At 41.2% G+C, this 68,554-nt stretch overlaps 5 protein-coding genes across 19 annotated transcripts in view; 2 read left to right on the top strand and 3 right to left on the bottom strand.

Moving 5' to 3' along the window:
• Positions 1 to 8,166: 8,166 nt before the first annotated feature.
• On the bottom strand, positions 8,167 to 8,754 carry LOC112171081. The gene has a single exon (XM_024308317.1). It carries the CDS (start codon positions 8,752 to 8,754, stop codon positions 8,167 to 8,169), a length of 588 nt encoding a protein of 195 aa, XP_024164085.1.
• A 2,388-nt stretch (positions 8,755 to 11,142) lies between these two features.
• Positions 11,143 to 21,566, bottom strand: LOC112170291 (V-type proton ATPase subunit a3). The gene is made up of 18 exons (XM_024307527.2): positions 21,234 to 21,566; positions 20,425 to 20,469; positions 19,548 to 19,667; positions 19,363 to 19,470; positions 18,658 to 18,765; positions 18,391 to 18,564; positions 17,532 to 17,669; positions 16,712 to 16,819; positions 16,455 to 16,562; positions 16,159 to 16,307; positions 15,267 to 15,420; positions 14,040 to 14,200; positions 13,746 to 13,952; positions 13,365 to 13,548; positions 12,793 to 12,876; positions 12,492 to 12,685; positions 11,900 to 11,959; positions 11,143 to 11,660 (listed from the first exon to the last, which is right to left on the bottom strand). The coding sequence occupies exons 1-18, from the start codon at positions 21,366 to 21,368 to the stop codon at positions 11,456 to 11,458; spliced, it is 2,442 nt and encodes an 813-aa protein (XP_024163295.1). The 5' UTR covers positions 21,369 to 21,566; the 3' UTR covers positions 11,143 to 11,455.
• Positions 21,567 to 49,307: 27,741 nt separating this feature from the next.
• LOC112168820 (pentatricopeptide repeat-containing protein At2g17210) lies at positions 49,308 to 56,332 on the top strand. 15 transcript variants are annotated; one of them, XM_040509583.1, is made up of 7 exons: positions 49,308 to 51,989; positions 52,361 to 53,382; positions 53,480 to 53,528; positions 54,262 to 54,423; positions 54,617 to 54,747; positions 54,837 to 55,026; positions 55,111 to 56,332. In XM_040509583.1, the coding sequence occupies exon 1, from the start codon at positions 49,441 to 49,443 to the stop codon at positions 51,766 to 51,768; it is 2,328 nt and encodes a 775-aa protein (XP_040365517.1). In that variant the 5' UTR covers positions 49,308 to 49,440; the 3' UTR covers positions 51,769 to 51,989; positions 52,361 to 53,382; positions 53,480 to 53,528; positions 54,262 to 54,423; positions 54,617 to 54,747; positions 54,837 to 55,026; positions 55,111 to 56,332. The 15 variants fall into 15 exon arrangements, with proteins under 15 accessions (XP_040365517.1, XP_040365522.1, XP_040365525.1 ...); XM_040509588.1 differs by having other exon boundaries at positions 52,361 to 52,757; positions 53,437 to 53,528; positions 55,111 to 56,331; XM_040509591.1 differs by having other exon boundaries at positions 52,361 to 52,757; positions 55,111 to 56,331.
• Positions 56,333 to 56,508: 176 nt separating this feature from the next.
• Positions 56,509 to 60,847, bottom strand: LOC112171084 (heterogeneous nuclear ribonucleoprotein 87F-like). Its single transcript, XM_024308319.1, has 2 exons — positions 60,769 to 60,847; positions 56,509 to 57,005 (listed from the first exon to the last, which is right to left on the bottom strand). The coding sequence occupies exons 1-2, from the start codon at positions 60,845 to 60,847 to the stop codon at positions 56,509 to 56,511; spliced, it is 576 nt and encodes a 191-aa protein (XP_024164087.1).
• Positions 60,848 to 67,334: 6,487 nt separating this feature from the next.
• Positions 67,335 to 68,554, top strand: part of LOC112173086 (DNA replication licensing factor MCM4) — a 5,780-nt gene continuing 4,560 nt past the window's right edge. Inside the window, exons 1-3 of the mRNA XM_024310632.2 lie at positions 67,335 to 67,506; positions 67,613 to 68,269; positions 68,401 to 68,529. Of these exons, the coding sequence (XP_024166400.1) occupies positions 67,470 to 67,506; positions 67,613 to 68,269; positions 68,401 to 68,529 (823 nt within the window). The 5' untranslated portion in view covers positions 67,335 to 67,469. The remainder of the gene's footprint in view (positions 67,507 to 67,612; positions 68,270 to 68,400; positions 68,530 to 68,554) is intronic.

Consider the following 68,554-nt stretch of genomic DNA (forward strand, 5'->3'; position numbering starts at 1 on the left):
TGGACAATAAAATGACATGTGACCAGATTGTCGAAGTATCCACCAGAACCATAAAGTACTTGAATGGTTCGCATTCTGGATGGATAGGTCCACAGATATCTCCTTGAATCCTTTGTAAGAATGGAATGTTTTGTTTTGTATCTTTAACATGGGAAGGTCTCGATCCAGTTTTTGCTAAAGAGCAGGCTTTACAAAACGAGTGATGTGCCTTTTAAATAGTCAATGAGGCATAATGGGAGGGAGGTAGTGCTTCTGGTACTTCAGAAGGCAATGGTTGCATTTGAGCAGTACTAGGACCGACACCTTGCAGTGTGGCGAACTTTTCTCCCATTTTATTTTTCACTCGAAAGAATGGATGTCCATATGAGTTCTTTAAAATACGGATCATCTTGTCACGACCGAGGTGCCCTAGGCGGTCATGCCGAAGGCTGTATGAGTTAGTGTCCCACATTTCATTGTTGGTGACAACATAGGATTCAATTATCTGAATCATAGTGAGGTACAGTCCACTAGATTGACTCATAAGTTTCTCTAAAATGCGTTTCCTTCCACATTCATTAGAGTTAATATCAAGGTATTCAGTTCCATTCTCACAGTGTGTTTCTACTGGATAACTGTTGGTACAAACAACTTTGAAACTTAACAAGGTCCGATTAGCTCTTGGTGCATATAAAGCGTCTGTGACTTGAAATGTTGTGCCATTAAGCAGCAAAAATTTGGCAGTTCCTCGCCCTTTTATTACTGGTGATGATCCAATCATCGTAGTCACAGAGAAATTATAGGATATTGATTCAATGAATAATTGCCTATTTCTTAATATTGTGTGGGTAGTCCCACTATCAATTAAGCACTCAAGTTCTCCTCCATTCATTCCTACAAATAAATGTGAGGTATTTAGAAAATATAGCTCATATTAGAGTATTTCTATTTGCGTAGAATGATATTCTTTTCATTCTAATAATTTTTCATTTTTCTAGATGCATTGCTTTACATCTTTATAGTGCTATTTCGAACCATGCATGTAGTAAATAAAATCGGATAAATTCAATGCTTCAGAATAAAATCTGAAATTTATTAGTAAGCCAACGATAATCCAATCAAGGTCTTGTTCAGAAATCTAATTTATCAAACCGTTATTGAAATAAACTTTAAGACCAAGTAGTAGTCTAATTAAAAATGAGGCATTATGCCTTCACAATTGTCTCTGGAAAATAAAATGAATAAAGCAGATCAGTCAAGATTGAGAGCATCCATTGACTTAGCAAGTTCCTCTTTGCCATTGGAGTCTGCAATTGTAAGGTTGATGTCTAGGTGGTCATGACCTCCTTCTTCCATATAGTGAACCTCTTGTTCTTTAGACTCTCTATACCTCTTGTAATTGGCTGCTATTCTGTTGTTTGCTTGGCAGTTCTTGTACCAATGCCCAATGAATCCACACCTATAGCACGGTGCATTGTCAACTCTTTCCTTTTGCGTCTTGTTTTCACGATCCTCATTTCCCTTTCCACGTGGTGCATTGTTGCCATGTGGGTAGGGATCAGCAGCACGTCTAAACCCCCTTGCATGAGAGTTCTTTCCAACTTTCATTTTTCCATAATTAGCCTCGGAAATTTTCTTTGTCCCAGTGGGCCTGCCATTATTGTTCAAGAGAACCTCATTATGTCTTTCAGCCACTTGCAGTAGGCTTATCAACTTATTGAAGGTTGTGATTCTTTTGTTGTCATACTCCAACTTATACTGGTTTGCTAGTATAAATACTGAAGTAGGAAAGGTGTTAAGAGTCTTGTAGATCATATCATCTTCTGTGATTTCCCTTCCACAGAAATTGAGACGTGCCTTTAAGCGCAACATGTCCTTGTTGAAGTCATTGACCTTTTTATAGTCAAGCAATCGGATTCCATTCCACTGAACGGCCAGTTCTGGAAGCAAAGTGTCATGAATGTTCCCAAAACGTCCCTTAAGGGCATCCCACAATTCTTTGGGTGTCTTCAACTGAAGGTACTCCCAGCATAGGCTAGGATCGATATGTCACCTCAGAAACATTAAGGCATTTGCTTTCACCTTATTAGATAGTTCATCATCTTTGGGGTCGGTAATGGTGCCAGTGTAGTCCTTTGCCACAAAGGCAGTTTCCACATCAGAAATCCAACGATGGTACTCAAGTCCTTCTGAGTCCAAGATGTCAAATTCAGGTCGAGTTGGATCAGCCATCTACATAAACAAGAGAGAAGATATAAATTACGCAGTCATAAAGACATCCACGTAAATTATTTTCCAAAAATGTGAATTAGATTTCAAGACCAAGATTCGTAATGGTCAGATTTTTTCTTTCAATGCTATGTGAAAATGCTTTATCACAGTAAGTGTGTATGGATAATGCGCATGAATTTTCATTATCATGGTAAAACGGAATTTATATGTTGCATTACAAAAATAACTATAACACATTTAATAATAAATATAGCATATATATAAATATAAAAAAAATTACATGGCATGCTCAAATTTCACAAATATATACCAAAATATATGTTACACATAATAATAGCAATAATATATCATGCGTAAAATAAAATATAAACAATAGCGTAATATAAAGGCATGCTTAGGAATAATTATATAAGAGTAAATAAAATTCACAAAACATGCTCACAATTGCATAAATAATATATAACAAGATATATATGGCATGTTCAAAAACAAAGCATAAACTATAGCATAATTAAAACATGCTTAAACATAATTATGTAAAACATAAATAACAAACATGCTTAAAAAGATCAAAATTATCTAACTAAACATGCTCAAAAGTTCTAATTATAAATAATGAAATATATATACCATAGTATGAAAATAAATAAAAGATAACATACTTGGTTGCGAGAAAAATAAAACAATCCCAGCGCACAAGCGTGTTAATGCAGGCGTGCGTAGCGATGTTTTTGAGCTTGAGAATGTCACGCCCCGAATTTTGAATAACAAATTCAAATCCGAAACATGAATAATAACCAATACAAATAACGTCCTGAATTTTTTTCTTAACCAGCATCTCACAAACCATAATACAAACCTCGTAGTAAACTAACTCTCGAATCAATTATTACAAACCCAACAAAAATAAAATGTTAAGTCCGAAAGAGTCTACATCACACCAAAATAGGTTAAGTGCAGCACTTAACACCGATGTCCTACTCTGCTCGATCTCCACCCTGATACTCCTGACCTGCAGTGTTATCCGCTACACCGTTTGAATAGTGTACCAGGATTGCAAACACAAAATCTGGTAAGTTTTTGGCAAAGCTCGTGAGTAATTTAAAAAAACCACAAAGACACATCTTAATCACAACATTTTCAACACAAAACAAACATCACTACCAATTTCAAACCATTTCAAATAAAGTCTCACCACTCGACACCTCATAACCTCCAGCCCGTGTTCATGATCACGAGTTACCCAACTCGCTACTTTCATGTCACACAATGGCAGACAACTCTCCAACCCATGTTCATGATCACGAGTAACCCAACTCGCTGCTTTCATGCCACACAATGGCAGACAACTCTCCAACCCGTGTTCATGATCACGAGTAACCCAACTCGCTGCTTTCATGTCACACAATGGCAGACAAACTAGAGCTCTAGCTGAATTGTAACGTGTCACCTTGGCCTAGGTTCACCTTTACGATATAATCACCACCTTATGGGTTGATGAGTGATTTAAGCAATAGGGATTGATGGGTTTCATTCTATTGTTTTGAGGCTTGACTTTTCGGGAAACATTGTTTTAGGAATTAGGAATTTCTATTGTTTGAAAAGTGTAAAGATTTGGTGTGAGTTGCTTTAATGTGATTTGAACGTTTTGATCTAACAACCGGGGGGGTCTGAAGATCTGAGAGTCACAAGTGGTGATATCTCCTTTTGATTTGATTTAACATTTTGGTTCCAGAGTGACTTACTTAATGTTTTGAAACTGATGACCGGGGGTCTGGAGATTCGAAGGTCACTGGGTGACATATCGTTTTGTTTTGGTTTAACATTTTGGGTCCAGAGCAACTTGCTTAATATTTTGATCTGGAGACCGGGGAGGTCTGATGATCGGAGGTCACGGGGTGACATCTCCTTTTGAGAGTTGAGTAACATTTGGTCCTGAGTGACCTCTTTTAAATGTTTTGATCTGATGACAGGGGAGGTCTGAGGATTCGGGGTTGTTAGGAGTGACCTCGGGCATATATATATATTGGGACTTCACGCCTTTGGCCGAGTGAGTGGATGCGATCAGTTAGAGCTCTAGTCTGTTGCCATTGTACATCATGGGGAGTAGCGGGGAGCTACTTGATGCTCATGAGTACGTGTTTTAAAAAGAAGTTTCGGGGATTCTTTCTTTTAAATGTCCAAGTGGGACTTGTGGTCATATTTAAATTGTCAGAGTTTCAATTTATATGATTTTGTCACGGGGTGACTTTTGTTGTGAGCTTTGGGAAAATGCATATTTAATTGTTAGACTTTCAATTAATATGATTTGTCATGGGGTGACTTTATTGATTTGAGAAAGTATTTCAAAAGGGATTTTCAGAGATTCTTTCTTTTAAATGTCCGGGGTGGACTTGTGTATCATATTTAAATTGTTAGAGTTTCAATTAATATGATTTTTGGCATGGGACGGCTTGTGTTGTTTTCTTTTGGGAAAAGAATGTGTTGTTTTAGGAAAACAGGGTGTGTGTTCCTTTTTCGCGAGTTGATAGTTTTTCCTCATTTGGTGAGTTGTGCGTGTGTGCTTTGAGTTACTCATACGAGCTTTCATAAGCTTACCAGGTTTGTTGTGTGGTAACCCGGTGCACTATTCAATGGTGTAGGGGTTAATCCTGCAGATCAGAGTAATCGTGGCTGAAACTGAAGTAGCATGCTAGTAGCTTTACGGTAGGAAGTCAATTTTGTGACTTAACCGTTATTAAGACTTCCGCTTGTAATAAGCTCTAAGGAGCATTTTAATTTGTAAACTTGTGTAATATATGACTCTGCGGAGCAGGTATATATTGACATTGTGGGTTCAGAGCATCAGTATGTAATTGGTTTAAAAGAAAAAAGTTTTCCAGGTATTTTGTATTGATGGCTAAACCAACACACATATATAATTATGGAATTATATATCCATTTTTATTTATGTTTAAAAATCGGGGCTTGACAGGGCACTCCATGTGGCAAAAGATATCTTCATTAGAGATACTGTAGTGTAAAGATGATTAGTTGCCTTCAATTAATTTGATTAAATTTGTGTACAGACAACTTTTTGCACCACAAAATGAACTATTGTGTGTGTGTGTGTGTGTTTGTTTTTTCTGAAGAGGGCAAAGACGCCCATTAGGTAGGAGTAGTGATTCCCCCACCAGTGTTATTATTATCTAAATTAGGATAGTACAACGAGGGAAACATAGAGCCTCTACCTCGTGTTAAAATACACCCATCATCAATAAGGACATCCTGAATAATATCAAGAGTATCACCAACCTAAAATTCATCTAAACTCGATGACCTAGCACATCTAAACTCAATGACCTAGCAAGGTGCGCAAGCCTCTTGGCGACACCATTTGCTTCACGAAAGATGTGTCTAAGGGACACTAAGTTGAAAGTCCTCAATTAATGACGACAATCATGATTGATTAAGCTTACCTCAGCCACATCCATACCTTCTGTAGCCAGGGCGATGATCAACAAAGCAGAGTCACTCTCTATCTCTACTTCATTCCATCCTTGCTAGATTGCAACTAGTAGACCGGCCCGATGAGCCTCTGCCTCCATGTGCACTGCCGAGCTTGCAAAAGGCACATGATGTGCAAGAGCCGCCTCACAGTTCCTAAATCCATCCCTGGTTATCACTCCAATGCCACCTACCCCAGCACCCTCCACAAACGAGCCATCAACATTAATCTTAAGACACCCACTGGGGGGCAACACCATTTAGCCATAGGCAACTTCTTCTTCTGGGCTGTCTTGGAATGAACCCTCTAATAATCATCCAGAAATTGCAAAACCCAAACCAACATATTAAGTGGATTGCAGGTCCCTCCTTCCATACTAGATTGTTCCACTCACACCAATTAAACTCCCCAGAGAGATATGAAGAACACTTCTTATTGCTTCACCGTTAAGCTACCCATCACCAGAAACACCCAGTCAGCTATATTGGATGCAGGGAACGACCAACACTTAAGATGAAGAGGGTTATGCATCCAAAAGGTTTTCATCACTGGGCAATACCGAAACAAATGCAAACTGTCCTCTACCCGATCACAGAAAAACGCACACTTGACCTCTAGTTTAAAAAATCTGCGCAACAGTGCTGCCCTGGTGGGTATAACCTACCTACACAACCTCCAAATAAAAGCCTTTACCTTTGGTGGAATCCTTAACCCCCAAATCTTCCTCCAATAACTGCCTATACTAACCCTTGAACCTTCTGATGATGATACACTCCAGGAAATGCTCTCCGTTAGTCGAGCAACGTGGTACCCGTACTTGACGCTGTAGACATGCTTATCAAAATGCCACGACACCTTATCACTGATGTTTCTCAGGCTCAAAGGAATTTGAAGTATGATGGCTTACTTCTTCAGCTGAAAACAACTCCTCAGTAACCGATTTTGTCCACTCCAAAGCCTCAGTATCAATTAGCTCACAAACCCGCCAGTCCTCTAGTCCCCTCCATTGGTTGTGAATAGGGTTTAAAATGATAGGGCAAAGGAAGTCAAGGATCAGTCAATACCTTTATGTCTTCGCCATTCCCCACCTGAAACCGCAAGTCCTTCATCCATACCTCACCCCTCCCCACCAACAGGCCCCTCCATGCATATGAAGCATCACCACCTAGCATGTAAAAAATCTGAGTTTGGGAAGTACCTTACCTTTAACAGCTTCGTCACAAGGGCCTCAGGCCTGTGCAAGATCCTCCACCCTTGTTTCACCAATAACACTCTATTTAACTGGAACTTGTTCCTAAAACCCATGCCTCCCACGCTTTTAGGCTGACACAAACAATCCCAAGAAAGTCAATGGATTTTCCTCCACCCCCCCCCCCCCCCCCCAAAACCTAGCCAGTAGCTTGTGCATAGTAAGGCACAGATGCTTTGGCAATTCAAAATAGCCCATGATGTAGGTAGGGATAGATTGAAGCATAGAAAGCACAGCTTTATTTAGGGTTTTCTTCCCAGCAACGCTCAAGGTTTTATCACTCCACCCTTTAGTTTGTTTCTCAATCTTCTCGGTAATAAAGTTGAATGCCTCACTTTTGGAATAGCTAGCGATCATGCTTTGCAACTCTCATCACCCGTAGCCTATCTGCGAGCTCAATATGTAGATGAAGAGGAATATTACGGCTAAACGACACACAACGCTTCTGAAAATTAACTTGTTGCCCTAAAACCCATTCATAAATCAAAAGTATCTCTCGTACTACAACACACTCTTCGTCCTGTGCTCTGAACAAAACAAATAAGTCATCTGCGAAAACAGATTACTGATAATTTGAGCTCCTAAGCATATCGCAATACCATGTAAACGGTCTTGAGCTTCAGAAATGGAAATAATCCTTGATAATGCTTCTGCACACTGCAGGAACAAGTATGGGGATATTGAGTCCCCCTGCCTCAACCCACGAGACAGTCTCAACACCCCTCTAACTTCACCATTAATTAAGAACGAGTAGGTCATCGTCCTAACACACCTCATGATCATAGCCACCCACCTTTCATCAAACCCTAACTGCTTCATAACTTCTTTCAGAAATGGCCATTCGACTCTGCTGTATGCCTTGCTCATATCTAATTTCAGGGCACAGAACCCTACACGTCCACCTCGTAGCCTCTTTAAGAAATGTGAAACTTCAAAATCAATCAAAGAATTATCAGAAATCAACCGGCCCAACACAAATGTACTCTGGCGTGGTGAGATCAGCTCCCCCAGCAAGGGCTTCAACCTGTTTGCTAATACTTTGGAACCAATCTTTAGGAGCACGTTACATAGGCTGATGGGCCTAAGTTGGCTGATTGTTTTCGGTGCCTTGACTTTGGGTATCAGGGTAATATGTATAGTTAATCTGCTGCAAATACTCTTGTGAGTCTAAAAATGCCCTAACTACCTCAACTACATCTCCCTCTACTATGGACCAGAACTACTGGTAGAAACAAGGAGCAAAGCCCTCTGGGATTGGAGCTTTTGAAAGCTTCATTTGCTTCAACGCCATCGACACTTCCTCATTCGAAACATCTTTAGTCAAGTCTACATTCATCTCCTCGGTGATAACCCTAGGTAAGGTATCGGTTACCTCACCCATATTAGCTGGGTACGACCTCTGGAACAATTCTTTGTAGTAACTAAGGACGACATCTTGAATCTCCTTATCATCTGTTCTCCACACACCGTTTACATCTCTAAGCCGTTTAATCAGGTTCTTCTTTTTCCTATTTAAAGCACATTGATGAAAGTACCGCGTATTCATATCTCCCTCCGACAACCAGAGAATCCTGGACCTTTGTTTCCAGAAAATTTGCTCTTTTTGGAGGAGCTCCTGCAACTTCAATTCAAGGCGCAATCTATCCTCCCCAGGCAGCGCTGCAAGAGATTGGTCAAAAAATACCGCAAGCTTAGCACGGACCTCCTCTATTTCCCTCTTCAAACTCCCAAACTTCGCTTTACTCCACTCAACCAATGCGTGGCGAGTATTCGAAATTTTATTACTAACCCTGGTGAAAGGGTCCATTGTCGTTGCACTCTCCAATCCAACCTCAACAACTGCCTTACACTCCTCCTCATGCAACCAAAACTCTTCAAAATGAAACCATTTTTTCCTCCTCCACTTTTTTCTGCTTGTCTTTGTCACCTCCAGAAGAATCACACACACACACACAATATTAAAAATTTAATTTTCACATTATATTTTCATAATTTGCATGAGTACAACAAACTTCAAATTCATATGGATGTGTTAATGCAAGAGATTTTCTATGCACCCCCATATGTATGTGCAATCTATTGATCTAATTCTACTGATTGCATTACATGTGTATTGCTTTGGTTTTGCACTTTTCTTTTTATTTGCAGGTTGAGCAATTTTGAGAATTGGGATTCAACGTGATCTGGTGTTGAACAACAATCAATTGTAATCTAAGAATTAGTAGAATGAAGACATTTTTTCTCTTTTTAATTGATTGAAGAAAAAATAATATTTGTTATTTAAATCTAAACTTGAGTGTAATGAAAAAAAGAAAAGAAAAAAGTAAAGGAACGTTAATAACAATATTTTATATCTTAACGATATATGGTCGAAGTCATGGAGAAAATTTTATGGGCAAACTACTGTTTAGTCCCTGAAGTATGCCCTCGTCCTCATTTCAGTCCTTGTCTTTCTAATTTAATCCCAAAAGTCCCTGAACTCACAATTTTCAATCCAACCGGTCCATTCCCTCCGTTTCCTCCGGTTGCTTGATGACGTGTCAGTTATGTACTTGCCAACTCAGCGCCACGTAAGACACCAATTGTGTAAAGTGACGAAAATGTCCATGGCCTCTATTACAGTAGTTTCAGACCTAGCGTGAGAGAACTCGAGGAGAGAGAAAATAGATCTGAGTTTCTCTCTCTCTCCTCCACCAGTGGAAATCTAGGCACCATCGTGCCTCACCTCAACCACCATCGTGCTTAGCGGGCTCCAACAATCCACTGGCAGCCTCTCCATCATCCGGCGACGTCCAAAAATAGCCCACGCACCATCAGAGTGAACGCCCAAACATTTTCTCTGGGCACCCATGACCTCTGCCTCTTTCACTGACCTTCATAACCACCCAACATTGGGTATCACCTATCTGAACAATACCGCCTACACCCTCTCCTCTCATAAATCCATTTCCCCTTTCAACCAAGAAACTGGGTCAGGAGGAAAGAATTAGCCTAAAGTCTGAAACCGACTATCCACAAATAGAGAAAAAGCAGGGGTTCTTCTCTGCTCTTAAAGATGAGGTGGTTCGCGGCCTCAGTCCCTCTCGCTCCCGCTTCACCAGCCCCGCCTGCTCCGGCTCCCCCAAGTCGGGTCTGCTCCGCCGGAAGAAGCAACACAGCCACCACGACGGTAGAGGCCACGGCTAGTTGGTCGAGCAACTGGAGCCATTGATCAGGAGATCCAAGAGCCTCAGGCCAGTCATGGAGGGTCCAGATTCGGACAGCGAGGAAATCGGGGAGTCGAAGCCGGTCGGGTCTAGTCTGGGCCAGTGGATGCGCACTCTCCCGGACTTCTTCGATGAATTCGGCAACTCAGAACAACCGAAGGTCTGATCTGAGACTTGCTTGGAGTCATGGGAGCTCCGCTCGCCCCCCTCCACATTAGCATCTCCGACAATTTGCCTCACCTCAGTAAGGACACTCCCATCATAAGCTTTCACAGCTCCTCTGGTTTTCTTCTTCTTCTTTTTTTTTGGTTTTTTGTGTTGGTTGGGTTTGATTTGGCTGGTCTCTTTTGAATTGAGGGAGTCCCTCTCAGGTTGGATTTGCTTTGAGTGTTTGTTTCCAAATTTTGGAAGAAACTGAGGCCATGGGCACTTTCGTCACTTTACACAATCGGTGTCTTACGTGGCGTTGAGTTGGCAAGTACATAACTGACACGTCATCAAGCAACCGGAGGAAACGGAGGGAATGGACCGGTTGGATTGAAAATTGTGAATTCAGGGACTTTTGGGATTAAATTAGAAATGCAGGGATTGAAACGAGAACGAGGGCATACTTCAGGGACTAAACAGTAATTTGCCCAAATTTTATATATGTCAACTGTCACTTGAGGGAAAATTTGTATATGCGAGTAATTTACCTATTGAAACATTCGATTCAGGTTTATGGTTATCAAATATGAATCATACGCAAAGTGAATCAATCAACATCTCTCATTCTATTAAAATCTGCAATGGATAATGAGAAGGTTTCTATTATAGTGTGCAATTGCCCTGCGCTCCTTGGACTAAAATCGGCATGAGTTTGTGTTTACTCACTTTAATATGGACTTTAATGGTACCCTTTTAGGGTAGGAACTACGTATTGAAGCTATTAGTTGTAGGGAAACCCATATCATTTGCAAGGAGAATAAATTTGAAACAAAAACACCAAGTAAACAATGTTTTGGCTTCGCCTAATAATAAATAATAAATATATAAATAGAAAGATGATTAACCCATTCCCATTATTACACACGGTCACAACTGCCACTACAGATGAAGATGCTGGCCTAAACTGCTTATTCCTCCAACAACAAATAAAAATACTGAAGGGCTGATAATTTGAAAACCATCCGCCAACTCCTTCATGGGGCACCACAATTGCCTTCTTGTACTGTTCAAATGAAAGAATCAACTTGAGTTCATAACCAACTATTCACACTCAATTCCACGGCTTAAACACTGCCTATGGCTTGATTTAGGGTATCACTCGTCTTCATCGTCATGCAATACAAATGAGAATGGATAGAACTTGTAACCATCTCCCTCGTAAAACTTGTTTTGGAATTCCACCCAGTGAAGTCGCAAAGCATGAAGGAAAGCACTGAGAGTTTCCATCAGTAGCAAAACACCAACAGTGGCGCAAACGAAGACCAAGATGCCCACAATACGTATAACCCAATTGTTGAACCTGTGAGAAACATAAATTTAGTTTGTACATATTTAGCAAGACTAGTCCTCAACTATCAACTCCTTGGGTGTAGGTAGAATATACAGATGCATAAACATAAATAACATGGGCAGGAACTCCTCCAATGGCATGAATTGGATGCTCATTGGTCAATTATGGTCACTCATCTATTCTCTACACCCAAGAGTCGACAAAGAATTTGTATTGAAAAACGACTGCACTATAGAATGAGTACATACCCAAAAGCCATTACGAGAACCTTGTCATAGAACACACTGGATAATTCTGAATGAGCAAGACTGTTCAAGACAGAAATGCAAATTAGCATTCATTGTGCAAATGGATGATAATATAAAATCCGCATATACAACTTATTCCCATATTCTATTTGTTATCACTTTAAGTTATGAACAAAACAAAAACAAAAAATCTTTACGCAGTAGAACCCAAGCAACACAAATTGGAAAAGAATATCGTATTTAACAGCCATCAGCAGTGAATAGGGTTCCATTATGATTGATGACTAATCTTAAAACAACGGCATGCATGGTTCAACAATTAGGCAGAATGACAAATTAAATTCTGCAGAGAAAAAAGGTCAACAACTTGACATAGATGCAAATTTTCCTATTTTTTAATATCACACTCAACAAAAGCTGGAAAGTTCATATGATTTCAAACTTCTTAATATAGAATGCCGTACTTGTAGAAAAGCAGGCATACATTTACATGCAGCTGTAAGCTTGCATTTGTGAGTCATATACAAACACTTGAGTATATGCATGCACAATGGACAGACATAAAATTCTTATGAAAAGAGCCAGAGACTACCTTAGGGCCCATAGTCGAAGATAGGAAGCTGTATTTGAGACCGCTCCAAGTACAAACTCTATTGTGTGTATGAGTTGATGTACAAAAATTTCACTAAATTCAAACTCCTCATGACCATGGGCATCATGGTTTGAATTCACTTGCAAACTCTCCTCAGTGCTCTCAAGTAGAGCATATGATTGGCCTTGGTGACTCTGAAACAACATAATATCAGAAACAGCAGAGCAGAACAATTTAAGAAGAAAAAGTGATGGATCAAAATGACTGAGAGAAACTAGTGAAAGGATGTCAGCAAACATACAGCTTCATGTTGCTTCTTCATGAGGAAAGGCTTTGGAAGCAGCATCCATGGTACAGCTATAAGAGCCAAACCTAATAGCACTAACTGGTAAAAGAAAATGAAATATAATCAATACACTACTATTCTTTACAGAGAGAGAGAGGTACAAGGTCATGAAAGTAATTTTCATGTGAAAGGTCATACTTGCCTTCATATTTCACGAGGAATAGACCGAATTTTGACAGAGGTATCTTTTTTATTTGGTTTTAGAGTTCAGTACCTATTTGATCGTTTTTAAAGTTTGGGTACTATTGAGTTTGGTGCTAAATAGTTCAGACTCTACTCATGGTAAAAACCCTAAAGAGAACCATCGAAATTTAGTTTAATAATATCTTTAGGGGGAGGTTTCCAGCAAATGATGTTTGAAAAAGTGATTCTTTTCTTGTTTTGTTTCATATCAATAGTCATAAGAAACAACCATATTGCAGCTGCAAAAGCAATTTGAATAATATCCTTTCTAATATTCTTGAAGAATAGCTGATTTCTAGCATGTCAGATTATAACATATAAACAAGAGTGGTAAGAGGGACTACCTGAACTGTTTTCTGACCACTGAAAAGCTGATTTTCACCTAGCTCATCAGTAGGACTGAGGAACATATATATCATTACATGGTATAGATCAACTTTTGAACCAGTCCACCACTTCATAACAATCAGAACAGACAAGTAGCCAAATAGACTGTTTAAGAATATCAGCTGAGGGACAAACTGGAACCTGGATCAATGCAGGACAAGAATGAATACAAGCAAAAAACAGTAGGGTGAAAGAGTACAAAAGCAACTAGTGATACAACAGATGCAAGTATTCACAGTATATATGTGAACAACTCACATTTACAGTGTATAAACTTGCTGCCTTAATGGTCAAATTGACATCTTCATTAAAAAGTCAGTAAGAAATGCGCAGCTTACCAAACATTCAGACCATTTTGAAAGAACTTTGCATTGAAATAACTTATCACAATTCCAAGGTTCATTTGGACCACCCCAATAAGAATTGACATTTTCATCTTCAATGAGTTTAAGAATGGCAGCTCACTGCGAGATCCATGCCACACAGGATCCAGACCAAATGGGTATGTGGGACCCACCTTAATCAAGCCAGCAGTAGTGGCATCTCTGCAAACAAAACATTTCAGTTTACTATCAGAACCTCAAAGAGAGGATCCAGCAGAAGATATAATACCAAAAGTTTTAAGGTTGTACCTGCAAGAAAGATCACGGCATGCATATGCTGAGCGACCAAACAGTTCAAATGGGACAGAGAAGAACTCATTATAGATGAAACCAGTGTAGATTGAGAAAATTGACATCAATAGAATAACATAACGGCCACCAAATGCCATCTCCATGATATCTCCAAGTTTCTGTAAAAGTATAACTGTATTCAATTAGAATCGAACATGGAAGATAAAATTGATACTGCAAGTGATGAGAAATAGCTCATAGATTACCTACCAACAAAACTAAAATTCCCCATGTGTTTTCACGTCAAATAACAAAATGAAAAGAGGAACTAACCACAACAAACAACAAAAACACAGAGCAACATGCTCATGAAGATAAAAACACAGCAATTGCATGGTTAAGGGAGTTGACACATTTTTAGAAGGGATAGCTTTAGCCAATATCAAATGTCCAAGTGTTGACTAACTAAAGCCTTTCTATAACGGAATTCTGCCTTATTCTACACAGACCAACGAAAAGAATCCAGACAGCAGAAGCTACACATAGCATTTTATCCTAGTCCTGCAACTTATGTATTCATCTGAAAACCCTGAATAAGACGGGGAAGAGAAGAACTAAGACAGAAGGCAAAACTTGTACGATTTTTCATTTTTTATGTTTTACTTTTTAATCAAGCCTATAAACCTTTTATTCAAATTACTAGGCATAAGCTATAATCAATTATCCAACAGATTTAGAGTTGAAGAGCATAAAACATTATGATAAACCGATAAAGTGACAATAAAATAGCATTAAGGCAAATGCTAAAACCTTTAGATTTGCACTTTTCAACTCGAGTTTTACCCCCATTAGAAGGCAGAAGATATGTCCACACAGATTTTAGACTCACTAGTGATCAGAAAGCATAAACATTCATAACATTCCACTGAAGTGGCTTAACATGCAAAATTATGAACATTAGACGTTCCAATACTGGTAATAAAATTGTGGCAATAAGCAACATGCATCAGATGTCATCAATGGCTGCTGCTCACATTTTTCTTGATAAGAGAGCATTAGTAGAAGGATAGATATATTCCAGTTTAACCAAGCCAAGATGACGGAACAACCAACTACCATACAAATCGCCGGGATATACATATCATATACTTTTGTGTATACTCTATGTCCAATATAGCAACTATATATTGCTGACCACTGGACATTTCAACACATTTAAGTAATTACAAAGCAAGTAAATATTACCTCATTAGAAAATTTCCTTTCCCTGACTATCAAATATAATGTCGCAAGAAGCAAACATAGTCCATGTCCCCAATCACCAAACATGACAGCAAAAAGAAATGGAAATGTGATGATAGTATATACAGCAGGATTTGCTTCTTGATACTTGGCCACACTGCAATTACATCAAACAAAACATTTCAGTACTCGGTTTATATTTCTGTTCTCAGAAAGCAAAAATGTCATCATACCTCATCATTTAAAATTCTAAGATTCACAATACTCGTAAGTGTGTAAGTGCACACTTACACACTTACTAATGGTTCATTGATTTCAACTATTGGCCTTCTTTCGCATCTACTCTAGATATAAGAGTTAAAGCAGGCGATGATTGAAGGGATTACTAATCTTGGCTATTACATATTACTTGAAACATTATTAATGTACAACTACTTACTAGACTATGGTCAAGGAAATGCCAAACAAATGACATATCTTGTCAAATGATAGGGGTAATAAACATAGGGAGAGTAGAGCATTCACATAAGAAACCAACTAGTTAATGTGGATACGTTATTCCAGTATATGACCCTATACCTTACTAGGAAAGTGCCAAAAATGAAAGGTTAAGATAATAAGTATTAATATCTGCCAGACTCTCATGGACAAGAGGACCAAATTAACCAAGTCCAGAAGAGGGCCACCAGCATTTTAGGGAAGAAACAAAAAAAAAACAATTAGCTTTAAGTTATTTATATATAATACAATTCCAGTTTTTGAGATAAAGAGGGAGGGCCATATGCATGCTAACACATGACAAGTTCTACGTAAGGAGTGCACGCATACTCCTTTCATTATCCTTTCTTTTACCAAATAGGAGCACAAAACAGTACAATATTGGAGTGGAACTCACCCATATGCATCAACAATCTCTTGAAATGAAGAAGTGAACTTGTTTGTGCGGAAATATGTTGGTGGTGCTTCCTTTGTATGCAGAACCTGGAAGATAGCTCCAACTTGAGAATTGGAGTCAAAAGCTGCCCGCTGCAATGCCTCCTGGATCTGCAACAATCAGTTTGAAGAAAAAAATTCCACAACATATCAGACTTGTATGTCACAATTCAAAACCTCTTAATTCAAATTGGGCACCAGAAAGGACTCATCATACCATGCAGAACTTTTATTTTTTATTTTTAAACCAAAGGATACCTGCTTCGATGCAAAAATAGGACTCCACCCCTCAGCCACAAGACATTTTTTGGTTACATCGAGGCTAAGCATATTAAGAGTGTGGTGTATGGCTTTCTCCTTCCTCGCCTTCATGAATAAAACAAAACATTGTCAAATACCTCAACTTTTTGCAACATTTTGCAATACACACAAATACCATGTATTTGAGTCAGTATTATTCATATTCCCATGCATATAATCAATTAATTTTATCGAAGAAATAGTTTTATACCCACCAAATGGTTCCATTGCTCATAATGTTCGCCAATAGTCTGTAACAAACTTTCCCGGTGTGAAACTCCAATATCTATTGTAGTCTTTAGCTCTGAAAGTTTACCTGCAACCTGAATTTGAAATATATGGTTATATCAAATGAAGGTGACAGAGAAAAATCTGATCAGATGAAATGCACTAGAAATTAACACAAATGCTGCTTTCTACCACAAATGCAAGGCACAAACTCAGATAGACAACCAAGTCAAACATATATAATTCTTGTTCTAAAATCGAAGCTTCATCATTTTTGATTAAAATATAAAGAAACTGAACACATAGGGTTTTATGAAATTATTGAAATAGTACAAAGAGACAACCCGATCTTTTAAAAATCACTAGCAGAGCCCCATTCTGTTATACTGCTAACAGGATCCTTGCTGTATCACTAATATATAGATCTATTAGTCAACTAATGCAGCTGGTGAGGGTGCTTCTATGGATGCTAGATAACTTAATAAGAAAAGAAAATAGAGACTTGTGCCCTATTACTTCATGAAAGGAGTATTTACAAGCACCATGCAAAAAAAATATTTGGCCTAGTAAAAGGCTCACTTTAATGACTAAATAAGCATGGGCTCAAAGACAGCAAATTAACTTAATGTAGACATAATATTAACATTTCTATGGGCAGTACTTAATGCTGGGAAAAAAGGCATTAACAATGAGAAATGAACAGAAAGGTAATTGGGATGAGAAAAGATGTAACAGAACAAAGAGAGCAGCCACCTTCTCATTCTAAAATAATAGTAATAATAATCCAAGCAGAATCACAGTGCATACCTCATTAATCGTTTGAGCTTGTTTACTTAGGTCCTCAGTAAAAGGGTAACGATTCGCTCCAAAGGCATCACAAATTTTAAGAATCTTGTTCTTTGCTCTTTCTCCAGAATAGAATACAACAAAAACATTTTTCTCAATCTGCAGATCATCATTCATAGTCAGAGACAGGGTATTCAACTACACAGAAAAATGATATAACCAAAACACAGTGCCATGTATTATTTGAATGTAGAAGTCTTTTTGGTAATTCATACATAAAGGTGCGCTTCATCTTTTTTTGTTGCCAAACAATATTAAGATGCCTGTGAACACAAGTACAAACGTCCTCTAAGGTAGAGATAAGGACTAATAACAAACCCTAAGCAAATAAAAAACAATGGCAATCTGGCATATTCAGCCTAGTTTTCCCGTGCTTGGAAGAACAACTACCCTGCGAAAACCTTATGGCCCTCAGCTTCATAAATTGCTTTCCAATAGTGTGATAAATGCTTTGTTAACATTCTGACCAAATGGTATATATCAAGGCAAATCCATATTCTTCAAGGTAACTTGGGTGTCCATAATCCAACTCATGTCAACAGTTACTATTTATAATATCCATCATTCTAAGAGCATTTGAGTTCTTATTGCAACTGAAACTAAAGTATCTCCTACTTGTGTACAAGTACAGAGGTTATCCCATACAACCCCAATGTTCTTTTCTTCTAAGAAATCCACTCCACGAACCAATCAAGGTCAAAGAGAAAACGGTAGTACAGCAACAAAAAAAAAAAAAAAAAAGGGAAAAACTTGACTCTCATTTTTCCCAACAAAAAATACATACGTGTGTCTGTGTGTGTGTTAAAGGCAGGAAAAATACCTTCTCTCCTGTCACTGGATCTGTAACAGGATTCTCAACAACGGCCTGCCTTAGAAAAACATTACCCCTAGTAGCTCGAAATAGAATCCTCTCAAATGCCAAAGACTTTCCCCTAGGAACAAGACCGGTGAGAAACCCCAACTTAACTTGCTTTGATGGATCAGTTGATGATTCCTGAGGAGCAGCCATACAAAAAGAACTGTACTCAGTAGAAGTAAAACAAAGTGATTAGTCCTGGTACAAGAAAAAAGAAATTGAAATCCATACTTGGTCCACCAATAACGGTGTATCCAAGGCGTCATCACCAGTATGACGGGATTCATCTCTTTGCTGCGACCTGGCGCTGCTTTCAGCTGAATGAAAAAACTCACCAGCCTGAAAGATACATTTTTAGTCATATGACAGAGGTATAAAATAAGATAAACATGCAAATCGAGACAAAACTCAAATGCGAGAGAACTCTATAAACTCCTCTATCAAGTATCAACAGATCAAATCCATAATCGCTTCTAGAATAATAATCAAAGACAACCACCTGTATGAATCCAATATTTAACTATAATGCCTGCATTAGTACACAGACAATACTCATATTATCTGATCATGCGTAACTTGTGATTTTTTAACAGGTTAATGTCACTAACTAGTTTGAAGTATATATTAATAAGATATTATTTGGACATGCGGTTATATGGTTCCTTTTTTTTGGTTACTTCTGTTGGTTGCTCTACTAACCTCCAGGGATGAAAGGGCCTGCTGATCATTACAAGCTGGAAAATCAAACACTTGACAATAAGGGGCATTGTTGTTATAACTTAGATTTCACCTTATAGCAAACTTCAGCCTTTCCATAAGAAATTTTAAAAAGAATCAAGAACCTACAGCCTATCACCAGAGGATAGAGAATGAACTGATGTCCTAGTAACACTAGTTGCATGGTAGGAGAGACTGAACAAGCAGAAGGGCTATTACCTTTTGCAGGACAAGCTTATATTCTAAGAGTTCATTATATGAACGCTGCAATTTTTCACCATTCGCATTAATTTCAATCAGCTCAGCCTCGAGCTCACCAAGTTTTACCTAGCATACACACAAAAGCAGTGTTAAAACATACAATACTAAGCATCTTTTGCTAGACAACAAACATCTTATTATACCTCTAGATCATCTACATTGAGGTCAGCTTGTCTTCTAGACTTTGTAGGAGGCAGACCAGCCTTTAACATTTGGTCCTTGAAGAAACGTAATTTGCGTGCCATCTCACCAGCTCTTTTAATCTACATAAGAGAAAAAAACCAATTGGCTTAGCAACCAATATGCAAACAAAAGTCCTAGGTACTTATACAACTACGAAAAGAAATGGATTGTAGGTATTTAGTTGTCCTCTTAGAAACTGGATATCAAGTACCCTTTTGGTTGGAAGCAAATTGAAACAGTTCAAAATAACACCAAGTGTTACCAAGAAATACTAAAGGAGAGAAAGATCTCTCTCTCTCTCTCTCTCTCTCTCTCTCTCTCTCTCTCTCTCTCTGTGCACACACCCCAGGGAAGGGGAACAGCTAAAAATGCACTTGAACTACTCGTTTCAACTAATCAAGTCAACTTTTCAAATTACATCGGTTGCATGCACAGCAGTATCCACCGGTTTTTCAATTCTGTCACTTTAAGTCAGGTCTGGTGCTAAAGTGACCATAAACTTCAGCAGATATGAAACAGATCGGAGTGTAATTTCTAAATTCAGCTGCAAACTAGAAACAAATAGAAAGTCCAATCTCTTGAATATCAACAGGAGACCGATAAGACAACTGACACGCATCATTGGGAATTGATAAGCAGCATTTTTGGCATTATTATATAAATCACAAAATACATGTCATAAGATAAGTGCCAGAAGTTTGTTTTCAATCCCCGAGTGCAAAGCCTTACAACTCAAGTCTAAGGAGAAGTAGCAATTTATGGCCAAAAAGACATTCAAAGTATCCACAATGCAAGATAACAATATAATTGCTTCGTAAGATAAGAGCATAACCACACCTGAGTAGCATAAGTCCTCTGAAACGGGCTCTTCTCTGAATTAAGCTGGACCAAATAAGACATCAGAATATTAGTTGCCAGGAAAAAATAGAAAAAATATTTAGATTAAACTAAGCTTCACCTTCAAATTTAATTCTTTAGGATATTGTACATTCAGCCATATAAATTGGAAAAACAAAAAATTGTTTCGTTTTCCTGCATATGTTTTCTATAGATAAGATGAAAGGGTGTGTTTCAACCCCAGAGGATGCAAAGGGATCTTAATAGACTGCTACCGTTTCACCACCCACCCACTATACACTATCATTCCTTGGCAAGCAGAACACTGCTCCAATTTTCGACCCGCTGCTTTTGGTGTGTAGTGTTTCAAATCATGGCACTCCCTACTGTATCATAACCATCCAGGTTGCTAAACCTTGCTTGTTTGCTTGATGTCTAATGTTACTAAACTATTAGAATCTTTGCAGCTATCCTTTACTAAAACAAGATACCAAATCTTATCCGGGAACTAAATTTCCAACGCCACCAGAATCCAAGAGTGACATGAGTTCGCATTACGGTGTTCACAGAGCTAAACACTACGATAATCGCTACTCTTTTTATCCTGATAGATATAACACATCGTGATGAATCGATTGATTGATTAAAGACAAATGCGAAAGAGAAAGCGTGAAAGAAAAAAAAATCAAACAATTCAACAAAAAATCAAAAAAAGCAGAGGAAACCCCAAATCGCAAGGAAAAATCAAATCCAATTGAAACAGACAAGGCGATGATAATTGAAAAAAAGAGAAAGGGAAGGGGGAATACGTCTTTGAATTGGAGGAGGCCGAGGTCGCCGAGATAAGAGACGGTGAGGTGGGCGGACTCGATGGGGATGATGATCTGGACGAGCTGCATAGGCTCCGACCTGAACAGATCCATCGGGGGACAGCATCCTCCCATTCTCGCTCTCTCTCTTTCTCTCTGGATTTGGATTCCTCTGGCCCTCTGTGAATAAATTGAGTTTATGCGACACAAAACAGTCCCCCGTCAAAAACCCACAGAGGAGAGATGAATTTGAGTAATCGTATTAGTAGTACTGATATATGATTTTACAATTGATTCACTCTTGTTTGTTTGTTTGTTTGTTTGCCACACAACTCGCAACACGTCCCCCGAGTCCCTCCTCATCTCTTCAATTTTTGTTGGGTCCGGTAATGATTTTACGTAAGGAACTTTCCTACAACTTCGTCGCTTTTCCATATTTTCCTTTAGGTCCCTCATTTTTTTTATTTTGTCATTTTATACATTTTTCAGACAAAACCCCTAGTATATATGGTAAGTAGTGGTAACTAGTAAGGTTAGTCAAACGGCTTAGCATGGAACCTTATTTCTAACGTTTAAGTCTCAATTCCAACCAATATGTTTGCCAGCAAGTCTGAAGGGTTCGTGCGCCTATGGCTGTGGCTGGGGATTAGTCTGACTTCATTGATATTGGATCTTCACTTATACAAGGGATTAGACATTGACTTTTGCAAGGAATTAGGCCTTCAATTACCCTAATGGGGATAGCTCGCTTGAGAAGAGGATTTTTATGTAATGGATTGGACCTTAACTTACCTCGATGAAGTGCCTCACTCTGGGTGAGGGCTTGGTGCAAGGGGATTGGACCTTGGCTTCCTAAGGGGTGCAATAATTGTTACTTCTACTCTTTTTGTCACTGTTTTGTTGTTTCCATTTTCGTGAAGGGCAATAATTGTTGAAGGTGTATTGGTTCACGCTTTGGCTTCCATGTGAATCTAGGGCGTTGTGGGACACGTGGCATCATCCAGCGGCCTAGATTTGCTTGGACTTGAATTTAGAGAGGGAAATCAAAGAGAACAGTTTCACTTTTATCATACTTTTGAAGAAAAACAAAGAAGTGTTAGAGAGATCTAAAAGAAAAGGAGAATGAACAAACAAGAGAGGAAATGATATGTCAATGATGAAGATTAGCACAATAAGAGTACAATATATCATGCAACTCTTTCCATGAGAAATTTTTTTTCACTAAACCTGGAATATGAAGGGATCAAAGAGTTTTCCAAACCACATTGATTAAGTGACTCAACATTGACCAAGAATTGAAAAAACTAGAAATTAGAGTCCACAAATATAGGCGTGTGTGTAGGGCCATTTCACTAAGGGATTTCTTGTGGGACCCGCCTTTTAATTTCATACCGGCATCTTGACAGTTCAGTTTTAGGTCTCCATGAATATATTAGTTATGCAAATTTTCAACCAAATTGATGATCATGATTTACCATCATGAACCTGAACAATTCAGGTTCATAAAATTTGGTTCATTCATTTATTTGATCTAGTTCGATACCTTAAAGATTATCGATTTGAATAAATATTTGCATAACTAATCTACTCATAGAGATCTAAAAGTAGAACAGTCGAGCTACTGATATGTGATCGAAAAGTTAGTCTAATAAGTGATCCCTTATAATGACCAAAAGAATGGATCACTCACTATAATCTCAAAATCCTATACCACCTTTCCAACTTGTAACTGCACAATTTTGTCAACTCAACCTATGAAGACTTTGACTTGAAGTTTTTCACCCCCACTAGAACTTGGCACTCATAGAAGATAATTCATAACAAAGAGCCAAGAGAGTATTTAATGTCCCGGCGTGCACTTGCACCAACAAGAATTGAGAACTAGATAACATCAAGTACATTTCTTGATTATTCAAAGAAAAAAATTGTCTATAAATATTAACGGTTGAGATCTACTAGTTTACTTGCACCACTAGTGGTGCATAGAAGAATTTTCTCAAAGATTCAAAGGAATTTTTATACCACTCGTTGGATAGAAGTAGGCATAAACCAAATTGAGGGAAGAAAACTGGCCGAATCGAGCAGAAAAAGAGGTTACAATTATCGAACCGGACTAAACAGTGGAGAAAATGTAGTAAACCAGACCGAACTGAATCAAACCAGGTCGGAACTGGGTTAATCCTCTGAACCGACTGGAAAAAAAAAATCGAACAGGTCGAATTTCATAAAATATATTAGTTTTTATTAATTTTTAAATGTTGTCAATTTCTGATTGGTTACAAATTGGTTTCATGTGAACTTGACTACACCTGATCACCAAAAAACCCTAACATATCCTGATACCCACTCGGTCTCTCTCATTCTCATCGTTTTTCTCGACTTAGGACTCTCTCTCGAAAATCAAACACCTCTCTCATCTCACCAGAAGCAAAAAGATCAGCTCATTTCTCGCCGTTTTAATCAAGATTCTCGTCATTTTGCTTCAGATGGATTCGTATTGTCTATAATTTTTGCTTCCTCTTCTTCTTATTCAGATGGACTCGATAATAGATAGCTTGTTAAGACTTTGATTTGGGATAGTATTTGTAGAGATAGGTTGCTGAGACTTTGATTTTTTGGGTTCGGGTTGAAGAAAACCAGTTTTGATTTCATTTTCAACTATCAAAGGATTTCAGGAAATTGTTAATTTGTTTATTGAGACTTTGATTTAAGGGTTCGGGATGAAGAAAAATGGTTTTGATTTTGTTTTCAACTATCAATTTCAAAGGGATTTTAGAAAACTGTTTGTTTATTAAGACTTTGATTTTCAACTATCAACTTATTAAGAAAGACTTTGTTTGTTTATGTTTCTCGCTACATAACAGTTGTTTTGTTTTTGTTTCTCTATTTCTACTTCTATTGCTTTGGGAAGACCTGCCAATCTTTGTTTATAATTCTCATTCAATTTGCAAATAAATTTGTTGGAAATTTGATAAATGTGTTTCTGTTTGAACATTGAAGCTGTTGTTGACTTGCTTATGTGTTTATGTTCTATCGTAACTCAGGTGGATGATAATGAAGAGTGAATGATGGTTCAAAGCTACTGTCTACATGATGTGTTACTGCTGTTTTGTTATTGGCAGCAGATAATCAGGGCCAGTCCTGAGATTTTAGAGTCCTGGAGCGAAAATTATAACAAGATTTACTAAAATTATAACAAGGCTTACTAATTGTGTATCCATCAAAACACTATGACAATTTCCGCACAGCATAAAAAGTAAATAAGATTCATAACTTAATAAATGACTATAAAATATTGAATATAAAGTTCATTGTTGTTGAGTTTCAGTTTTTCTTGTTTGTTATAAGGCCTACGTCCTCCAATTTGGTATTTTTAAAAAAAAAATTGAGAGAGGAAAGAGAAGAAAAAAAAACTAGAGAAGGATAAACAACAAAAAATGAGAGATGATAAAAGGGAAGATAGAAAAGAAGAAGAAAATAAATGCCCACCAAATGAGAGATGAAAAAAGGAGAGAGAAAAAAGAAGAAAAAGTAAACAAAATTAATCAAACCCACCACCAAAAGCCATTTCCATCAAATTAATTATAAGATTGGAGGCCTCCAAGTTTTGGAGGCCTTGTGCAGCTGCATCAGTTGAACTACCCCAAGGCCGGCTCTGCAAATAAGCAGATATGCATTTTTATGTTTTCTTGAACTTTTCTTTTTAAGTTTTTTCAATCAAGAACTTTCCTTTAAGTTTGAAACTTTACTAGTTAATTTGGGTCTATAATGAAATAATAAACTAAACTTTAAATTTTTGGACTTGTGTGTTTGTATTGAACTTTACTTTATGGTTTAAATTTAGATGTTTTTGGACTTGATGAAATCTTGTATTGAACATTTGAACTTTCTTTTTTGTGTTTATACTTGCTGGAAAAAAAAAGTAGGCCACTTGGGCCGTGAATCTCTATTAATAAAACGAGCAGTTGTTTACTGTTCATCTTGGGGAAACTTTCGAGCATCCCAAATTGACCTTGGTTTGGCTAACGTGGAAGAGAGCAAGGAGGGTTAGCAAAGTAAATGATGAAAGCACGCAGAGAAAAATAAAGGAGACGGAGAGATCAAGGAGTGTTTTGATATGGGTTGTGCCGACGAGAGGAAAGAAAATGCAAAGGCGAGAAAGGAAAAGAAGATGAAGAGGAAGAGCCTTCAGGATTTGGATCCGCTCTGATCAAAATCACAGGTTGTGCGACAGAGGTCAGCTCCGGAGCTTCCAAGAGAAAGGTGTAATTTTTACATTGAAACTGCTTAGATCCCAGCAATTCTTACTATTCAATCAACTGGCCTTTTGTTTTCAGGTCTTTATTTGATTCTCGAGGATCGGAAGTCAGATTACTTTGATCAAGAAGCTTCTACCGGCCAAGAAGGTAACCTTTTTTTTCATATGGGTAGTGGTAAAGTTTTGGTCTCTTTATGCTTAATTTACACAGTTTAGTGGTGTGATTTGAATTCAATTTAGTTTTTTCCTAACAGAAGGGGCAATTAACAATCATACACTTTGAAGCTTATAACTTATTATTAAACATTTTTGTACATAGAGAATACATATGTGTTTGAGAAAAAAAAAATAGATGTGTGTAATTGGAGGAATTTGTTTTTGTCTGTATTGTTTATTTCTTCTTTCATTATAGGGTTTCCTTTTTATGTTGGCTGGTGTTGGGTTGTGTACCAAATCTTTCCTTTATGAGGTCATGTTTCTGGGTGTTGAATTGTCTGTTGATCCTTGAATTTAAATTTTCAGTTTAAGCCTTTAGTTTATGATAATGCACATAAGCATTTTAATATTTTAAAGGAGTTTATCAGCTTTAATGAAACATAGTTTCAGAGACTATGGGTTTGTTAAAAAATTATAACAGCATTGCCTATGTTCAACTATTAAAGGCCATTCTTTTTCAGTAAACTGCTCTTAATTACTTCTTTGATTTGCTTTTGTGTTTAATTTGTAATCCTATTTAGTATTGACATTCTTATGCCTCATTTTTTCCTTAAACTCAATCTAATTGTGTGTTTATTTCCACAGAATTTTATCATCAAATACTCGCCAAGGCTTTAGTGCATTTCTTTCCGTCGAAGTTTCTGGTCATAACTTGGTTAGAACTTAGGTAAGCTCCTTTGCTATTTTAATATGATTCCCAGTTTTGTGATGATGATATATTCATATTCCTAATCATAGTACCCTTCCAAACAATCATCCTCGGTGAATGGCTTCATTTTATGGATATTTAGCTGAAGATAGTGTTGAAAGTTTTTTTTTTTTTACTTTTTTTTTTTATGAGAATGTTGACCTTGATGATGAAAAACATGACAAAGTTTTGGTGCACATGAATAAGCTTTGCACTTAGCAAACATTCTTTATTTTTTTGAGTGGTGATCAATATCTATGCTAAATTGATTTCAATGCTTGAAAATTACAACTACTTTAATGCCTACAAGATTGAAAACCTTCCTCTCAAATCGAGCTATGATTTATGAAATCTGGAATAAAAAATTAGTGTACTGTGGAGAGCTTACTTCCTTACCTTCTGATGCAACAAGTAAAATTGGAGGAAAAGCTGTTGGACTTAGATGTAGTGCTTGAATCAGATGAAGTAGTTTTGATCATTAACGTAGTATTGTTCTTGAGATAAAGGCAAATAGCAAGTAGTGTACTGTGCAAGTCATCTAAGATTTTCAATTTACTAATAAAGTTTGTCTATGTGTTCTATGTGACATATGAAATAGATAATGCCAGAATTGATTTTGATAGTAGCTTTGGTCTAATTTTTTGGGTAACGATGCCACATCTTGCCATACTTATATCGAGTAGTATTATGCATGAGATTAATTAGTACATTGTGTTAAAGCTTGCATTTTGATTTAAGTGTGCCATCCAAATCATTATATGAGAAGGTAAATACCCTACCAAACTTTAGCTTAAGTAACAGAGAAAGAATTGTAAATTTACTTAAGCATGAGAGCTTAAGATTTGTGTTAATGGTTTTTGAAATCATGAAAGCATGGGAGAAAAAAATATAAAAAAGAAATTATGGAAAAATTAGAAAAACAAAAGAGAAAAATGTCGTTCTTGAGAAATTTGCCACTCCACTCAACCATTTTCTGCTGAGGCACCATATGATCAAGGATAGAAAGGTGAGAAAGATATGATATCCAATTGAGGATAAAGATACGTACGTACAAACATTCTAGATTAACAACTAATATGGCATAGATCCTCGATCCTTAATTACTCAAGGACAAACCAATCAAAAACAGAGAACACAAGACTAGAGCCAATATCCTATAAAGAGCAACAATGGTGAAACCATTCGCCAATATGAGGATATGCCTCAAGAATCGGGCTGCGTGTAGAATTCTTGTGAACCAATACTTGAAATTGATGAGCGTAGACAGCTTTCTCTGATACTCAGCTTGATCATCTTTTATTGTCAACCCTACTCGAGCAAGGAACCTATGCTCATTCAATATGGCCAAAGCATTGCAGAATAGAAGTGCACCAACAAACCCTCGCCACAAAGTCCAAAAAGCATTCAAAAAAACCCAAATAAATATCATAACTTTTATTGATATGCAAGAACAAATTGAGGGTTGAACATCTGGCTAGATCATTTTCAGGAACTAGAAGCTTAACGATCTCAAGCATACCAATAGGTCTTGATTTAACATTCAAGACTGAAACTAACAAACACTAAATATATATTGAAAATCACTTGATAAAACAAAAGAAAATAAGATTGATGAGATTGAACTTCTTATCAGCGAGCGATGAACTGACCACAGGACAGAACAACTGTTTGCTTCAGACAACCCCCAGCGGTCTACTTTACTAGGATATGGAATTTGACAGGAGGTGAGCAAAAGAAAAGACTCACTAGGGTTTTGTTATTGGAGTGCATCACCCGCCCACTCTTATATTGACATGTGTCATATAAAATTACGGCGGTGAATAACATCAATGCTTCAGATTCTTCTTAGCAAAAATTTTGTAATTTTGAATTATAATTTTGTATTTTCCCTTTTTGGGAGGGACAATTACAATAGATTAAGACCGCTACATTATTTAAAATTTTCTTTATTTTGTTTAAAAGTTTTCCTAAAAACTATTTTAACTAACCTTTTTTTTTTATCTAGAATAAGGTAGCAAGCCACCTCGGTTATGTTAGTGAGTTAGTAACACACTCACCCAATCAGTATCTGGACCAAGGTCCACGAGAGTATCCCAACAAAACCAGACTAATCTTCCACCGCAGGGGCACAAACCTTAAGGCCCCTCAAACCTATTGGCCACAAACTTGTGGGAGTTGGGATTCAAACTTTGGAAACTCATTTCAACAACATTACTTAAAATTTAGCTAAATGTAAATATTTTATTATTTATTATTGGTTAATAAAATATATATTATTAAACATATTTTAAACATATATTATTAAACGTGGCAATGCCACGTGGTAATCTGGGCCCAGATCACACCACGTTTAATAATATATGTTTAAACAATCAGAAATGGTGGCAAATTTGAGTGATAATATATGTTTAAACATACTTTATTACTCCTTGTAGTCCCGGAATACCACGTGGCATTGTCATGTAGTAATGAGAGTCAATCATATTACTCAAATTTTGTGGGGACCTTGAGGGGGTTAAAAAATTAACTTAAGATAATTAATCAGAAATAAGGATAAGTTAATTATATAGATCAATAATATCAACTTGGACCACCACGTGTACCATGGTCTGAGGCTATATTATAATTTTTCTTTATTGCATTGGGAGTGCATTAAGATCTTAAGTGGTGAGAAAATAGAGGAATTAGGTTTGCATTTGGTTAGATCAAAAGTTCGGTAGCCACTATCATGTAGTTTAATCTCATTAGTGCTTATTTTGTAAGTGGAAAGTCATGAGTTCAACTCATGGACTAATTTGTTGCAATATTATCAATTGTTCATCAACTTTTTATTAAAAGAATATAAAAAACCAGGATCGATCCTTTCTTCGGTGTAACAGTTAAGAAATTACAATGAATATTAATAAATTCACGTGATATTTATCGAGTATGGTATAAAGAATGACAAATTTCCGTTTGTCCCTTTTTATCTTTTATTGATGGAGTGTTAGTTTTTGGCTATTTTTTTTAAAGGAGTATTTGGCTGTATTTACCATTGATAAAAAAGTCAATGAGTTCATGTACATATTGTAATGAAAATACAAATATGATCAATCTTTTTAAATTGAAGTGATGAGAAGTTGGGGTTTTAGCGATCAACATTTCATGAGCATAAATATATCCTTTTTTATTTTGTGAGAGTCTTTAGGTGACAATTTTCATCACAAAAAGTACGCCGATGACATTACCATCTCTATAAGCACATTTGATGACCAACATTCATTGGTAAAAACATTTGGCAACAAATTAGGGGGCAAAATCCATTGCAACAATTTGCACATAAAAAAAGGACAAAATACTGTTTACTCCCTATACTTATAGGGTATCGACGTTTCAGTCTCTAACGTTTCAATTTCACCTGGATAGTCCCTAAACTCTCTAATTTCACACAAAAGGTCCCTGCCGTCAATTTTCCGTCCAAAATTTCGTTTTCTTGCTGACGTGCACTTTTTTCATACTGAAATGACTATTATACCCTCACCTTCTCTTTTTTTTACTATTTATTTATTTGTTCTCTCTTTTTTTTGTTTTTTCTTTTCACCTCTTCTTCTTCAGCTCTCTTTCCTCATTCTCTCTCTCTCCCCTCTTAGGGATGACAATGGGGCGGGTTGGGGATAGGGATCACAATACCATCCCCATCCCCAGGGTCATTCTCTACCCCCATCCCCGCCCTAATCCCCAATAAAAATATATTGGGGATTCCTCGTCCCCATCCCCACTGGGGACTAAGTCTCCAAACTCACCCCAAATCCCCAATAAGAATTTAATAAATAAATTTCTTTTTTCTCGTATTGCCTTTTTTAAAATCAAAATCTACAACAAATAAATTTAAAACATGATTAAATTCATAAATCATAATTCAGTGAGTACAAAAGTAAAAAACGCCATTAAAGTAAAAGTGTGGCTATTAAAGTAGTAAATATATATGTATATATATATATATTTGTGATTTATATTATAAAAATAAATTAATATATATATAAGTTAAATATATGTATATATTATTGGGGCGGGTTTGGGGATGGGAATCACAATATCATCCCCACCCCATCCCCAATCTTAGATAACGGGGATTGGGGATCTCTATCCCCATTCCCCATTTGTCCATGAATTCTCCCTCCATTAGGAGCGGGTATGCAATGGAGCTTCGCTCCGCTGGAGATTTTTGCCATCCCTATCCCCTCTCCTTCTGCCTCCAAAGAAGCAGCTGCAACAGCAGGCCAAGAGGCGGAGCAGCAAACCCCAACCATTCAGGCTTTAGAAATAAGATCAAAACCTGCCACCATCTCGCAAGCCAAAACCTCACCGGCGTACCCGCCGCTCCGAGCACATGCTAGCCATCCCAACATCCTTCCATCCATCCATCATCCCGGTCACACCGGCAAGCACCACCACCCCTCCCAATCACCCCTCTCCATATGACGGCTCCAAACCAAATCGAACCACACCCAAACCAAATCAATTCACCTTCCACCACCTTTCCTTCCTCAAATTGGAGCACCCAAACCAAATCAATTCACCACCCAAAATTGCGGCACCGCAACTCCAAAATGAAATCTTTGAGAGCCCTGAGGCTCCTCTCTTCCAAACCCGCCAACACCACTCCATCCCCAACCTTCCTTCTCCTCCGCCGCCGCTTCTATGCCGCCCAACCCGAACAATCCGGTCCCACCCACACCCCATCCTCCTCAGAATCCGACGCCGAAAACAGTTTCGACAGTACCCTCTACGAGTTACCCACCGCCGCTTCGTATTCCAAACCCCAAAACCCGAGTTGGGACGAGAAGTACAGAAGCAATGCTGACAGATTGGTACATGGGGATGAGACCCATAAAGCAAAGCTGAGGTTTTTGAAGGAGGAGGAGGACGAGAGGAAGCGGAGGCTGCTCGCTAAGGCGCTGCTTGAGGCGGCGCTGGAGAGAGGAGATGAGGAGGAATCGAACGGTGAGGAGGAGGACCAGAAGTCGTTGACGGTTGGGATTATTGCGGGGCTCCCAATGCCGAAAAGTCTGTGCTGACGAATTACATGGTTGGTTTCTTTGAGTTTGAGTTTTCGGGTTAAAGGTGGTTGGGGTTTGCAGCTCTGCCTCTTGGGCTGCTACTTCTTTGGAGGCAGAAGGAGACGGGAGAGAGAGAGAGAGAATGAGGAAAGAGAGCTGAAGAAGAAGAGGTGAAAAGAAAAAACAAAAAAAGAGAGAACAAATAAATAAATAATTAAAAAAAGAGAAGGTGAGGGTATAATAGTCATTTCAGTGTGAAAAAAGTGTCACGTCAGCAAGAAAATGGAATTTTGGACGGAAAATTGACGGCAGGGACCTTTTGTGTGAAATTAGAGAGTTTAGGGACTATCCAGGTGAAATTGAAACGTCAGGGACTGAAACGTCGATACCCTATAAGTATAGGAAGTAAACAGTATTTTTTCCAAAAAAGAAGAAGAAAGAAATTAATACCCAAATCGTAAATCATCAACTAGTAGTAGAAATAATAAAGTTATTATACTTCATTTTATAACAGAGTCCCCCAAATCCCTCAAATCCCTCTTCTTCTTCTTCTTTTTTTATTTATTAAAATTTTTTTTTTGAGAAAAAAAACTTTTATTCCATAAAGTCAAAAAATTACCTAAGTCGGGAATGACCTGATGTGGCAAATCCCTCTTCACACTACTTGTGTGCTAACTGCAAATCAACAATGGATTCTTGTCTCTATAGTGCTGGGATGCTCTGTTCATTCTTGAAAAAATTCTGAGGATCATCTGCAGTTTTCACACGTACCAGTCTATCAAAGTTTTCTTTAAAATACATGCTTCCATAAACTCTTGCAGTTCCAACTTTTGTCTGATTACCTGTATTGGCCCCAATGTCAAGATCCCAATAGTTTAGGAAGGCCTCTGTTGATGCTCAAGTCCGGTGGTAGCCTATTCCTTGCTTAACGCGGGTCCGGTGGGCGGACCGCTACTCCTAGGATTAGGTGATTCCTGTTACTGTAACACGATAGACAGGGCGTCAGAAGGAGACCGCGTTGGGCGGTCTTCACTTCTCCGATGCCTAAGTCAGTCACTGTATATGCGCAGCATAACAATAAATGAGTAGTAATTGCGTAATTAATGAGGAGAGAGGAGAGAACCTTTTATAGGCGAGGAAGGGGTTGATCTTCTTCTTGTTTCTGATTTGGGACTGATGTGCTTCGATTCCCAGCGTCAGGGGCTTCTGATGCTATCTTGAGGCGACGCGTGGCGGCGCGTCAGCGGTGATCTGGGGGCGGTCCGGGGCTCGAGCGGTAGCCCGCCTGGCCGTGACTTCGCAGGTCATCCCCTTGGTGAGATTCGGTACCTCCGGCGGTACAATGAGCGTGGCTCATTATAGCTAATTATGCTCGTTCTAGCACATGTGAGTACAAGTCCCCCAAGTCCCCAGTCAAGGAGGGCAATCTTGGTTGGGGAGTTGATCGGCGGTGTGAAGCGTTACTTCCGCTAGACTTGCAACAGCATAATTAGCGTCAGTGCGTTGTCAACCATGGATTTACTGAGCAAACGCTTTATACCCTTTCGGGTGGGCCCCTGCCAGGCCCGCCAGGGAGTCCCCCACTCCCTAGCCAAGACGGACCTCCAGATGGTCGGCAAATTGTTTGATGAGGGGAAACTGCGCGGAGCAGAAGGTGTTGGGTAGCGAGCCCAATCTTAGTACCCGAGTGGCGGGGGTCAACGTACCTGATCAGGGTCGTCGTAGACTGTTGACAAGTCCCCGTGTCCCGTAGGGACGATCTGACCGCAACGCCGCGTGGCGGTAGTTGGCAAAATGAGGCGTAGCTTCGGGATCCGCCGCTGGCGGATACCCCCCGTTGGATGCAGCAAGAAAACAGCGTCGGGTAGACGTGTTCGGCCGTGGTTACTGAGCGGAACTGCGCTCAGCAACGCACGGGGTTTGCAAGATGGAGAGGGCTCTGCCGGCAGTGCCATGTATAGCCTAGGCTGCCCCTTGCAAATTGTCAAGTGGAAGACAAGTGAAGTTCTGCTAGCGGGGTTCCGCTCAGCGGACCTCGATACTTGGAAGATGACAAGTGAGAAGTTCCGCTAGCGGGGTTTCGCTCAGCGGACCTCGATACTTGGAAGATGACAAGTGAGAGGTTCCGCTAGCGGGGTTTCGCTCAGCGGACCTCGATACTTGGAAGATGACAAGTGAGAGGTTCCGCTAGCGGGGTTTCGCTCAGCGGACCTCGATACTTGGAAGATGACAAGTGAGAGGTTCCGCTAGCGGGGTTTCGCTCAGCGGACCTCGATACTTGGAAGATGACAAGTGAGAGGTTCCGCTAGCGGGGTTTCGCTCAGCGGACCTCGATACTTGGAAGATGACAAGTGAGAGGTTCCGCTAGCGAGGTTTCGCTCAGCGGACCTCGATACTTGGAAGATGACAAGTGAGAAGTTCCGCTAGCGGGGTTTCGCTCAGCGGACCTCGATACTTGGAGCCTTTTACCCAAAAGTTGTGGCTTCTGTCGGACGCTTCGCCTGATGGTGGTGGACACGTGGCAAGCCCCTAAAAGGCTAGCGTGCGGAGGCGTGTCTCCTTCGTCGAGCCGTCTCCTCGCCATTAATGTCGAGTAATGATGGATTTCGTAACCGAGGCAACGCCTCGGTTAATCCGGAGAGTAACTGCAGCTGTTGGACACGCGTACGGTTGGCAGTCGATGTCGTTTTTTAAACGGACGGCTTGGGATTGTTTGACGTTGACATAAAAGGGGGGGAAGGTTGCATATTTGGCACTGCTCTAAACTTCGAATTGTGCCCTCGTCGTCTTCAAGTGTTCTGTGTTTGAAATCGGAGGAGAAAGGAGAGGCGATATCGGCGAGTTCTTGTGCGTGGACGAACAGACGATCTCCGGCTGCGAAGAGTAGTGTGCACACTGCTGTCAGAGGCTCCACTGTAAGGTTGGTAATCTGGCCTTTTTCCTGTTTGATTGGGTGTCTGCGTTGTTGGATTTCTGGGTTTTTTTCTGTGATATGCTCTGTCGACGTACTGTGAGGGTGTGAGTGGGTTTGGGGAAGGGTGGTTGTGATTGACAATTGGGGTTGTTAGGGCTTTTCTAGATGGTCGAATCTGGGTTTTAGTCGGTTTGTTATTGTTTTGGCATTTTCTGGGTTGAGTGTTGTTGATGTTCTTGGGCACTAACTGTTATAGGGATAGGTTAGATCCTGTGTGAGCTAACTGATTTGGGTTTTAGGGTTTTTGGGATGGCCGACGTCATAGAGATCTCGAGCAGTGAGGATTCCGGATCTGAAGTGTCGTTCAGCGCGGCGGATAGAAATTTTATTGACTCGTTGCGTCCGTCTGCCCGTGCAGGAACCTCACTGCCAGAATCGCTAGAAGTCGAGCCGCTACAGACCATTCCGTGGGACGTAGATATGGGTCGTGCGTCGCTTCCAGAGAGTTCTAGGGCGGGGGAGGCTGCCGTTGCGCATACTTTGCATGAAGAGCGACTAGAAAGTAATAGTGCCGCCAGCGGTTCCGCTAGCGGGGGAGGTGACACGGGGGAGGATACCGAGTCTGCGTGGGTGTTCGAGGACTGCACTCCCGTTGACGAGGCGGGAGGTAGGATGACAGCGGTTGCCGTCAACCGGCTGAAGCAGGTGTTCCAATTGCCCGGGGCAGTGAAGCTACAGCCACCATCGGTAGAGGAGAAAGCTTCGATTTTGCCGGTGGGCCATGCCACGGTGCACGAGGCTATATTCCGCGAGGGAGTGACCCTCCCGCTGGTGCCCAACCTTCAGATTCTGCTGTGCGAGTTCGGCATCGCCTTTGGGCAAGTGTGCCCCAACATGTGGCGGTTACTACTGTCGCTGAACTCCTTGTGGCGGTTGTCTTGTTGCGAAGGACCGACCGTAGCGGAGGTGTTGCATTTCTATGAACTGGTGTACGTGAAGCGCCAGGGTTGTAGAGGGCAAGTGAACCTCAGCCGTCGGCAAGGAGCGCCCAAGCTGATCGAAAACCTGCGGGACTCAATGTCGTACTGGCGGGGCTCGTTTTGCGTTGCCACAGCGGGATGGGAGTACCAGGCGGGGGCTAACGAGGGGGAGCCGTCGTTTAGAATTAAGTCAGAATTTCAGCCCATCCGAGGTTGTTTGTTGTTTCCGCTGAACGCGACTGGCGTGGTTTCTGTTTTTTTTTTTTTTTGTATACTGATGATGACCTGTTTGTGCAGCGGGGTTGCGGTACAACTTAACTCTTAAGGAAGAGTGCCGGGTAGCACGCATCAGAGGTTGCTGGCGGAATCGCAACTTGCTGGACTTCCGTCTCCTTAGCGGGTGGGAGTTGTTGGTAGCTCAACAATTGACGCGCGCCGTTGGTAAGTAATCTTAGCCGTATCGTACCTTTGGTGAGGTTGTCCCATACTAACTGGCCTGCCACTAATTTTTGTAGAGACTCCGTCGGGAAACAATGCTAGCTGTGACGCGTTTGCGAAGGCCATGGACCGTGCTGAAATCGACAACTTCCTTGAAGCTATGTATGCTTCCGGGATGGCGGCACAAAAAACGGTGGTGGACCCAGAGACACTGGCGTTGAGCCAGTCAGAGGTTCCTGTGGTGCTGCCAATGCCGCACCACTCCCATCTCGGTGGTGATGGGCTGCCTGCCGTCCAGGCGGGGACCGGCGGTGCCAGTGAAGCGGTGCCGAGGAAAGAGAGGGTGCCGGCCCTGCGGTGCGATCCGGCATAGAAAACTGTGCGCCCCACCGAGGGTGTTACCATAGCGGGGTTGGCGCCGCTGGCAGGGGGTTCGAGGCCTGCCGTTGCTGGGAGCACCCGCGTGCTCCAGCGAAAACGCCGCCAGCCGGACTCCGGTGGGGAAGAGGAGGAAGTGGAGGTAACGTGGGCCCGAGAGCAGCCCAAGAAGTCGAGGCAAGTTCCGCCCGGGGCTGTTGCGGACGTGGCGAAAGAGGTGGGTGCGAGCGGCCTGGACTCATTTGCCGCCTACGCCGAGTTCCTCAACGACGGTGAGCGGGACTTCCTGTATCACCTCTGCGAGCGGCTGGGGTTCAGCATCCTGGAGGGAATCGTTCGGTCGACCGCCGTCAGTGAGTCACCCTTCAGCACGGCCTTTGGGCACATCGCCGTCGGGCTTCACGAGATGTTCCAGGCGGCGTCCAAGCAGCCCCTGGTTGAGCGGGAGCTGAGGGAGGAAGTGGCGGGCCTCCAGAGGGACTTGGGGCAGACCCAGGAGAAGTTGGCTGACTTCGAGCGGCGTCTGACAAAGGCCGACTGCGATGCGGCCGATGCCAGGGGCAAGCTGAACGTTGCCATTGAGCGGCACCTGGATCAGAATGAGCGATACGCCAAGCTGGAGCAGGATATGTCGCTGGTGCGGGACCGGGTGACTGCGAAGGAGAAGAAAATTGAGATCCTTCAGCGGGAGTCCGCCGCTAAACAATCTGATATCAAGCGGCTGGAAGGTGAAGTCGCTCGCTTGGAGGCTGAGGGAAGTCGTGCTACGGCTGCCGCTGTTGAATCGTACAAGCAGTCGGCGGAGCACAAGAAGGCGCTCAACGACGCAGCCAAGGCCGGTGCCCTGGCCAATGTAGAGATGTTGCGGCAGAGGGGCGCCATTGACTGGACGAAAGCTGCAATGCCGGTCGTGCAGCCGAGTAAGGAAGCGCCGCCGACACCAAGTACCGCTCCTACTGCCGCACCTGGTCCCGGAGTCTGCTCTGGTAGTGGGGAGAGTGGCGAGCCTCCAGAAGGCAGCTCCCAGCGGACGCCTATGCAGTCCGAGGCGTCCCGCGCTGGGTTCCTGGAGGCCCACACTCGGGCGGATGGCACAATAGAGACTCTCAGTCCCACAGCCCGAGGGTCCGACCAGACGAGCCGTTCCGATCCTCCCCGGGCCGCCGGTGGAACTGCTGATGGTAGCGGGGCCGACTTGACAAACCCTGCCAACCTCGCCAACCTCTAAATAGGAGTAGGAAAGTTTTTTTTTTTTTTGTAGCCGCTGAGGCATAAATGATGTAATTCTGTTTTGAGATAAATGAAATTTGTTGGCACCCAAATTCCAAGTGTTTCTTTTTGTTTGTGATAATGTGTGTGCCGCTAGAAGTCTTGATACTTGCTTTTGGTCATGAATGAAACATTAAAGGAATTAAAATTGGTCCAAGTGCACAATGTAGCCGACGTAGTCCGCTGACTGGCGTTGCCAGTTACCCTCAGTGCTAGACTTGGTAACAATGGTTTGAATAATTCCTCGTTTCATTGATAGCTGTCTGAACAGCGTTTACAAAAGTGCTGTCGTACCCGTTGGGTAGCTTCCCTTAGCTAAATATTGAACAAAAATTTAGCTAAGTCAAGATGCTCTTGGGTAGCGGTATGACTATTTGTAGTAATACCGAAAGTGTTCGGTATTCTAAGGGTGGGTCGTTGTGACGCCATCCTTGTCCATTAAATAGAAGGTGCCCGGGCTAACGACCTCTACAATTTTATATGGACCTTCCCAAGTTGGGCAGAGTTTCGTTGGCGGGGGTATAACTTCTTTCATTACCCAGTCCCCCAGTTGGAGGTTGCGGGCCTTAACCCTGGCGTTGTAGAAACGTGATACTCGCCGCTTATTCTGGAGATTGCGCAAATGGGCTGCGTCTCGCTTTTCCTCTAGTAAATCCTTGTCGAGGTTAACGCCGTCGCTGTTGGTCTCGGGGCAGTAACCTTCGACCCTAGCGGTTGGTTGGATTACCTCGATAGGCAGGACAGCCTCGGTCCCAAACATCATACAAAAGGGGGTTTCACCTGTGGCGGAGGTTGGCGTTGTTCTGATGGCCCACAGAACCTCCGGGAGCTTCTCCGCCCACAAACCCTTTGCCTTATCGAGCCGCTTCTGCAATAGTTTCTTGATTATCTTGTTTGCCACCTCGACCTGGCCGTTGGTTTGGGGATGGGCGACCGATGCAAAACGCATCTTGGTGCCCAGATTGGCGGTGAAAGAGATGAGTTCCTTATTGTTGAACTGTGTGCCGTTATCTGTGATGATTGCATGCGGGACACCGTAGCGGCAGTAGATGTTCTTCCAGAGGAAGTGGATTACCTTGGCGGTAGTTATTGCCGTCAGCGGCTCTGCCTCTATCCACTTGCTGCTGTAGTCAATGGGGACAATGATGTATTTGAATTGACCTTTGGCGGTTTGGAATTTTCCCATCAAGTCCAGGCCCCACGTTGAGTGAATCCAGGGGCTGACAATAACTGACAGAGGTCCCGGCGGAGCGTGTGGAAAGTCTGCAAATTGTTGGCATTTGTGACAGGATCTTGATATCCGCCGGGCGTCATCACCAAGAGTAGGCCAAAAGTAGCCTTGTCGCATTGTGCGATTAGCCAAGGATCTGGCGCCTGAGTGATTTCCGCATTCCCCGCCGTGTATTGTTGCCAGCACGACCTTTCCCTCCTCTGGGGTTAGACAACGAAGGTTGGGGTGAGTGAATCCCTGGAGGTAAAGTTTGCCGCTCTGCATGTTGTAACGGGTTGCTCTCCGCTGGAGCTACCGCGCCTTGATCTTGTCTTCTGGCAATGTCCCGTTGCGCTTGTATTGGATAATCTCGTCCATCCAACTAGGATTGGCCTCAATGCTAAAGATCTCCGCCAGGGTTTTGGTGATGCTTGGCCTGTCCAGGGATTCTACCCTTGTGTCTGCTGGGCTCTGGTGTGGTTGGGCGGTTGCCAGTCTTGCCAGTGAATCAGCCTTGGCGTTCTTTTCCCTGGGTATTTGTGTGATGGTGTGGAACTTGAATTTCTTGAGCAGCGTTTTGGTGTATCCTAAGTATGCCGCTAACTGTTGATCCTTGGCCTGAAAGCTGTTGTTGACCTGGTTAACGACCAACTGAGAGTCGCTGAAGATGTTGACACTGTCGGCTCCTGAATCGATGGCGAGGAGTAGGCCGGCAATGAGTGTCTCATATTCCGCCATGTTGTTAGAAGCTTTGAAGTTGAATTTCAACGCATACTCTACGTTAAGCCCCCGTGGTCCTATCAAGATTATTCTGGCACCGCTGGCCTTGGCAGAAGCGGAACCATCCACGTGTAGGTTCCAGTCCGATTGTTGGGGTGCCGGCTCTACAGCCGTAGCAATTTCTGTTCCGAGCGGTATATCGATCTTGGTTTCGGGCTGACGCTCGGTGAGCTCAGCGATGAAGTCTGCCACCGCCTGGCCTTTCATGGCGGTTCGTGGTTTGTAATCAATGTCAAACTCGCTGAGCTCAATGGCCCACTTGCTGAGGCGCCCCGAATGTTCAGGGTTCTGCATAACTTGTCTCAGCGGTTGATTGGTTAGCACATGTATTGTATGGGCTTGGAAGTACTGGCGGAGGCGTCTGGCGGCAACGATGAGTGCGAGAGCAAGCTGCTTCAATGGAGGATACCGTGCCTCCGCTCCATTCATGCCTCTTCCGGCATAGAAAACTGGGAGCTCGTCCTGGCCCTCCCACCGGATGATGGTGCAGCTAACCGCTGACTGAGATACCGCTAGGTAAATGTACAATGTTTCTCCTTGGACAGGGATGGAGAGGAGCGGTACTGCCGCCAGGTATTCCTTCAGGCCTTGGAACGCCGCCTGGTACTCTGGGTTCCAGTCTATGACCTTCTTGAGGGTTGTTTTGAGGACTTTGAAAAATGGGGCACACCTATCGGTCAGTCTGGAGATGAATCGAGACAGGGCGGTTAGCTTGCCCTGGAGGCATTGGACGTGCACCTTCCATTCCGGGTCCTTCAGGTTGAGGATGGCATGTACCTTGTCAGGGTTGGCCTCGATGCCCCGTTCACTGACAATATATCCCAGAAATTTGCTGGCGGTGACGCCAAAGAAACATTTCTCCGGGTTGAGGCGCATGTCGTAGGCCAAGAGGATGGTTATTATGATTTTCAGATTTGCCACATGTCCGCTGGCCTTTATACTTTTGACCAACATGTCGTCCACGTAGACCTCGATTATCTTGCCCAGATGTTCCGCGAACATGGCGTTCATCAGCCGCTGATAAGTTGCCCCAGTGTTCTTCAAACTGAAAGGCATCACATTGTAACAATACAGGCCTTTGTCGGTGGTGAAATTGGTGCATTCCTGGTCGTCGGGATGCATCCTGATCTGGTTATAACCGGAAAAAGCATCCATCATGCTGAGAAGCTCGTGTCCAGCGATTGCATCGACGAGTTGATCGATGCGAGGTAACGGGAAACTATCTTTCGGGCATGCCTTGTTAAGGTTTTTGAAGTCGACGCACATCCTCCACTTGCCGCTAGCCTTCTTGACCATAAACATGTTGGAAATCCACTGGGGATAGATGATCTGGCGGATGAACCCAATGCCCTGGAGCTTGGCAACCTCCTCTCTGATAGCGCTGTATTTCTCTTCGTTGAAGGCCCTGCGTTTCTGTTTGATAGGGTAGAAGGATGGTTTGATGCTCAACTTGTGTGAGATGATTTCAGGGGAGATACCTGGCATGTCTACATATGACCAGGCAAAGACTGTAGCGTTGTCTCGTAGGAACTGGGTGAGCTCTGCAGCCAGCTCTGGGTCCAATTGAGCGCCTATGCGGACCGTCCGCTCAGGGTGCTCGTCCGAGATGCTGACAACCCTCAGTGATGTTTCTGGGTTGACCGGCTCTTTCCTTACGTACTTCTTTTCATCCTCCCTGGGGTCCTCAAAAATGTTTGGTGGCGGTGCCCGACTGCCTACCGCTAGGATCTTGTGGCGGCGGGCTGATTGGGCCATGGTAGTAGAATAACACTCGCGTGCCAATTGCTGACTTCCCTTGACACATCCTGTGCCTTTGGGTATGGGGAATTTCATGAGCAGCATGTACCCGGCGATGATGCACTTGAGTTTGTTGAGCGCTGGCCGACCAATGATGGCGTTGTATGAACTCGAGCAATTGACAACTATGAACTCCGTGTGTATTTTAGCCATACATGGACTAGTGCCCATGACGAGCCGCATATAATCAGAGCCCAGCGGTTGCGTGACATCACCGGAGAAGCTGAGCAGAGGTTCATGGTCTTGGAGTAATTTTCTGTTCCTCTTAAGGTTGTTATAACAACCGCCGAATATAACGTTGACAATTCTTCCCACTGACATTTTGCCCAGAATAGCGTCAATCAAGAAAGGATCGTCGTGGGGCAGATGTACTCCGCGTTCCTCCTCCTCTGAGAAGGTAATGGGTTCCCAACCGGACCTTGGGAGTTTGGCGGATCTTTCATAGCGGATGTTGCAGACTTCCTTTGGGTGATTAGCTCGCGTGTAACTCTTTCTAGCTCTGTGAGACATGCTGGTGATTGGAGCACCTCCGTCGATTGTGTTGATGCGACCCATGGGCTCAATATCGGCGATCACAGGTGGCGGTTGGCATACCTTGAACTACTCAAGCTTGCCGTCCCGGTACAAGGTCTCGATGGCTGTTTTGAGGGCGTTGCAGCTGTTGGTATTGTGACCGCTGTCCTCGTGGTATTTGCACCACCTGCCGGTGTTCCTCGGCTTTCCTGTTTTTGGGTATTTTCCCGGGGGCGGCGGTGGGATCTGATCCTTGCACTGATTGTATATTTCTTCATGTGAAGCCGTGAGGACTGTAAATACCGCATACCGCTGGGAAGACTCCGCATGTTTGTTGCGGTTGTCCCCATGGGATGGGCGGTTTCCCTTGTAGTGCTGATCCTTTTGCCGCTTGTTTTGGTACTGACCCTGCTGCCATTCCCTCTTCTTGTCAGTTGGCGGTGTGGAGGTTTTATTATCGGTCCCTTGCTGACTGGAGGAGGGTTGTGTCGATTTTGCCAATGCCGCTAGCGGCGGTGGGGCCTCCCCATATGTTATGAATTCTGCTTGGGCATGAATAACCGCCTCACTCATGAGGTGGTCGTATACCGCATTTGGATGATTATAGTTGAGGTGATATAGAAATGGCCCTTTGAGGAGTCCCTGCTTAAAAGCCGCCAAGCCATTGTTTTATCGAGATCACGGCACTGAGATGCTGCCGCTCTCCACCTTGTGACGAACGCCTTCAGTGTCTCTTCCGTACCCTGCTTGACGTTGAACAGTTGGCTTGTGTTGTGGTGCCCCGCGGACAGTAGGATGAACCAAAAAAGGAAAGCATGCGATAATGCCTGAAATGTGTCAATAGATCCCGGCGGGCACTCGAAGAACCAATTCATTGCCTCATTGTCCAGCGTTTCACTGAACAAGTGGCACAGGGTGGCGTCATCGAATCCCTTATTGTTGGTGACCTTCTTGAAGGTATCCATATGGACGAAAGGATCAGTCTTACCGCTGTAATGTGACATTTTAGGGGTCTTTGCATACGCTGGTCTGACGGCTAGCAAAATTGCAGCGGTAAATGGTCCTGGCCTGGCCGCGAAAAGTGGGTTTGAAGCTGGTGCCGGGGTGCCCGATTCCGCCCGGATTAATCTTTGTTCCAACTGCTGCATCCTCTCCAGTATTTGAGCGGTTGTGTCGCCGGCAGGGTCTAGGCGGGTACTCCGCTGAACTGATCCTCGCCCGGGAGCGGGCGGGTCTCCCTCTGTTCTCGCCCTAGGTCTCAAGCAGTGGGTGCGCAGTGATGACTCCGCCTCCAGTTCCAACATCGGCTGGGGTGCAGGGGGTGGTCCCATTGTCGCTAGCTCTGGTGGGTGCAGCGGGACTTGCATGTGTACGACTGGTGTTGGCATCAATGCTCTGGTGCCGGGTCGGCTATGCCTAGTGCCTCGTGACTGTTCACTTCGTGCCGGGTTGGCGGTTGCCTCCAGCACTTTCTTTAGCTCGTCGAAGTGGGACACCAGCGTGGTCACCTGCCTCTGGGCTTCGGCCTTCTCCTTGCGCTCTTGTTCACGTTCTCTGTTTGCCTTGTGAAGATTCTCCAGTGCCAGCTAGTATAGGGAGGCGAGGTCTTGGCCTGGCGGGCGGCTGCTACCTGGGTTTGTCTCATCGCCGGGGTTGACCGGGGTGGTGAATAACGCGCGGTTGACACCTACCGCTGGGCTGGTGGGTTGGGGAATGGCGGATTGATCTGCCTGCTCTTCAGCGTTTCCCCCGCTGTCGTTAGTCATGGTGATTGTGGCGGGATGACCTTTTGTTCAAGGGTTCCCACAGACGGCGCCAATGTTGATGCTCAAGTCCGGCGGTAGCCGATTCCTTGCTTAACGCGGGTCCGGTGGGCGGACCGCTACTCCTAGGATTAGGTGATTCCTGTTACTGCAACACGATAGACAGGGCGTCAGAGGGAGACCGCGTTGGGCGGTCTTCACTTCTCCGATGCCTAAGTCAGTCACTGTATATGCGCAGCATAACAATAAATGAGTAGTAATTGCGTAATTAATGAGGAGAGAATAGATAGCCTTTTATAGGCGAGGAAGGGGTTGATCTTCTTCTTGTTTCCGATGTGGGACTGATGTGCTTCGATTCCCAGCGTCAGGGGCTTCTGATGCTATCTTGAGGCGACGCGTGGCGACGCGTCAGCGGTAATCTGGGGGCGGTCCAGGGCTCGAGCGATAGCCCTCCTGGCCGTGACTTCGCAGGTCATCCCCTTGGTGAGATTCGGTACCTCCTGCGGTACAATGAGCGTGGCTCATTATAGCTAATTATGCTCGTTCTAGCACATGTAGGTACAGCCTCTCTTGGGGTGTTGGACACAAATGGAGTCATTTCTTGATACATTTTGCTAATCAAGTCAAGATAGTTATGGGCTGTCGCAGCCTTGTCTTCTTTCCAATATCTCAAATACTAAATCAAAAACAGGTTTCCATCCCTGTGAGGGAATGGAGTTTCCGACTCCAAAATCTCACTCATTCTTCCCCCATAAGGGTTCCATTCCATGTACAGTTTTTCAAGACCTGTCTTTAACATCAAGTTCAATATGAACTTGATGTTTTCATATGATCTTAAACAGGACTTAATAAAGGTAACATGAAATTATGTTTTCTCTATCTTTTCTTTTCATTTTGAGGAAAGGATTGAGATATTTTTTTATTTTATTTTTTCCGTAGCTTATAAATTTATTATGCTTCCTTTGTCAAATATAGGGTAAGAAAGCCACTGCCAATCCTTCCATTGCTAGCAAACCTACAAATGAGTTGGTAAACAACACTAAAGTAGTAATTGATGGTAACCTGATCACAAGCAAGGGACTTGATACTATTGCTAAATTGCATTGGCTATTGGCTAATGCAATTCAGCAATTGCATAATTTATGCACCGCACTTCCACAAGCACTTATGGGCTAGTAATAATAAGTTGAGCTCCTGAATTTTATGTTTCATATTGTTTTATTTACAATCCTGGATTGTATTCGTAAGCCCATATTCATCAGTAGTCATTGTCTTAAAAATTACAGCTTTAAGATTTGTGTTAATGGTTTTATGCTTTTTGGAAAACAGATGGCCAATTAGGCCGTATATATATGTATAAACCCAACTTAGACCGAACCGGAACAAAAAATTGATACACTCAAAGTGAGTGCTCAAAATTAACCCTGAAAATCAATTGTTAGTATGAAGCAAGTAGGGATCATTCAAGCCGGGGATTGACGGTATTCGTATCAAAATGTCAACACTAGAAATTATTATTTACAAAATTTTAATATACTATATAGGTATTTACTAAAACAAAGTAACATAGGGTTTTAAAAGTGTTTTAATTAAAATCCAACCTAAATCATCGATCAAACCATGAATCAAGATAGAATAAGGTGAGCGGAGATAGTAGAGATGTAGTCAACAACCATTAACTCGAAAACAAGTTTATCAAACACAAATCACAAATCAAAATATGTTAAAGAAAGAAATCAATCAAGAACAAAGATGAACGCATACAAAGTTTTTTTTACCTCCCTTAATTATTTACCTAAATGAACGCACCATAGTTAAACCTATTAAACATTTCTTGCTAGTGATAAAATGTTACCCTAACAATAAACACACCTAACACATAAAGATCAATGAAAGTTTGATTGATTTAAGCAAAACATACAAGTTGGAACGCCATACAAACATGCAAAACTCATTGTTAATTTACTTTAGTTCAAAAGTTTTCTACTTGTGAATTAAAACCTAAAATGCTAGCCTTTTAATTCTAGAAACAATTCCATACTTTTAGATGCATGAAATCCTAAGTTGGCCATCAAAGAACACAAACACATAAAAGACAAATTGAAGTACAAAACCAACAATCATTCATCAACACATAAAGAAATCACACTTTATAAATCTAAAAATCCTAAAACATTTTCATGCTTCAAGGTTTTGAAAACTAACAATCAATACATAAACTTTAATCTAACAAGGTTTCGAAATATCCATTTGAACAAAAAAGAAATATGTTTTGAATTACAAACTAGTAAAACCGAAAACAATATGGAGATAGTCGTGGTTACACTTTTGAAGATCTTCAAGGACACAAGATGAACTTTAAGAGGATGAAGGCTACGGTAAGGATGTGATGGAGATGATGGAGCTTGCTTTACGACTTTAAAGCTTGCACAATGAAGAGGGGTCTAAACTTTGAGATAAAAAGGGGAGGTATTTGTTTTCTTGATTCTGGGTTTTGATTATGATTTTAACATCAAAGGATCCCCCTTATATGTGTGCACGGCATGCCCTAGTTTTTTGGTCTTTCACTACTTCTTCTGTATCATTCAACCAATAGAAATTCACCAAAAGAAGTAGAAATCCATAATGAATCTAGAAACCTGTTCAATGTCAAAATCTTTATTAATTATCTCCTGTATTTCGGCAAAAACAAATATTATGCAATCATTAATCATTAATCCTCATGGCAAATCCTATTTCCACAAGGCAGAGGTACATGACAAGGCTGTGATTACATAAGGGTGTGAATCTTTTCCATAATCATGGCATACATGAATAACTACACCCAAAAGCAAGGCCTTTATTACCCGCAAAGATGACTTGTCTAGCACCACCTTTGTAATAGAATAAGTAGTATTGCAACCGGGCTTCTTGGGGACTAGTTGTTGAGTTTGAATGGAAAGAAAAGCTATAGAAATGGAGTGGAAAAGTCTGGTCACCCGGGGGGGGGGGGGGTAGACAAAGGGCCTGAGTCAAAAGAGAAGAGAAGGAGTTTGAAGACGGCAAGCCAAACTAGAAAGAAACTTGAAAGGCAACGTAGATGAAATTGAAGAACTAGAATTACCCAGCCTAATGGGATGTTGTCAGTAGGCCAACATTAAACACAAAGAAAGTATAAGTAGTAGATCAACATACAATATGTTGACGAGATAAAACCCTCCAAAGAGGAAAACAACTGCGGGCACTATGCCGGTAAACAATCCACTAATAAAGGTTTAGTACATAAAGAACTCACACAAACTCTACTTACTAGAACCCTAATAGAAAGGCAGTTTACTTTGCTACTGAATATGTAGAGTGGATCTGATCATGGTCATCAATCTTGAAATGGCACAACACTAGACTCAGTTGTCAATCACCTCAAGGCACGAACCATGCATGAAATCAACAACACACAGAAGCATAAACCAAAACTTTGAAAGAAGATATTTAAAGTTTTGATAATCATTCAAGAATTAAACATGAAACAACTCATGAAGAATTCTCAAAAGTCTCTTTAGGCTCAAAGTTCTCTGAAAAAAGCTGTAACCCTAGCATGCCAAACAACATGTATTTATACTAGTGAGATACTAGAGCTTCTCTAGGGTTCCTATTGTGCATGGGCTTTAAAACTTTTTTAAAGAGGCATGGATAATAAACTATCTCATAACAAGCCCATTTACTACACTAAAACACACTTTACTCCCGGTCAATAAAAACCTTTCAATGTACGTCTGACTCAGCAACTCAACAAACGAAAAAACTGTGCTACATATCCTAATCTAGGACAGAAGAACTTGCTCACTTCAAAAAGTAATTAAACACACATGAATACAGATTTACCTTTTGAAGGTGCTAAGGTGAGTTGAGTAGCGAGTCTTGTATGTGATCCAAACTTCTGAGTTCCATGAGTAATGACTATTACAACATAGAATTCTTGATTGTTTAGCTTAAGAAATGCCAATTACATGAATATAACACTAACACTAGATGAATTGTGTGGAGGTTAAAGGGGAGGATGATGAGGAGGCACAAGACTGGGGAGGAGAGAGATGAACCTCATCATGCCCTTTGTTGGGATTCTTGCTGCTACATAATAACAATAACATTGAGATGCAATGGCTACGATCCACACCTTGATGAAGTTGTTGATTTCGTTACCTGTATCCATTTTCAATCTCTTCTCTTTTGTATAGTGATGATGGATCGACTTCCCTGAAATTATATTGTAGCAATAAGAAGTAAGAGTGGACGTTGAAATAGTATTATGTACAGAGGTGGTTGTGCACTGATTGATGTTATAGATCTGCCACTTATCCTTATCATCCTATCGTTAGCTGCATGCAATAATAAGCTAAGCTCTGAATGTTATGTTTCATGGTTCTATTTAGGCCTGGCAACGTGCGGGTATAGTGCGGGTACGGTGTGGGTTCTTAACGGGTCGGGTTTTTAACGGGCCGACCCGGTAAGAACCCGTTAGCTTAACGGGTTTCACGGGCCAAACCCGGCGGGTTTGCGGGTTTTCCGTTGGAACCCGTTAAAACCCGTAAACTTTTTTTAATTTTTTTTTTTACTTTTTATCAAAGCAATTAAAACTAATTAAGACTTATATATATCCCCCTCATTTGCCATTTTCTCTATATGAACTTTTTTAGTTTTCTATTTTGAAATTTTTTATTTTCTATCTTTTTAGATTTTTTTTCCTTTTCTTTTTTGACAAAAAATAATTCACAAATCACAATTATACGACAATCCAACGGTCGGACCCTCACAGATCACCAAGAGGATTATCTTTACCGATTTATACGATGATCCAACGGTCGGATCACCTAGAGGATCATCTTTACCGATTTATACGATGATCCAACGGTCAGATCCTCACGGATTGCCCTTAGTTTCATCCTCTCAAAATTATACGACGATCTAACGGTTAGATCCTCACAGATCACCTAGATGATCATCTTTACCAATTTATTCGATGATCCAACGGTCAGATCCTCACGGATCGCCCTTAGGTTCATCCTCTCAAAATTATACGACGATCCAACGGTCATATCCTTACGGATCACCTAGATGATCATCTTTACCGATTTATACTATGATCCAACGGTCAGATCCTCATGGATCGCCCTTAGATTCATCCTCTCAAAATTGTACGAAGATCCAACGGTTGGATAGTCCCGGATCGCCCTCAGAATCATCCTCACAAAATTATATGACGATCCAACGGTCGGATCCTCATGGATTGCCTTTTGAATCATCTTTGCACAATTATATGAAGATCCAACGGTTGGATCGTCCCAGATCACCTTTAGAATCATCCTCACAAAATTATACGACGATCCAACAGTCGAATCCTCACGGATCTCCTTTTGAATAGTCTTTTCACAATTATATGAAGATCCAACTGTCGGATCCTCATGGGGAATAAGAAAAATTATAAAAATGCCTTGGTTGAAAAAAAAAAAAAAAGGGACCCGTATGGGTAATGGGAAATGGGTTTTTGAGAAGGATTTTTAGTTAACGGGTTCCAACGGGTTCCAATGGGTTTAGCCCGCAAAACCCGTTAATTTGCGGGTTTTTTGAGTGCGGGCTTTTTTAGCCCGGATTAATAAACGGGCGGGCTTGTGCGGATTTTTAGCGTGCGGGTATAGTGCGGGTTTGCGGGTTTCGGGTTTAAATGCCAGGCCTAGTTCTATTTTAAAAGCCTGCGTTTTGTCCCCAAGCCCATACTTAGAAAATTCATGATTCATTCTATCTACGAATTCAAGCTCATTTTTCTTTTTTTGAGGGAAAGATAGGCGAAACACCCCTAATTATGATTACTCCTCGGCGGGGACAGCAAACCTACACTCCGACTTGCATTACAAGCTTTAAAACTATACTCATTGATAATGTCCTGAATGATAACAGGAGTCAATATGTTTCCGTCTATTTTAACATAAGATGTATAAAATTTGGTTGGAGAGCGCCACAGTAGAACCAACAATTGGTGCATTCAAGTTGGACATGCGCGTTCCAAGCGGTACCAACCTCTGTAATTGGCATTTGAAGCTCAAAGAGCTATCAACCAATGGAAAATGGGTAGAATTACTCTGCCACTACCATCAAGTAAACAAAGCTGGACTTCACCCAACACACTATTCAGACTTCCCTCCAATTCTCAAAGCATGTTCAAACCTCCTTTCCTACTCCTACGGAAAATCTATACATGGGTGTTTGATCAAAACCGGGTGTGATTCATACACTTCCATTGCTAACTCCACCATGGACTTTTACATCAAAACCAGGGACCCAGATTCTGCATCGGCTGTTTTTAACTCTATGAGGTGGAGAGATCAAGTTTCTTGGAATATTATGGTTTATGGGAGCCTTGATCTGGGGAATTTAGAACAAGGGTTATGGTGGTTTAACAAGGCCAGGGTTTCGGTTTGTGGGTTTCAACCCAATACTTCTACTCTGGTACTCGTAATTCAAGCCTGTCGTTGGCTTAGAGCAGCTATATATGAAGGACTGAAAGTACATGGTTACGTGATTCGAGGCGGGTTTTGTTATATATCTTCAGTTCAGAACTCATTGTTGAGTCTCTATGCAGAAGATGATGACATGGAGAGTGCACACAAGCTGTTCGACGAAATGTCTGAGAGAGATGTCATCTCTTGGAGTGTGATGATAGGAGGTTGTGTGCATTGCGGGGAAGCTCAAAACGGCATGAAGATGTTCCGAAAGATGGTATGTGAGCTTGGCATTGAACCAGATGGCGTAACTGCGGTCAGTGTTCTTAAAGGGTGCACTAGTTTGAGGGACTTGACCATGGGAACATCGCTCCATGGGTTGGTAATCTATAGAGGGTTAGATTCTGATCTGTTTGTTGGAAACTCTTTAATTGATATGTATGCCAAGTGTGGTGATGCGGATTCTGCCTTCAAAGTTTTTGAGGAGTTGCCGCAAAGAAATAGGGTCTCATGGAATTCTATGTTGTCTGCATTTGTCCATAATGAGAGGTACATGGATGCCCTGTCGCTGTTTTATTCTATGGGGAAGGAAGGTATCAACGCAGATGAAGTGACTCTGGTGAATATTCTTCAAACATGCAAGCATTTGCACCTAGGTCATTCCAAGTCGGTGCACTGTGTAACAATCAGGTGGCGATTTGAATCAAATGAGTTGCTCCTGAATTCGCTCATTGATGCTTATGCAAAGTGTAATAGTATCGAGCTTGCATGGAAACTTTTTGAAAGGATGAAGAAAAGAGATGTGGTTTCGTGGAGCACTATGATTGCAGGGTTTACACAATGTGGCAGACCTGATCAAGCAATTGCCATCTTCGGAGAGATGACAAGGCTGCAGGCACAGGATGATCAGAAGCCCAATGAGATTACACTCATAAATCTTTTTGAAGCTTGTTCAGTTTCAGCCGAATTGAAATGGGCCAAAGGGGCACATGGAATTGCTATTCGAAGAGCTTTGTCAACTGCAGATCAAGTAGCCATTGGAACTGCAATTGTTGACATGTACTCGAAATGCGGGGCAATAGGAGAATCAAGAAAGGTGTTCGACCAGATTTCCGAAAAAAACATTGTGTCATGGAGTGCCATGATAGCTGCATATGGCATGAATGGTCTTGCACATGAAGCTCTAGCTTTGGTTGAGGAAATGAAGCTGTATGGTGCAAAGCCAAATGCAGTGACCACCCTTTCTATGCTATCTGCCTGCAGCCATGGAGGCTTAGTTGAAGAAGGGCTCTCCTTGTTCAACTCACTTGTTCAAGTTTATGGAATTGAGCCAAGATTGGAACATTATGCGTGTGTAGTTGACATGTTGGGCCGAGCAGGAAAGCTCCATATGGCTATGGATTTTATCAATAACATTCCAGAAGGTTTAAAGGTCACTGGGGAAAATGCTGCTTGGAGTGCATTATTGAGTGCTTGTAGAAGCTATAGCAATAGTGACGTTGGCGCAGTAGCTGCTTCTCATGTCCTTGAGTTAGAGCCTGAAAGTTCAACTGGGTATTTACTTGCCTCAAGTATTTATGCAGCAGGTGGGTTGTGGGTTGATGCTGCAAGTATTAGAAGAATGGTGAAAGAAAAAGAGGTGAAGGTTGTTGCTGGTTATAGCTTAGTTTATGTTGATAACAAGGCATGTAGATTTGTTGCTGGGGATATTGATTGCCATTCACTAGCTGCTGGAGAGATGCACTCTATAGTTGAGCTGTTGCATGCTTGTATGAAGACTGAAAAGAGAAATGCTGGTAATTTTGATATAATTGATTAGTTACTTGAGAGGCCATTTGATAACAATAGATTTAACCAGAAAAATAATAGTGAGAAAAAAGGTAAGTAATGCACTGGAATTGCCATTAGAAAGACAAATAAGTAGTGAACTGGTTGAAGTTGGCCCATCCATAACACTGGCAAGTTAGTCTGAGGTTTTGGCATTTGCAGTGGGAAGTTGCTTTCCTATGCCAGTGTGCCGTGTCTTCTCCATGTTTGCAGGTAAATAATTTTTTTTATGGCCTAGAAGGAGTAATTTGAAATTTTGTTTTTACGCTGATGTAAATCTACCTTTCTTTTGTATCCTTCCTGTTCTGCTGGACTTATTTCTCCAAGTTACTGCATTTGTTGTGTTGATATATTTTGACTTTTTGAGAGCTGAGGAATCCAGTGTTGATTGTTTTCCATGCATAAAAGTCTCTTCACTTTGTCGAAACTACTAAATGTATATTTGCATGCTACCATGTAGTGAGTTGAGGTTGCTTTGCCTTTTGTATACTACTGATTTTAGTTTGTCTTCTCTTTCATATCATATACACATTCTCTTCTCCTTTCTCACATTAGTCTTGGTTCTAATCTAGTTATCATATCAGGTGTAGGAATCTATGATAGAAGAACTGGATTGCTGGCCAGCTATATGAAGATAACTTTTTCCCTTGGTATATGTTATTTATTTCTGGGTCTTCTCAGAGGATATGAGTCATAGTCATCCGAAATTTACGAGGCTATTCGCCATTTTAGTAAGTGAAACAATTATTTTTTTTCTTCTATATTTGGAGATAAACAATGGGCGATTATTTTTTTCGTTTTTATTTTATTTTGTTTTTCCTAAAAAAAGTAATCCTACATCTTCTCCTTTCTTTTCTTGAAGGAAGAGAAATGTTGATCAGGGCTATGTTGTAGGAAGTGCATGCGTGCACATTCTTAATTTTCTGTGTGGTTAAGATGGTCGTCATTGCTGTCATTGTTGCTTTTAACTTGGCAAGCACTGTAAGTAGCTTACCACTAATGATGCTTAAAACTTGTAGTTATTCATTTTTATTTATATCGATTTCTTGAGTTCCTCACATAAGTTTTTTACATGAGTTGGTCCTTATAGGCATGATCAATGGCGGAACTATTTGGGGGCCGGAGTGGGCCCTGGCCCCCCCCCCAATTATTTTGAAAAATGAAATTATTTTATTGGTAGGCTTGTATTTTTATCATAATTAAAAGCTATTTGACTAAAATTTATAATTATGGCCCCCTCAAATTGAATTTTTAACATTAATTATTGCAGTAAACAGATAACTATAATAATTACCTTAATTAATAGCCTTATGCATCTTATAGAATCCTATAAAATATAAATTAATGAGTGCATTTAAAGGATAATATTAATGCATGCTTGATATATGGCTTTGAAAATGAAGAAAAAATAGTTTTCCTTTCTTGTTATTCAATATTTGTTTGTATTTGAATTTTATAGTAAATTTCAATTGTAAAAAAAAAAAAATGTATCAAAATTTTTGGCCCCCTCAAAGAGAAGTTTCAAGTTCCGCCACTGGGCATGATGTACTAGGATTGAACTGGTTTGGACCAGCAGATTGTCCTTCCCCTGGACTGCTACCTCCAGGTCTCCCTTTGTTTTCTGGAATCTTCTTACCTTATACTCGTAAGTTCTTGGCAGTTTAATCATTCAAATTTTGAAGGCTATTTCAATAATATATCAGGGTATTTGGTTTGGACCACCAAATTTGTTGTACAGGATTACAACTACAGGTATTGATGCAGTCTTCATTCAAATGTTCATTTCTGTATTATAGTTTGGATTATTTTCGATCAATGACCATGAGAGAAGATATTGCGTAAGAAATTGAATAATTGCATTGCAACTATGAGTGAATGAGTGATAGGTGTCTAAAACATGAATTTTTCCATTACTTGACCCTTCTCTCTCTCTCTCTCTCTCTATTGTTTATTATAAAGCGAACATATCCATGCCTTACACAGTCAATTTCTGTATCTTTTAGGTGGTAAATAATTTTCTTACTAAGCACATATTTGATGGATTCTGTCCACTCTTAAGATCCTTTCTCTGTCAGTCTGGTAAACCTGTAAGATAACTGACATGAGTTTCATCGAAAGAAATTCATGATTAGGTGACTTCATTTCAAGGGAGTTCTGGTTTATTGTGACTTAATATATTTGTCTTATGGTAAAACTGTAAGAAAACTTTGTTATGGTTTATGCTATTATTTGTCTTTTTATGACTGCTGCATATTAAAAGGGTTAGTACAAGCCCCTGTTCTGTGCTAAAACATTCACCCCACAGTTTAAAAAAAAAAAAAAAAAAAAAAAAACTAACAATGTCTGTCTTATAATAGTTAACAAGTGAGTGTTGTTTGGTTATGTCAGTTCAGAGTCAAGACGTACTAACCAGTTATGTTCCATCACCCAATATAAATTGATCATGCACTTTTTTCCAATCCTCCTTTCGTGTGTAATGCTGCAGATTTCAAGACTCGATCAAGAGCATCTTTATACCAGAATGAAGCTATATTCTCAGTCGGCTGCCTTTTGGCTTGGTGATTTTCTCGTGTGTATGGATATTCCCGAGGCTTTTGGTTGCGGTGGGAATTATTTAAATGGTTCCTAGTGTCCACCTGATGATCAGGTTGGTGCATCTGTTACATGTCTTATGTTAAACATGATTTATATATCTCTCACGATTGCTTTGAATTGTCATCTGTGATATACTTTAGTGGAATCCCTTGAGCAGTATATGGAAAATTATGCTTCGGTACTCATCTGATTTAGTAATTGTTTATCAATTCGTGATATACTGAACCAGAAATTTGTCTCTCCAGCAACGCCTTGGTGGAGTGTGCAAAGAGTGGACAACAGGAATGCTCATCTAATCTATACAGCTGAGATTAACTGTAGCAAAGCAGCAGGGTTAAGAACTAATTGGTTCCACTGTTTTTGCCACTCAGCTGAGGTAATGGTTAACATTCAAATTGCAGGTTATGTTTTTCTTGTTTGTTACAGAGTGGTTGCTTACCTGTTTGTTTTTCTATTTTCTGCAAGGTTTTGTATCAAAGATGCCTCTTACAGAGACTTTTCTGAACAGATCCTTACAAAAATTGAGCAATGAAAATCTCAGTCAAAAAATTGTGTAGCAAATGTCCAATGTTGGTTAGACACGACAAATGAGAAGCAAAAAAAAATTCTGTGAAGCTTATGGTTACCAAAAAGGTGGTTTGTTATGCAGAATCAGGTGAGGATTTTGTTAATTTACCTCTTCAGTTTCCTGAAACAAATGCAAGATAGTTCCTTTAAAGCGCCCATTGATCTTCTACAGAAGAATGTCCACCTTGACAGGCAGTACTTTAATGTCAAGGAGTTCCCAACTTTATCCTGGTTTTTGCTATTTCAACCATCTTTAAGAATTGAGCATGGACAGGAGGGAATATGGCGATCTTGGCAGAAGGAGCTGACTACTAATGCAACTCTATTTCCCCTAGGTTTTTTACTTCAGACTGTTACTCCACTCAAACTTACGTGTTACGAATCTGGATGTGATTATGGAAGATTTATATACACTTTGCAATCTTTCTTTTTTTTTGGTACAATGGAGGCAAGAAGCCCAAACAAGAAAAGACAAACTAGCCAAGATGACTTTTACAGACTTGCCGAGGTCTAGAAACACCTAAAATATCATCAAGCAAGGCTTCCACAACTAAACTAGGAGGACTTTGATAAGTGCAAATCCCAGAAGCATGCTGCACACTTTCTTTGGCAAGGATATCAGCAACCACATTACCCTCTCTATGTATGTGCTTGAGGTTCAGAATATCAAATTGACTCATCAGCATTTTGCAGTTAAGAAGAACAGTTCCAAGAGGATGTAAATCCACGTTCTCACTATTCAATAGTGTCACCAAATTTGCAGAATCAGAATCAACATCTAACTTGTTGATATGTAAAGCAATAGCAAGCTGCAGTCCATGAAATAAACCCCAGGCTTCAGCCTGAAGCACCTCACCTGTCCCAATGTTCACCATGAAACCACTAATCCACTCACCATTAGAATTCCTTATAACTCCCCCAGCACCAATAAGACCATTAGAGGAGCGAGAACCATCAACATTCAGTTTGAAACATCCCATTCCAGACTTGCAATCTTTACTATAACTGAGAGTCTAGTTGTAAGGCCTATATCTCCTTTCTTTGTCGGTTCCATGTTGAATGAAGGACCTTTCTCTCACATCAAGGCACATTATAGTGCAGGTTGACAAGGTGAGGGTGAGTTTATGTACTGGATTCTTGTTTTTCAATTAGCAGATACTTTGGTGCTTCTGTCCATTGGGCCACAACAAAATTAGTGGGATATCATTGATCTATTCTATTTTTGCTTTCTTTAATTTTTCAGTTGCTGCAGACACTTCATCTTCCACTCGACTAAGGAAGAATAATGGCCAGAACTGTGCCATCTAAGTTGATGCAGATTTTGCTTAATAATGTAACTCAAGCCATGATGTATGTGTATCACTGTATTGGAATGGGAGACTGCTTGTTTCTAGTTTCCTTAACTTTGATCTATATGCCTCCTTTGAAGGTTAATTTTTTTTTTCCATACATCCAGAAACTGAAAGCTCTTGATCCCAATACTATCCCTATGCATGGCAAAAGTTGGTTTGATATGTTCCTGATGCAGATTACAGACATCCCCTAAACCCAACAACATATCTCTAACCTTTTAGGAACATGCTTCTGAACTCATCATTAGATTTTGGCTTTTCATCATCCGGATCCTGAGTTTTTGGCTTATTCGTGCTCCAACCAAGTGCGCAACATTCCTTGGAACCGCAAATGTGTTCTTCCCCTTAATCGCACTGTCGCTTCCTCGAGATTCTCCAGGTTCATTGGAGGTCTCATGAGATCCCCTGACTGCGCCAGTTTGATCAGTATGCCCATGTTCTTTCTTGCCACTCTTTGGATCTGATCGTGCAATGCTCAGCTTCTTGTCTAGGAGTGTCTGATTATTTTTTGCCACGGCTGCAGCAAGGTGTGCATCATCTGAGAAGTCCGCATATGCTAGTCCCCTTGACTTTCCAGTGAACTTGTCCTTCAGTATTCGAATAGCAACAACTCCTCCAACATCACTGAAGAACTGACGAAGATGTTCATTATTTGCCTTAACGTTAAGGTTTGATACAAAAGCAGTGCATTGGTTAGCGTATACTTTTGTTTCCTCTAGAACAGGAAACAAGGGTCTGCATGATTCGAAGACATAGCGACAAGGGTCTGTTTTGTAGATCTCCAAGATATCGTGGTATTTCCTATGGTAAAGATATAACCAGTTTGGAAAGGACCTTTGTGCTAGTCAGAGATACCCGGCATCAACAAAACCTATCAAAACGTCACCATGATTTCGATGAAGGGAGGAGAAATTTTGTTCTCCTGTGGAGGTGGCGCGTTTCCCCATGCATGGAGGTGGTGACTACCCTATGGCCTATGGAGTTCGATTCCATCATGTCGTCCTTTGTAGGGATAGAACAAGCTCAAATATATTGTACCTTTTAAGTATAAGATTGTCTTTACACTAGTCCAATGGCGTTGAGTTGGTGCATAGTTATAAATAGCTAATAAGTTCACAGCAAATACGATGTCCGGTCTTGTGCATTGTGCTAAGTACAATAATGTGCCTATTGCACTTAGGTAGGGCACTTCTGCCTCTAATACATCTTCGTCATCATTCCTGAGACAAAGTGGGTCTGTTTTAAGATCAAGACAACGAAAGATGAGTGTGCTTGAAGGCTTGACATTATGAAAATGCTTAAGCATCCATCAACATAGTGCTCAAGTTCCAAACCGAGACAAAACCGTGTTCTCCCAAGATCATTCATCTCAAACTCGGATTTCAAGTTTTCAACGGGTCCCCTTAACTTTTTAAGGGCTTCCAATGAAGTTCATGTCATCAACATAAACCGCAACCATAGCAAATTGTCATAAAAACGCGTGGGCATAGTTCATTATTGATATATCCCTTCCCAATCAAGTAGTCACCTAGTGAGCGTTTCAAGCTTATTGAAAACGCCATCTGTGGTCTAGAGCCACTTGACTTGGGTAAATGAAGTCCATCAGGAACCTTCATGTATACTATGTTTCTAGATCCCCATAAAGATACTTAGTGACCACATTCGTAAACTGCAAGTTCAGTTATTTAGAAACTACTAATCTGACAAGGTAGTGGAATGTAATGACATCCATTATGGGAGAATATGTCTCCTCGTAGTCGATTCCAGGGCATTGTGAGAAACCTTGCTCCAAGAGGCGAGTCTACAACCTCCTTTTTTCTCATCATGCTTTCTAACGAAGACGTCAACATGTTTTATATTCGAAGGTGTCGGCATCTCAGGCCCAAAAACCTTCCTCTCCATGAGTGAATCTGATTCAGCCTGAATCACATCTTTCCATTTAGGCCAATCTGCTTCACGTTGACATTCTTCAACGGGGCGAGATTCAATGTCATCGGTCTCAATAATCTCACGCGCTACAGAATACGCGAATACATCATCAAGGATGATGGAGATCCTATCTCACATCCCATGTACACTACTATAGTTTGTAGAGATCTCAACATTCTCAGGACTGAATTGGTTCTAACTTTGAGGCATTCCCCAATGATATATCTTGGACATAACCATGATCCAAAACATTCTCAGGAGACAGATTTGAGAATTGATGATCAATGAATCAGGTTCTGCCAAACTCGCTCTCTTCCTAGGGCGAGAATCTATCAAACCTATGGGTTACCCACGCGGAACCCATGGCTTGTGACACCATCATGCCACCTTGTGGCGTCACCATGCCACAATTTATGGCGGCGCCGCCATGCCAACTCTTCTTGGTGGCGTGATATCCTCTTGAGAAGACATCAATCCTTGCACGCATATTTGCAGCAGTATATGTGATCTCGTCACTTTAGCGGGGATCGAGATAAGACAAAGTGGGGACAAACCATGACAATTCCTATCATTCCTGTTGAAAGTTTAACGTTCTCATCTCTCCCTAATAATGGGAAGACTATCTCATTAAAGAGACAATATGCAAATATAGCGGTAAAGAGATCGCCTGTCAAGGGTTCTAAATGGCGGACCATTGTTGGGGCCTCAAATCCAACATATATGCCCATCCTTTTGTGAAGGCCCATCTTAATGCACTGTGGTGGTGCAATTGGAACATAAATCGAGCACTCAAATATGCATAAGTACGAGATGTCAGACTCGTATCCAGTCACTAGCTGTAATGCAAAGGAAGGTTGATCAGCGGTAGGTCGTAGACGAGTTAGCAAAGTTGCATGTGATATTACATGACCCCAAGTGGAAATGGGAAGATTGGTGTGCATTATCAATATCCGGGCTACCATCGTAGTTGTTTAATGGCGGCTTCTGCAAGACTATTTAGGTGTGTATATGGAAACTTGATGTCTAACATCAATCCCCAATGATATGCAATAATCATCAAAAATCTTCAATGTAAACTCTCTAGCATTGTCAAGTTGAACTGACTGAATGAGATGATCCGGGTAGTGAGCCGTATCCTTATGATCTGAGCTAGGAGTTTAGCATAAGCAACATTAGGGGTGGACAATAGCGTGACATGTGACCAACATGTTGACGCTTCAACCAACACCATAAAGTATCTAAACGGTCTGCAGGTTGGTTGAATCAGTCCATAAAATCCCCTCGAATTCTATGTAAGAATACAATGTGAACTTTCATATCCTTTGCATAGGACTGTCTCGGTCTTAATTTCCCTAAGTAACAGACTTTGCAGAATAAGCGAGGGGCCTTAGAAACAACCAATAAGGATTTTGGTTCAGCCACAATGCTATCATGGGGGTGAGAAGTAGGTTTGGAAACTAAGACTTCACATGTGGTGTTAAAGACATGTGCTTGCCGCAGGGGAAGGTGGCAGCGCCGGCGGTGGACGACAGCGGTACCAAGTGGCGATGAGGCGGTTCTAGTATTCTCGTGAATCAACTTTTGATTCTTACTTCTATTCGCTCGAAAGAAAGAATGCATGTCTGTGTGAAGTCTTTAGAATACAGATCATCATATCACGAACAGGATGACCTAACTTGTTGTGCCAAAGCCAATATGTATCTAAATCTCACAAGTCATCTCTTATGACATTGTTAGATTCAATTGCTTGAATAGTAGTGACATACAATCCACTAGAGAGACACATATGTTTCTTTAATATGCGCTTTTATCCGCAATCATTAGAGCTGATGTAAAGAAATTTATTCCCATTTTCACTATGCATTTCCGCATGTTGGCTTGAATATCTCAAAAGCCAATGATTACGTCAAAGTTTCTTGACCAAAGAAAATCTAATCCAAATAGCTATTATCAACACTTGACCAATGATCATTACTCAATCCTTTAGGTAACTCCAATTAGTCGTGATCAGGTAAGGTAAGGCGAGATTTTGGTGGAGTAAGGCTTACTTGAAAACACTTCTCTCAGATCAGACCTTACCTAGACATCACATTTAATTAGATGAGCCTAGTTGCATTTGAAAGAGTTATAACCATGGTCTTATTGATAAATTCTATGGCAAGTGCCATTACAAAAGTTCTTGGAAAAATAAAGAGACTTTAATCAAAATTTGCAGTGATCATGTCATCTACTCCATATTTGAAGTCATCAACTTTTTAGCTTGACATTCTGATCTTCATGTTCCATGAGATGAGCTTCTCTTGCATTCCTAAACGCTTTGTATGATGTAGCTACGTTCTTAGGTGCTATGCACATTTTTGCCTAATAATCAGATGACCCACAGTGAAAACATACTTCACCATGACTAGAATTACTCTCTTTTGATTGAGGCACGTGTGCATGTGAGCCACATCCTCTAGGACTGGCGGTGGCGTAGCCACCACTACCAGCCGCTTCTCTCCCAAGTCGGTCCCCATGGTCACGTGTCCGCTCATTATTTTAGTGGTTACCTTCTTGAGCAGAGCGATTATATGGACCAATCCCTACATTTAGGGTTTCACTTGCGATGACCTTCTTTGGTCTTGCCATTATAATTCGACTCCGTAATGGGCTTGGTCCCAACGGGTCTAGAATTATAATTTTTCACGAGGATATTGTCATGCTTTTCAGCCACAGACATAGCCTTCATCAATTGATGGAGCCTCGTGAACCATCTAGTATTTATTATTTATGTTACGTCCCGAACCTAGATTTATCGATTTGCTCACCATTTAGACGGTAAAGGTCGACTATTACCAATTTCAACTTTTACCGATACTTTAGTGGCCCTAAAAGGTTGACTTTTTGTTCGGGTCAATTTATGAGAAAATTTCCTTCATGAAAGTTGTAGAGGACTTTAAACTGAGCGCGTGTATATGTGGTACGTAAAAATTGGGTATGTGAAAGTTATGAGTAGAATACGAAAGTTACTGTTCATGGTAACAATTGGGTATAAATGAGAAATTTACTATGGTAGGTTTCCAAAACAGGAAACCCACCCTTTTCTCTCTCTTCTCCCCCGAACTCTCTCTTTCCCTTTCGGTCACTTCACCTCCCCCTCGATTCCTCGCCGTCCGGCCATCAACCGGCGTGTAGCCGGCCACTACTGGAGCGCCACCCTCCTCTCTTTACCCTAGTGGCCTTTGATTGGGACGATTTGGCCAAGAAATCTTGGATCAAAGCAAAGTTCTTCATAGCTGCAGTTTGGGGTTTTGTCGATTTCCGGCTATTCCGGCTACCTCCGGTCACCAAACTGCCGTCGAAGGTTCAGTTTTTGCCAGAGATCATTTCCCCTAAGGTCTTTCATTCCAATTTGCAGTGTGGAGGCCAGATTAACAATTGCAATTTCTAGGGTTCTTGAGTTTTCTGGGTTTTTCTTCACCAGCCGGTTTCGACTGTTTTAAGGTAAAGTTGGGTTGTGTTGTAGTTGAGAATAATGATCAGTGTGTCGTGTTGTTGTCATACATGAAATTTGGCAGCCGGTGGTGGGGGTTGTTACCTGCGCGTGGGCGCCACTCGCCGCCACTGTGGGTGGCGCGTGGGATGGTGTATGGCAGGTGTTTGACTTCTGTTGTTTAGCTAGATATTCACTTGTGCATTGTAGTTTCTATATTTACGTCTTTGGGTAGAATTGGAGGAGTATGAGTATGGATTTCGATATATTGTTCCAAGGGTGGAGTTTGTTAATTTAATTATGAGGGATCCATTCATCGGATTTCCTTGATTCTGCCCTAGAACCCTTAGATTAACGGAATGACGTTAGTGGAAAAGATTTGGAGGTTTTGGGCATATAAAGACAATGTTGGGGTTTGGTTTTTATTTTTCGTAATTTAATTTTCCATCCGGTAATTATTGGTTTACGAACGTTATATTGTACAGGACGTGAGGAGGATTCCCTCGAGGAGGGTTCAAATCGACGGCAAGCTTAGCCGTACACTGTGAGTGGACGTTTGATTTTTAAATAATGCATGCAATTAATTTTCTTAAGCAAGAATTGTGTTATTTATCAATAAGCTATCGAGCATTTTATTTTTTTGGTCTTGATTACTTGATATAATTGACTTGGACTTTTGAATCGAGAATTATTATGCTTGATATGAGACTCATAATTTCTGCTGAAAATTTTGGTTGAGTTATTATGCCTTGGTAATTTTCAAATATCAATTCTTGAGCTTTTAAGAGAATTTCGGGAATGGGGTTTTCTTCAAGAGAATTACGTCTATTTATTATTTCCGCTTAAGTTACTTGGATTGAGAATATTTTGGGTGTGCGGGGTCACACCATTAGCTTCTATATTCTCCTTGTGAAGTATTGGGGAAGCCCTTCTGTTTTCGATTCTTTTTCGTGATTTTAACCCACCATACCTGGGTCGCTATATTATATTACTAGCTAGCCAATTAGTACCTCTCCTCACTTACTATGTGTTTGTGGGTGAGCAGAGCAGAACATGGGATGCTCAAGAGTGTCGGACACTCCGACCCGAGCCTGGGAGGCTCCCTTTTATATGTATGGTGAAAACGTTTTCCCCATACTTTTTATTTATCTTTGACTAGCGGGGCTAGTCTAGTTTTCACTTTTACCAGCAGGGCTGGCTTGGTTTTACTGGAGGCTTATTTATTTTGAGATAATTATCTTTATTCACATTGCATGCATCGGTTTTTAATGAAATAAATGTGGGAAAGTATAAACTTTCTTTTCCGTTGTGCTTATTTATTTTTGTCCACTCACACTAACGTGTTTTTATGTACTTTCCCCTGGGCCCTTTGGTTTCAATTGCCCAGATCGCAGCGTTGCTGTCCGGCTTAGGAGTTGAGGCCTAGCACCAGCATTGCCATCTATCCTCAGTAGGTTTTTTATTAACCTACTTTATGTATCACGTTTTATTTGTTTTCTATAGCTTGCTCTGATGACCTTGGGAGGATTTATTTAAACATTTGTATAATTATGAATGTGACGGAGTTGTATAATTTGGAGGAAGTAAGAAGATTTGACTTGCTGGGTTGTAATATTTTATAAGTGGTTATGTTTGTGTATCTACGGTGTTTTTACTTGGAATTTTTGCGGATTGTTTCTGGGAAGCAGGGTGGCTTTAGGAATTGGAATTGAGTTAAACTTAGAAGTGTATTTCAACAGGTTTTGGGTTGTCCACTTTTAGGGGAAGTTCTGTAGAATTTTCTTGAAAAGTGGGCTCCGCAGGTCCATCTTGGAGTTAGGGGGTAATTCCGGGGTGGGTCCTGACAATTTACCTCAAGGCATAGCTACTATCATAGCATAAACGGAGAAGGTGAAGAGAGTCTTCTCAATCAAATCATTCTCTGTAAGTGGTTGGTTACATAATTGCATGTATCAAGGATCTGATGCGGAGAGTCTTCGAGTTGTACTTACGAACTATCTTAAAGTCAGAGAAGTGATGTATTCCACTTATCTTTCAATTCAGAAAGTAGGAAGTCTTGAACATTCACAAAGCGTTGTTTAAGTGTGACCCATAATTCTCTAGGGTTCTTAATAGTCATGTATTCCAAGCATAGCAATTCATCCATGTTAGCCGTCATAGTAATGAGGGCCTTGCAACCTTTGTTAGAAGTCGCTCTACAATCACGTCAAGATTGTCAGGTTGGATCGAAGATAGGATCCTTTTGACTTAGAGATGGTTTTTGACATCTGTCCTCCACATGTGATATCCATCACCAGTTGTGTCTAGTGGAGGAAAGTCAAGCTTGTTCAATGTTCGACACCCTGAAAATGGGGAACAAGAACAGACGAGTTTTTGAAGCTAATCGTCTCTCACGAAAACAACACAAATTTCTGAGCGCAATTCACTTCCAAGAAATTGATTTCCAAGAATCTTTGGATTAGACCAAAACAATGATGTTAGAGTGGTCGTTAAATTCTCAACGAACCTCTTGTTCGGTGTATATTCAATTTTCTCAACGACCCTCTTGTTCGGAGAAGCACGAACCCCCACAATTCAACTCTATTCAAATTCCATGTTATAAGAAATGTAGGAGGAAGAAGAAGGGATATTAGAATCCCCAACTGCAATAAAGCATAAAATTAAACCAAAGTAGTGATTTTTAGAAAAGTTTACCTTTTAGGATTGCAGATGCTTTTTTATCCTGGTTGTAGGATTGAAAGCTGGCTTTCTATCCTGGTTGTGATGTAGGTTTGCAAATCCTTGTTGCGCTGGTGCATGCGTGCTTATGCACTGCTGCTAGTGTGCGTGCGCGCTGCTGTTGGTGTACGGGGTAGGTTGTAGAGGCAAGCGTGTAGGCAATGCGCATAGAAGGTATAGGATTTTAGCGTTTTTGACTTTTGAATCAAGGTTAAGCCTCGTGCTGATAATATGTTTACGAATAAATGATGCATAGAGAGGAGTAGAGAGAATAGTTGTGTCTTTCATTAATAATAGGAGCCTCTATATATAGAAGATACAAGTACAACTCCTTTGAGTACATGACTATTCTAATCAAGACTACAAATCTAGAACAATATTCTTCTATTACAACAATGGAAAGTAATCCTAGTTTGGTATGGCACACATAAATCGAATATCATTCAACATTGGTCTCAAGTTGAAGATTAATTGTTCTTTTTTACTTGATTTAATTTATAGAGCATAAACAGCCATTCATTTTGATTAACGATCTGAGATATAATCCAGGATGACAGGCCTAGTGTACTTTTTATATGCCCACATTATCTCGCAATCCAAGTGGCATCCCAATCTTACCAATAACTCTAGATGTTCTGGAGGTTCTTTTTGATTGTATTTCAGTCATCTCTACCCTAAAAATCCACTGCATTTTGAGCATTGCCGGTCAATCGCATCTCTGTAATGATATATATGTAAGAAACAATGCTTTCCACAGCTATCACTCTAACTTCATTAGCAACTGGTTCATTCAATATGGGGAATGAAATCTCTCAAGATGCTCAACTTTATCAACGCATACTTGAGACATTTATTTTGAACAGTCCTAGTCGCCGACACTGTGCTAGCGCCTGTCCGGCTATGCCCCGGCAAAGGCGACGGCCTCTGGCCTAGCCAACGCACGTTGGGTGCGGCCGGACGGGTAATTAAGGCTGTGCTTAAGGCTTGGAGGAGGAGATCCGGGGATGTCCTACCCTCTCTTTCTCGGTGGATGGCGTAGTCGAGCTGTGGTTGCAGATTGGATCGGTGCGGACTCGGGGCTCTGCTGGGGAGTTGCGGCTTCGGGTGACGGTCGGCATTCGGAGGGCCACTTCGCCGGATTGGATTTGATGTTGGCTCGACTGGTTGTCGACGGTGATCGGGTTGCCGGCTTGGTTATGGCGCAGAGTTCAGGGTGCGGCCTGGTGTGGGATTGGGATGATGATTGGTGGTGTTTCTCGCTGGTGGTCCGGCGGTGACGACGTCTTTCTGTCCGACATCAGTGGTGGAGATGGGGGGCGGCGCGGCGAGGCTGGTCTAGGGTCGGGAAGGGTTGGGGACGACAATCTTCTGGGTTTGCTTTCTCTGGGCTTTGGCAGTGGTTGTGGGCCTATTATGGGCTGCAGTTTGGGTTGGGGTCTGTGGGCCCTACCTTTTATCTAGTTTTCTTTAGTCAATAATTCCCTATTTTCAGGGACAGTCTAGGTACTTCTGTGCACCTAGTTTTAGCTATTGGTTTTGGTCTTGTCGACTTAATTCTCAGTGTCTCTAGTTGTACACCAATTGAGGTCTCTAGGCGACTAAATTACTGGGTAATAGTTAGGTTGGGAGGGCCGGATCCTTCTAGCGCCTCCGGCGTAGTACCAAAGGGGGCTCCCATTATGTTCTACGTACCTAATTGTACAATGAGTAGGTTTATTTCTATGTACCACTGTGGGTACTACCACTATCTTCTTGTCTGCCTAAATGGCAGCGGAATGGTATGTAACAGCCTATTCTGGCTTATGAATATATTTCTTGCTTGCGGGCACTTCAAAAAAAAAATATGGGGAATGAAATTCATACTCCTCAGAGCAATTCCAACAACTTCTTTATAATTTTTGTAGTATAGAGAAGTTAAAGTTAAAGCTTTAAGCAATTTTTATTCTCCAACTCCAACAAATTCCCTAATTTACAACAATATTTGAAATCGGAGTTGCTCTCAATTTGCAATTCACGCTCATTTTTTTTTTGTTTAAATTCTTCTAAAAAAAAAAGAATTTAAGTTAGTAAAAAAATATAAATATAGAGGGTAAATTGTAAAATAGGGAGTGTGAATTTTATTCCCCTACATTATTGCTAGGAGAAACTTAGAAACCAAATAAGTGGGAGCAAAAACTCATCAGACTGCATACTAGTGTATAAGTGGGGAACTTGGGATTAAATACAAGAATTTCACTCCTATTGAATTCCTAATAGTTTGAAACATTCATAAAATCACTCAAATGGAACTCAAAATGGTGCTGGAAAACTTGAAAAGAGGTTACTTACATCGATGAAATTCATCGCAGTGATAAGACGAGAACAACGATGAAAGAAGATGAGTGAGGAGGATTGTATGCAAGAGAGGTTGCATAAAGCAAGCTCATCGAACACTACCAGTGGCGAACAACAATCTCCAAACTCATCCAAACTCTCCAAATCAGTACATTAGGTTGGGTCTGATCGATTTGGAAGGGGTCCAGAGGAAAATGATCAGGGAGGAAAAATTGAAGGTAAACACATGCGTTTTGGCTTGGCCAATTGGCCTTATGACCGACAACAAAATTAAGGCTTAATGATTAATAAAAATCTTAAGAGACATTTCTCGGTAATTATGTTGTTGCCTCTTAAGATTATCAAAAAAGAAAGAAAAAACAATACCAACGTTGGTTGGTTTAGTTGGTATGGTCGTGCTTGTGGTTGAACCCTAATCTAAGTACAATCCCGCTGCCGGCAATCCTGCTTTGGGTTACGCGATCTGTAAATCTCATGCGAAAACCATACCTAACAGATGCATGTCACACATCAGTCCTTCGAGGTTGAGTTAAAAAAGAACAAAACAATGAAAATGAGGGGGGTGACTAGCCGAGAGAGAAGAAAAAGACCATTTAATCCCGCAACATATCTGGGCGGGAAAATTATAGCCTCTTCCCGCTAAATCTAAAACTTTAGAAGGAATAGAGGCAAACACTTGGTGCTGCTCACACTCTCTGAACCCTAACTCCCTCTCTCTCTCTAACAATGGCTTCCGACTCTTCTGCACCCAATTTCAACAACGGTAAGTTCCCTCTCTCTCTCTCTCTCTATTTCTCTCAAATTGCTTGTTTCAGTGCATTTCCCTAAATCCCAATTTGGTTTCTTTCTGATTCCCAATTTCAACGCAGGGCCTTCCTCTCCCGATGACTCCTTCTCCAGCCCAATCGGCAACACCTTCTCTTCTCCGGCCGACGCCGCCGCCGCTCGCCAGAGAACCCGCCGCCGATCCACCACACCCACCGCATTCGCAACCCCTCCCGCCTCCCGCTCCCGCTTCGCCGCCTCCGAAACAACCCCAACCCCATCATTTCGCACGCGCCGCCCCAACGGCACCGCACGCACCCCCTCCTCTACCGATGATGGCCCCCCCTCTTCGGAAGGCGGCGACAGCTACGGCATGGACGAGGACCGCCCCACCTTCGTCTGGGGCACCAATATCAGCGTCAATGATGTTAAGCTCGCCATTATTAGGTTTTTGAAGAATTTTCGGGACCAATCGCAGAACTCCGAGAGCGATTATCTTACCGAAGGGAAATACATTGAGGCCATCAAGAGAATTCTGGAAATGGAAGGCGATTCCCTGGATGTGGATGCCCGCAATGTGTTTGATTATGATTCCGATTTGTATGCTAAGATGGTCAGGTACCCACTTGAGGTTCTTGCTATTTTCGACATTGTTTTGATGGAATTGTTGCCTGTCATAAACCCCTTGTTCGAGAAGCACATTCAGACTCGCATTTTCAATCTCAAAACATCAACATCCATGAGAAATCTGAACCCGTCTGGTTAGTTTTCTTCACCCTTCTTGTTTTTCAATTCAATTTTCGTCTTTTGGTTTTGGGGTTTTCGGTTTGTTGTTGATCATGTGTGATGTGGATACGGAGAAATGGACTGATTTGAGTATATCTGTTTGTAGATATTGAGAGGATGGTTTCAATAAAGGGGATGATTATTCGGTCCAGTTCAATAATACCTGAGATAAGGGAAGCAATATTTAGATGCCTCGTGTGTGGTTACTACTCTGACCCTCTTCCTGTAGAAAAAGGTAAACACTACAGAAGCTTGTGTTT

Source organism: Rosa chinensis, chromosome 6, assembly GCF_002994745.2.
Source record: "Rosa chinensis cultivar Old Blush chromosome 6, RchiOBHm-V2, whole genome shotgun sequence".
Taxonomy (NCBI): Eukaryota; Viridiplantae; Streptophyta; class Magnoliopsida; order Rosales; family Rosaceae; genus Rosa; species Rosa chinensis.

Coding starts and splice junctions, on each gene's coding strand:
- LOC112171081 (XM_024308317.1), bottom strand. CDS start 8,754: ATGGACCCTTTCACCAGGGTTAGTAATAAAATTTCGAATACTCGCCAC.
- LOC112170291 (XM_024307527.2), bottom strand. CDS start 21,368: ATGGGAGGATGCTGTCCCCCGATGGATCTGTTCAGGTCGGAGCCTATG. Junction 16,820..17,531: donor AAGCTCAAACGATTAATGAG/GTATGCACTGTG, acceptor TTTCAAATTCAG/GTTGCAGGTAAACTTTCAGA. Junction 11,661..11,899: donor GTTCTCGTAATGGCTTTTGG/GTATGTACTCAT, acceptor TGTTTCTCACAG/GTTCAACAATTGGGTTATAC.
- LOC112168820 (XM_040509581.1), top strand. CDS start 49,441: ATGTATAAAATTTGGTTGGAGAGCGCCACAGTAGAACCAACAATTGGT.
- LOC112171084 (XM_024308319.1), bottom strand. CDS start 60,847: ATGGCAAGACCAAAGAAGGTCATCGCAAGTGAAACCCTAAATGTAGGG. Junction 57,006..60,768: donor TAATCGCTCTGCTCAAGAAG/GTAACCACTAAA, acceptor TTCCTGTTCTAG/AGGAAACAAAAGTATACGCT.